This window comes from Amphiprion ocellaris, chromosome 20, assembly GCF_022539595.1.
Source record: "Amphiprion ocellaris isolate individual 3 ecotype Okinawa chromosome 20, ASM2253959v1, whole genome shotgun sequence".
NCBI classification, from domain to species: Eukaryota; Metazoa; Chordata; class Actinopteri; family Pomacentridae; genus Amphiprion; species Amphiprion ocellaris.
The window spans coordinates 31,941,444-32,013,532 of record NC_072785.1 but is presented as its reverse complement, the minus strand read 5'-3'; the positions used below and the strand labels follow the sequence as shown (position 1 = coordinate 32,013,532).

Here is a 72,089-nt window from a genome sequence, read left to right as displayed (position 1 = left end):
AGAATTTCATCCAAATCTGTTGGTCTGTTTTTGAGTAATGATGCTGACAGACAGATTCACAGATACACATACACTGATGGTCACATAACTCTGCCATTCCTTGGTCAAGTAACTGTCCTACAGAGCAGGTTTCCACCTTTGGTCCCTGTTCCCGTCTTCAGGTTCTGACCTCATCTGGTCTTCAGACATTCAGACGCTGCAGGAGGAAGATCTGCCAGGACTCTCTGCTCTGGTCCAGGTTAGACATTCTCTACTCTGATGTGACTGAGCAGAATAGTTGTCTTCACATCGGTCTGTAGTCTAAACCTGACCTTCTTCCAACTACAATATAAACCCAAAGATCAGAGAGAATCCTCAGAAGTGATGCTTGCATGAACTGCTGCTGTTGGTGTCACTTCTCCTGACATCCTGACATAAACCTTTAAAGTCATCTGAGTGTCCAGTGTGTTTCTCTATGTCTGCCTCGACATCGCAGAACTTCCACAACACTCACACCTCAACACCAGACTGAAACTCTCAGCAGACGGACAACGTGAGTCAAACGTGAGAGAACCTGACAGATCCTGTCGATGTTCTCCTCCGTGGGCATCACAAAGTAAACAGCTGGAACGTCTGGAATCGGATCTCTGTCGGAGTGGAGCAGCCTGAAAACACAAAAACTAAATGTTAGCATGTTTAACTGAGAAACACAACACAGGATGGAAGAATATTCTCACAAACACCAACTAAAACACAACTGTTTATCATAATACTGTGTATGTATCACTCTCTGTGTTGTGTTAGTGTTTCTGCTCTATCTAGATCTATATTGTCATGAAAAGAACTCGATGCAGAATGATCACAAAGACACAAAATTGACAACAAAATTAAACATCCTAAAGGAGACAAAAAAGACAGAAAATGGCAACAAGGAGATGCAAAATCACTAAAATCAGACACAAAAATTCTCAAAAATTCTCTTTTGACACAATCCACCAAAATGGAACAATAAACCAAACAAACATAAAGAGAACACAGACACCAAACAACTACAAAAAATTCAAAACCCTGGGGAAGGGGGGGGGGGGGGGGGGGGTAATAGGACAAACACAAAGACCAGCAAAATTACTAAAAACAAACCATAAGAGCAACAAAACAGTGAAAGACACAATAAGAGCAGAAAGATTCAAACTCATCAGACAGAATCAGTCGAATCCAAACTAAATGATGTTTCTGTGTTTAGTTCAAACTGATGGTTAAAAGGTGGAGTTTAATTTTACAGACAGCAGCTCAACAACCAACATCTGATCATCTAGAAACAGCAGCTAACTGCTGTTTTATTCCTCAGTAGTTCTGGATCTATTTTATAAATCACATTTGTCTTATTATTTAAATAGAATCTAACCAGGTTACAGTGATTTAATCTCCTAAAACCAGCTGGTTCTGTTGGTTTATGATCTGTGGAACATTTAATTTATTTCTCTTGCTACCAGTTGGTTGATGATTCCCTTTGGTTGAATTCATCTCTAACATGAATAAACGACATAAATCGCTGCTGTGAGTCTTACAGATGGAGAGTGATTCCCATATCTCTGAGTTCTTTGACAGACAGCAGCGGGGAGATGATGTCCTGACCAAACCGGTCGTAGATCAAAACCTGCAGAGAAACAAAAGTCAAACTGGGAGAGGATTTACTGACAAACACAAGACAGTTAGTACAGGTTACTATAGTCACCTGGTGGAAAAGACAGATTTATTTATTTCAGTAAAATTGATTTTCTATAATACTTTTCTGAAAAACTCGAGTGAGAAGCGGTTTTCTGGATAAACGACAGGTTTGGTTAAACCAGTAAATTCAAACTGACACACAGTTAATACGAAAATTGTAAAATAATTCAAAACAAAGGCTCAAATATTGAAATAAAATCTGCTATTATTCTCTTTTCTTTTCTTCTAATTGAAAGATTTTACTTCTTTGCTAATGTCTGTTATTAAACTCAACAGCATAGATCTGGAGCCGTTCAATGGAGAGAATTTACAGTTAGAAAATATAATCACAAATAAAATACAGAAAACAAATAATAAATCAGGACAGTTGTGATGAAGGAATAATGACAAAACTTTCAGACCAGGATATTTTTGAGAGCTCAGTCTGTAATCAAGTAGAAGTTAGGTTTAATACAAAGATTTGCTCATAATTTACTCTAAAACCTGAATTTAATTGAGTTTATTTGACTCCCATTCAGTCCTGAAATATAAAGTATGACATGTAAAGCAGTGACAGGTGTGTTTTAGGTGTGTACAGGTGTGTTCAGGTGTGTTTTAGGTGTGTACAGGTGTGTTTTAGGTGTTTAAAGGTGTGTTTTAGGTGTGTACAGGTGTGTTCAGGTGTGTTTTAGGTGTGTACAGGTGTGTTTTAGGTGTTTAAAGGTGTGCTTTAGGTGTGTACAGGTGTGCACAGGTGTGTTCAGGTGTGTTTTAGGTGTGTACAGGTGTGTTTTAGGTGTCTTCAGGTGTGTTTTAGGTGTGTACAGGTGAGTTCAGGTGTGTTTTAGGTGAGTTCAGGTGAGTTCAGGTGTATTTTAGGTGTGTAAAGGTGCGTTCATGTGTGTTTTAGGTGTGTTCAGGTGTGTTTTAGGTGTTTTAGGTGTGTACAGGTGAGTACATGTGTGTTTTAGGTGTGTAAACGTGTGTTTTATGTGTGTAAAGGTGTGTTTTAGGTGTGTACAGGTGAGTTCAGGTGTGTTTTAGGTGTGTACAGGTGAGTTCAGGTGTGTTTTAGGTGAGTTCAGGTGTATTTTAGGTGTGTAAAGGTGTGTTCAGGTGTGTATAGATGTGTTCCAGGTGAGTTACCTTCCATACTGGCTCAGCTGCTGTGTTCTTCAGAGGAGGAGCGTTGAAGTTCAGCATTCGCTTTAAAGCAACTGAAATAAAACAAAAACACTAAAATTTTTCACACATTCACAGATCAGAGTCTCCACACTGATTTACAGATCATAGATTTAAACAATTAGAATAAAAATAATAATTAATCAGCAGCTGTTAATCAATTAATTATTCTGTGTAGTTTTAATCAGGAAATGTGCAAAATTATTCCCATTTCAAGATTCTGAAATAAGAGAATTAGATGTTTGTCTGAGAGAAAATAAGGCACCACGAGACAGAAGTTTGATCATTTATACTTTAATTTATAGAAAAAATTACTTTATAAATTATTTAAAACCAGACTAGACAAGGACTCCAACTAATAACTACTTAATTTATTAAATCGTCTATTTTCTCAATTTTCTACTTACAGATTTTTTTTTCTGTTGACTGTAATTTTCTAAAATAATATTAATTATAAAATAAATTGAGTTGAGATAAAACAACCAGGAACTAAATTCTTTTAAAATAAAACTTTAAAGGAATTTTCTTCCTGAAGGTTTTGCAGTTTTTTCGCAGAATTTTTGGATTTTTTTCAGACAAGGAAACAATAGTTTTTGGTGCCTGTAAATGAGGACAACAGGAGTGTTAATCACCGTTAGCAGCAGGCTAGCTTCACCTACTGATTCTACCGTTACAGAGCTAGCAGCACGGTTAGCTAGCAGGCTAAAGGGCTAGTTAAAGAATCAGTTAATTAATTAGTTAACTAGTTAGTTAGCTGGTTGGCTGTGCTGTTGGTTATTTAGTTAGTTAATTAGTCTGTCAGTGAAGCACAAATGAGCTGAAGTGAAACAGAAACGTCCGTTAAGCGGCTACTTCAAGCCGGTTAGTTAGCCGGATAGCGGCCCGACACCGCGGGATAAACGCTCTCCGGTGAGACCCAGGGTCGGTGCAGCTCTCCGCCGCCGGTTACCACCGCTGTCAGGCGGTAAAAGCGACCGTTACCGGAGGAAACGGAGCGGTTCCTCTCACCTGTCTGCTTCTCCCGGACAGACGCCGCCATGTTGGATGTTGTTGGTGGTAACGGAGCGGCTGATGACGTGGCAACAGGCGACGTCAGCTTTGCGTCAGAGAGGAGCGGACTATGAAGAGGTCTCACTCCAGCTGTTTTTCCCGGAGATCAACATCAAAACTGAGGCCCGTCAAAGAGGAGTGAATCATGAAGAGGTCTCACTTCTCGGCTGTTTCCAGGGTCCATTAAGCACAGATGATTTTTCTTCACATTGACAATACAGTACCTTCAAATAAAACTTTATTTGTAAATGTGATGTGTGACAATTTGAAGTTGAAGTAAACAGCTGAAGTTAATTGTTGGGTCTGAAACATCTCATAAATAAATCAGCTGATCTCAGTATGTGTTTCTGTTCTTTGATTTTCTCAACAGATATTTATCCAATTTGCTTCAGACTTGGCAGATTTATCGCTGTGGACCAGAGGAAGTGCAGTGATGCTTTTGAAGCAATTTGGATCAACAATTCTTAACCCTCTGGCTTTGTTCAAAAACAACATCCATTCAGTTTGTTCGTGGCCATTTTTGGCCACCAACATACTGAGTCTGTAATTTTTTAGATTTTTTATGTTTTTTGCTACTTTTACTGCATAAAGTTTTTAACTAACATCAGTTCGTATCATACATATAAAATATTCATTCCTTTTAAATTTTTTAACCCTTCAAATGCCAGTATGTTTGTACAATGCGCTTGTTGAAAAACAACCTCAAAAGTGACCATTATCTATATTCCCAGTGCTACTTATTTTTCTTGTTTAATTAATAGCACAGTCTGAGATATGTAACTGATTAACAGCAACACTGTTTATGATGCATTATTATTTTTGAGCAGAGAGGGCAAAAACAAAAAAACTCCCTCTCAGCTTGTTCGTGGCCAAAAATGGCCACCCCCGTTTGCATTTACAAAATGCTTTAAAATTAATATATATTAAAATATTTTTCCACTTTCACCAACTTGATTTTTTAAAGTTGCACCAGTTCTGTCCATGAAAACCAAAATTTCATTCAAATTCAGAATTTTAACCCTTTAAATGCCTGTTCAATCACATAATGTTCATGATTTATAAAGGGAGAAAAGCACAAAATCACTTTTTTAAAATAAAAATAATACATGCTGCCTGATTCATTTTCTAATCATAACTGAAGCTAAATGTTTGTCAATAATTAGCAGTATCAATGATTTTTATGCATCATTAATTTTTTTGTGGAGTGACACAAAAAAGAAGAAAAACTCCCACTCAGCATGTTCGTGGCCAAAAATGGCCACCTGCTGTTTTTACAAAATGCTGTAAAAAATACCACATATTATTATTATTTTCTACTTTCAACAGTTAAGTTTTTAAAATTAGAATCAGTCCTGACCATGAAATCCAAAATTTCATTAAGCTTCAAAACTTTTAACCCTTTAAATTTGATTTGAGAAACAAAGCAGCAGTTGTTTACTTTGAACAACAACATGTATTTTGATAGTGAACAAGAGAACAAAAGCAGGGCGTGTGTGTGTGTGTGTGTGTGTGTGTGTGTGTGTGTGTGTGTGTGTGTGTGTGTGTGTGTGTGTGTGTGTGTGTGTGTGTGTGTGTGTGTGTGCTGAAGGGCAGCAGGATGTACAAACCACAGTAGAGTGATCTTTGCAGACACACTTTCCACAGATTAGATGGAGTGGATGCTGCTCTTCTCCTGAAGGTGCACAGTTCACACCTTCTCCTCATTGTTGGTGGTCTGTGGGTCACACTCTGATTCAGACTGCTCTATCCCAGCAACAGTTGTAGCAGTGGCTTTTGAGCATGGGGGACAAGGCCATCACCGTGGTAGTTTTGGTGAAGCGAAGATAGATGACAGAATCTAACTCTGCCACAGCTAGAGGAGCTGGGGAGGTAGCTCTGGTTTGTTTCTCCTGATTGTGCCAATCAAGCCAGTTTTCTTCAGAGGAGTTCCTCTGCCAAGACAAAGGAAGTGGAGAAGTTGTAAGAAGTGACAGTGTGTCCTTGGAGCCCCTGTGTCAGTTGGAACGTGACCTTCATTCCCTGGTTAACTTCCTGGGAACTACTGTGGGGTTTTCCCTTGTAAATCTGCATCCTCCAGGCATATGAGGTTGCCACATCACAGGTGACCCATATTTTAACACTGTTCTTGTAAGTGACCTCCCAACACTTGTTGGCCATATATTGGTGAAATCCACAATGACCTTTGAATGCAACAAGCTGCTCATTCACACACACAGGACAGGATGTGTCCTCATCTTCAGGAGATGATGTCCCTTCATCTTCAGGAGAGGATGTGTCCTCATCTTCAGGAGAGGATGTGTCCTCATCTTCAGGAGAGGATGTGTCCTCATCTTCAGGAGAGGATGTGTCCTCATCTTCAGGAGAGGATGTGTCCTCATCTTCAGGAGAGGATGTGTCCTCATCTTCAGGAGATGATGTGTCCTCATCTTCAGGACAGGATGTGTCCTCATCTTCAGGAGAGGATGTGTCCTCATCTTCAGGAGATGATGTGTCCTCATCTTCAGGACAGGATGTGTCCTCATCTTCAGGAGAGGATGTGTCCTCATCTTCAGGAGAGGATGTGTCCTCATCTTCAGGAGAGGATGTGTCCTCATCTTCAGGAGAGGATGTGTCCTCATCTTCAGGAGAGGATGTGTCCCTTCATCTTCAGGAGAGGATGTGTCCTCATCTTCAGGAGAGGATGTGTCCCTTCATCTTCAGGAGAGGATGTGTCCTCATCTTCAGGAGAGGATGTGTCCTCATCTTCAGGACAGGATGTGTCCTCATCTTCAGGAGAGGATGTGTCCTCATCTTCAGGACAGGATGTGTCCTCATCTTCAGGAGAGGATGTGTCCTCATCTTCAGGACAGGATGTGTCCTCATCTTCAGGAGAGGATGTGTCCTCATCTTCAGGAGAGGATGTGTCCTCATCTTCAGGAGAGGATGTGTCCTCATCTTCAGGAGAGGATGTGTCCTCATCTTCAGGAGAGGATGTGTCCTCATCTTCAGGAGAGGATGTGTCCTCATCTTCAGGAGATGATGTCCCTTCATCTTCAGGAGATGATGTCCCTTCATCTTCAGGACAGGATGTGTCCTCATCTTCAGGAGAGGATGTGTCCTCATCTTCAGGAGAGGATGTGTCCTCATCTTCAGGAGAGGATGTGTCCTCATCTTCAGGAGAGGATGTGTCCTCATCTTCAGGATGTGTCCTCATCGTGGACAGTGTCTCTTCAAGTGCAGAGGATTTCTCCCCATCTTCGCTCTCTGATCACTTCAAAGAGTCACATTCTTGAAGCAGTGAATATGACCTTGTTGCCATCTTGCCAGAGAAGAAATGATGTGGGAGCTGTTAGGCTCGTCCAGCATTAGTATTGACTGCTCCTGCATAAAGTCCAGGACACATTTATAAACAGTGGCAGAGCTTGTTTTGGTTTCCTGCAGCTGCATCTTTGATCTCTGCAAAGTGACCTGTGATTTTTTTTTTTTAGGAAAGTAGATATTTGAGTGTGTAAGGGATGTTGTGTAGTTGTGTGTGGGATTGTTTTATGAAAACAACAAAGCTACAGTTGCTTTCAACATGTGCATCTAAGTCCAGTTTGTCTGGGACACTCAACGCTCACCAGCCTGCATCAGCACAAATTCACTGCAAGCTGGATCTAAGATGCAACAATTTATTTCTCTCTCTGTCAAATACATTTTTGTGCTGCAATTTCATGCACAGACACAATTTTCATTATCTGACATCCTTAAGATCACACCTGTGTCAGAATTGTGTCATTCATTTACTCCATTGGAGGGCAGTAAGCCATCATACGCCCCTATTGGAAACTAAGAATATTACATGAAATTGTTCCTTTGGTCCAAAATAGACAAATGACACAATCTGGTAGAAAACATTAAAAACTACAATTTTGAAGTGTTGAGTTAGGAATTAAATCAATTTTACCTAACTTGTATGATTTAGTACTGTGAATAACAAGGAATGAAAAAATGTAGTTTACATGGGTTTCAATTGGCCAAAAGTGGCCACGATAGAGCCAAGAGGAACTATTGTTAGTATACAGTATATTTTTGACATATTTAAAGAAACGAAGTTGAAAATTAAAAGATCTGAAGAGAATCTAGACCCTAGGAAAATTTCATTCCATCAGCATTAACACAGCTGAAATGGTCAAAAGAAAGAAAGCGAAGTGGACACAAATGGCCACCATAGAGCCCAGAGGGTTAAGAAAGAGATAAATATTGAACATCAGGAAGTGGCGACCAAAGCAGAATCTTAGTAGAAGCTTGAAGGTTCTTTAACTTCTTAAAGAGTTGGCAATGGAAGAATTTACTCAAAACCTGGGTCAAATTAGAACTAAAAGTAAAGATAATTCAGTCGTATTCATACAGGACTAGTGCTACCTGAAGAAATTGTATTTTATGTTTGCACTTCATGTGGCGTATTCACATGGGATGAGCAAAACCTGTGTTTTACTCAATTTTCCTGACATTCTATACAGATATGATGTTAATAAGCTAACAGATTAGAAGTGCTTAGTTTAAAGACAGAAAAATGTTCCACACTGGATGTCATCCATCTAAATGTCTCTTTTGATGGATCTGAGCTCTCTATGAATTCTGTTCAGCAACATAAACCTCCTGAATTTGAACCAAAAATTCTGTAAACTTCCATTTCTAACCATCAGTGTAGCTTCATTAATTCACAAGGAGGAAAGAAGTGGAAGAAACCAAAAATTCTACCCAAAAAAAAATGACAAAATGACCCAAATAAGCGAGATAAATATTATCCCAGGACATCTATGTTTGGTGAAATATTCTTTGGAATTTTTGGTGGAATTTCTAACTTTACAAATTAGAGATGAATTAAAAGATTTTCCAATTTAATCATCTTGTTATGTTTAGAAGCCTTTATATAAAGAATAGATCTTTTGACAACAGCTAGAAACACCCGATTCAGATTTCATACCTTGTGAATTATTCTTTAAATCTGTTACAGACTTGATTTTTTGCACTTGGTAACTTCATAAAAACTATAATTTACAAAGAAAGGGGTCAGTTTTTATAAGGAAAACAAGATAAAGTGTATAAATTAAACCTAAATAATGAATCTGAACTCATGTCTGAATGTTCTCATGTCACAACAGACTGAAAACTTAATCAATAATGGATTTTTTTAACTCCTAAGAATCATCATTGCCCCAAATATCTGGCTTCATCGAACCAACATTGATGAAATAACGTCTTCACACACTTTAAACTCTTCAGCAACGACACACAGACACTTTTAAAAGTTGTATAAAATCTGATAATGAATTTGTTCATTTTACAAAATATTGTAAAAAAAAAACAAAACAAAAAACAACAAAATGAAAATATGACAAACAGGAGGAAGCAAAAAGCTTAGAAAACAAACTGTACAATAAAAACAGGACAGAACTAACAAACTAAGATATAAAAACAGCACAGAGGAAGTTTAATGGTTTACAGACGAGGTTTGAAAAAGAGAAAATTAAGATGTTTTAATGTTTTATGGCTGAAATGAAAGGAAACAGAAAAGCAGAGAATCTTCTGTGATAAGAAACACTGTGGTGTGATCGCTTCTTGTATTTATTGACAAAAACTAATCAAGTCAGACAGATTAATGATGAGTTTTGCTGTTTGCATAATATATATATATATATATATATATATATATATATATATATATATATATATATATATATATATATATGTATATATGAAGAGAAATTGCTTTTAAAGAAAACCGAAAGTTGATCAAACAGTCGAGCTGATTTTAGATAATAAGACACGAGGAGACGTATGTGGACCTTTGGGAAACTATCTTCAAACTAAACGACCAATAATAATATTAATAATAATGACAAAAACAGAGTTAATTCCACTGGGTTTGGACCAGACTGAAGGAGGAGTTGGCATCGCCTCCTCTAGCTCTCTGAGGGCAGCAGCAGATGGACTTGGTGGCTCACCGCCTGCTCCACGGAGCTCTTGAAGTTCTGGTAGGACGAGCTGACGGGCAACAGCAGGCGTCTGGACTCCAGGTGGCTCTGAGGGAAGAGACCTTCATCCATCCGGTCCTCCTCCTGGAGCCCTGGAGAGTGGAGGAAGGAGATGGAGGGAGCAGGACGGAGGCCGACCGCCGGCACCTCCTGGACCCCGGTGGAGAACCGGAGGAGGTCCTGCAGGGAGACAGAGCTCCGGCCGACTGAAACCGACAGAGTTTAACGTCAGGATCAACAGCAGAGTTTAACGTCAGGACCAATTACAGAGTTTAAAGTCAGGATCAACGACAGAGTTTAACGTCAGGATGAACTTTAGCGACTGAAACCAACAGAGTTTAACGTCAGGATCAACTACAGAGTTTAACGTCAGGATCAACTACAGAGTTTAATGTCAGGATCAACTACAGAGTTTAACGTCAGGACCAATTACAGAGTTTAACGTCAGGATCAACTACAGAGTTTAATGCCAGGATGAGCTTTAGCGACTGAAACCAACAGAGTTTAACGTCAGGATCAACTACAGAGTTTAATGTCAGGATCAACTACAGAGTTTAACGTCAGGGTCAACTACAGAGTTTAACGACAAGATCACCTACAGAGTTTAACGTCAGGATCAACTACAGAGTTTAACGTCAGGATCAACTACAGAGTTTAACGTCAAGATCAACTACAGAGTTTAACGTCAGGATCATCTACAGAGTTTAACATCAGGATGAACTTTAGCGACTGAAACTGACAGAGTTTAATGTCAGGATCAACTTTACCGACTGAGGAGCTCAAACAGTTTATTTTTTAGTGTAAACACATAACTCCAGATGTTTAAATAAAGTTTGACTGATTGAGAAGTTCTTAAAGTTTAGGAAGATTTGGTGATAAATAGAAAACATAATTTAAACAGATTAACAGGTAAATGAACTGCAGTGATTAGAGAAATAACAGCATCGTCAGTGTAGAGATGTTGACGAGATAAAAATACAATTACAAGTTAGAGTGCCGCGTTTACATTCAGAAAAGTATAAACAAATAAACTAAGAGTAGTAAAAGTATTCATGATGCAAAACAAACCTGCTTATGTTCAGAATTTTTGTTATCATGATTTCAGTGAAATACTTGAAATTACCACAGAAAATTTTTCTCACTAGTGAAACACTTTGATTCTTTTTCTGTCAAGCTTTTGTAATTTTAGACAATTTCTGAGTCATTTTGGACATTTTTTTAACATTTTGACACCTGTTTTGAGTAATTTGGGGGATTTCTTTTAATTTTGAACAATTTTTTGTCATTCTGGAGCAGATTCAAGTAATTTTGGACAATTTGTGAGTCATTCTGAACACCTTTTTGAAGTAATTTACAGCATTTTTTTTCTTTGTGAACAAGTTTCTAGTAATTTTGGACAACTTGAGTCTTTTTTTTATTCAGGTTTAGAGTCATTTAAAACCATTTATGAGACATTTTGGACACATTTAAAGTTATTTTGGACATTTTAAGTGATATTGTTACCATGTCAATTTTTATAACATTATTTAGGACAATTTTTTTTACATAAACTTCTCATGTGTGATCATGTTTAATGTTCTTAATGGCAAAATTTCAGACTTTTTCCAGACCAGGCTTACCATCTGAGGACACAAAGCTGTATGTTTATGATGCAAATCAACAGTTTTAAACTCCAACTGAGTCAAAAATGTTCTAAATTACTGACAAAAAAAAAAAAATCTGAAATAGTTCAGAATAAGTTGAAACTTGTCCAAAGTGACAAGACTTGTCTAAACTTACTCAAAACCTGACAAAAAATTATTTTAAAACTGTGCAGAATAACTTGAAACTTCTAAAATTGCAATTTTGTCCAAAGTTACACAAAAATCTTTGACTTATTAAAGCTAAATGAGTTAATTTTCCCATTGTCTATGCAGCTTTATTCAGTGCCGATGCAAATGACAAAGAACGCGGCGGTAAAGGTTTTCTAGAGCAGACTTTTTTCCCCCCATAGATTTCCAGTGTATTCCAAACTTTTCCAGACTCAGATTTCCAGACCAGTCTCACCATCTGAAGACAGAAAGCTGTATGTTTATGATGCAAATCAAGGGTTTTAAACTCCAACTGAGTCAAAAATGTTCAAAATGACTTCAGATGTAACAAAAAAAAAAATCACACAGAAATTGAGTTGAAACTTGTCCGAAGTAATAAAATTGGTCCAAATTTACCCAAACTTGACAAAACCATGACTCAAAAACCATTTAGAATAACCTGAAACTTCCAAAAATCCAGTTTGATCCAAAATTATTCAAAAATCTTTGAGTTATAAAAGTTAAATTGGTTAATTGGTAAAAATCTATTGCTGTAGAACTCAGAAATGTTCCTATAAGCTGAAGTTTGGTTGTGCTGCCGTGTATTTATAGTTCAAATTTATGGCTGCATTATTTTTTTTAACTAGTCTGCATTCTGTACAGGAACGATCCTCAGAAAACCAACTTCAGCTTCAATGAGACGATCAGTTTGAATAAATCACCAGTTTAAACAAATCCGTTTTACCTTCACACTCGAGCAGGAAGTGTCTCCAGAAGGCCACGACAGCCGTTTCTCGGTTCAGTTTTTCTTCCTGCTCAGAGAAAGCGATGGTGAAGAGTCGACCGAACGTCTGAGCCGTGAGATGATCCGAAGCTTCACAGAAAACCTCGAAGAAAACCGCCGGGAAGAGCTGGACCTGCAGCAGATCACAGATCAGTTAGATCTTTAGACTTTATCCAGGGTTTACCTGAATACAACACCTCTATGCTGACGATGTTGTTATTTATTTCTCTAATCACTGCAGTGCATTTACCTGTTAATCTGTTTAAATTGTGTTTTCTATTTATCACCAAATCTTCCCAAACTTTAAGAACTTCTCAATCAATCAAACTTTATTTAAACAGCTGGAGTCACGGTGTGTTTACACTGAAACTAAAGATGTTTTTTAACCAGATTTGAAGATTAAGGATTGAAATAACAGAAAAATTAAGATTACTGTCAAAGAATTTAACACTGTCTCAATGATTTACTGTATGCAGACTGATCATGTTTACTTCTAAATCTCTGGACAAAACTTTATTTAAATACAATCAGTATCAGTGCAGAGAGAAAAGTAAATTTCAATCACCTGATCAAAGACACCCAAAGTCTGCAAACCTTCACGAAACCTGTAAGAAAACAAGCAGTGACGACAGTTAGCGCTCTTTACAGAGACTGTATAATAAATTAAAAGGCTAAATAAAAGAGTATAACGAATTTAGAGCTCAACAGAAAATGTCATGTATAAATAAAAAGTGTTTTCTTGAAAAGATTACCGTTGTAAATATATAAACTGCACGTTTGCTCCTATCATAATGTAAAACTACTGATGTTTAATCTACAACGTGACATTTGCAGCTACTCTTTTGTTTTGATGTTTGTTCTTGTGTAACATTAACGCTGCAAAATTAATCAAATAATAATCACAGTTTGAACTTTCCATAACTAAATTGACCCGACTGACGGTGATATTGATATTTAAAAAGCTCTGTTTATAAAAAAAAAAAACAACAACAAAAAAACAGTCCAGGTAGATAAACTCACCTGGTTTCAGGTAAATCTGACATCAGAACTCCTTATTTGACCCCGTTTTAACTGAAGTTTGGTGTCTGAGCTGCTGCAGAAACTGATGGAGACTAGAAGCTTCTGTCTGAGGCGTTTAGGGAACATCTGGAAACTACATTATCTAGTGATAACTGTGAGGTGTTTAGGGAACATCTGAAAACTGCAGCATCTACTAATGACTGAGGTGTTGAAGGAAGTTTAGGGAACATCTGGAAACGATACCGTCTGGTTATAAGCAGATGTTTCGGTCAATGAGGAGTTTTAGCTCCAGTTTTTTATATTTATCCTCACAGAGAAGGAGATGATGATCACGAACTACTTGGAAGTGAAGGCAGCATTCTGTTTATTTAAATATGAAAATATTTTGTCGGTAAAAATCAAAAATTATGTCAATATTGATTTAAATAATAATGTAGCCTCAGATAACTTTAATAGAAGTATTTTTCCTGACAGTAGAGTGACAGATTCAACACAGTGGATGAATTTTAGCACAATTTCATGTATTGATTACTTTATTTTTACTGCAAATAAGTTTGTGAAAGTGATTTCTGAGGCTGATCTTCATCTTATTATTGTTTATTATTGATTAACGGAATCAAAGTGATTTTTTTTCTCAACAACACATTTAAAAAGCATCTTATATCCTGTAAATCTATTTGTTGTTTTCTGACCCACCTCTGCAGAGGAAGCTGCATCCTGGTGATCACTGTGAAGTTCACCAGATCCTCCACCAGAGCATCTCTCTCCTCCAGGCTGCTGATTGGTCGGTTGCATCCGGCCACCTCCAGGAAGTCGCAGCTCGCCGCCATCACTTCTCTGAGCTCCTCCAGAGACTCGGCCTCAGCGATCTGAAGCAGAAAACCAGAAGTTCAGCCTCTGATTCCTGGATATCCGTGGTTCTGGTGTTCAACCAGAGTCCGTCTGCTCACCTGGACGACTCGGCGGCTCAACGGCGTGTCGGGGGTCATGTGACCGACGGTCACCGGCTGGTGGGCCGGATGGTTGAACAAACACTGGTACAGAGCTGGAGAGAAGAATCCAACCGGGGGACCGCCGTGGACCAGAGACAGAGCCAGAAGACAGCCGACGTCAAAGTAGAGATCCTCACGTACAGCTGGGAGACAAATACATATAATATATAAATATACATAAATATTAAATATAAATACAGATCCTCACGTACAGCTGGGAGACAAATACATAGAATATATAAATATATGTAAATATTAAATATAAATACAGATCCTCACGTACAGCTGAGAGACAAATACATATACATAGAATATATAAATATATGTAAATATTAAATATAAATACAGAACATGATGTACTTACATGGGATGTCTGAGGTGTTTATATGATTATAAAAAAAACAACTAATCAGAAACTGTTTATGTATGATAGTAGCATAAAGATATAAACAAATGAATAGTTACATAACTACAGATAATAAATAGACTGATCTAGAAATTAATAACTATAGAGATAAAGAAAGAAGCAGACAGATAAATAAAAATATTTTAAAAAATACAAAAATATTGAAATAAAAGATAAAATAAAAAGAAAAATGACTATATAGCTACATAAACAAACAACTACACTGATAAATAAATCAATAAATAGATAAACTAATAAATCAATAAATAACTTCATTGATAAAGAAAGAAGCAGACAGATAAATAAATAAATACAAAAGCAAATACAAAGGTAAAAAAATAAATAGATAAATTAATAAATAACCACATAGCTAAAGAAAGAAACAGAAATGGATAGATTAAAATATTTTAAACAAAAGATAAACACACAAAAATAAGGAAATAAAAGTTAAATAAATAGATAAATAAATGCCTACTGCATATAGCTACATCAACAAACAACTACACTGATAAATAAATAAACTGATGAACTAATAAACTAATAAATAACTATATAGATAAAGAAGTAAAGAGAAATATAGATAAGATAAATAAAGAGATATTGAAATAAAAGATGAAATAAATAGATAAATAACTGACTATATAGCTACATAAACAAACAACTACACTGATAAATAAACTAATTAATTAATTAATAGATAACTATATAGATAAACAAAGTAAAGAGAAATACAGAAAAGTAAAATTAATAAATATATAGATATTGATAAATATAGATACATTACTAAATAAATAAATAGATAAATAAAAAGATAAACAACTACATGGATAATGAATAAAAAGGCAGTTAATTATTAGATAGAACGATACATAAATATTAATAAAGGAAGAAATAGATAAATAAATAGATAAATAATCAATCAGTGAGAATGAATAATTTGTCGGTACCCTGGGAGTTCAGCGCCAGAGTCTTGGCTCCATCTGGACCCTCAAACACCACACAGTTCTGGATCTGCTGCACCAACAGCTTCAGGAAGTTCTGCCGGGCCAAGTCCCCGCCCCGCGGGCTGCTGGGAAACGTAATCTCATCTGTGAACCTGGAACCACACAGATGGCCACCAGGTGAGGAGCAGCAGGTGAGTAAAACAACAGAGAAGGTGAAGAATTACCGACCTGACAGACAGAACCAGAGATGGGTCAAAGTCGGTCCTCCTCACCAGCTCCAGACCCGCAGACAGAACCTCCTCTCCTCTCACCTCCACCTGCACGCTGAGGGGGCGGAGCTGAGGCAGCAGCACCTGCAGCAGCTTCTCAGGTGAGCCGGCCTGCACAGGTGAGGAGGGTCTGACAGAGATGGACGCCGTTAAGAGTTCTAAAAGCTCTGAAAGTTCTGAAAGTTTTAAAAGTTATGAAAGCTCTAAAAGTTCTGAAAGTTCTAAAAGTTCTGAAAGCTCTGAAAGTTCTGAAAGTTCTAAAAGTTCTGAAAGTTCTGAAAGTTCTAAAAGTTCTGAAAGCTCTGAAAGTTCTGAAAGTTCTAAAAGTTCTGAAAGCTCTGAAAGCTCTGAAAGTTCTGAAAGTTCTGCAAGTTCTAAAAGTTCAAAAAGTTCTGAAAGTTCTGAAAGTTCTAAAAGCTCTGAAAGTTCTAAAAGTTCTAAAAGTTCCGAAAGTTCTGAAAGTTCTAAAAGTTCTGAAAGCTCTGAAAGTTCTGAAAGTTCTGAAAGTTCTTAAAGTTCTAAAAGCTCTGAAAGTTCTAAAAGTTCCGAAAGTTCTGAAAGTTCTAAAAGTTCTGAAAGTTATAAAAGTTCTAAAAGTTCCAAAAGTTCTACAGACAAGAACTAAAACCAACACGAACAACTCAGACCTTCACCTGTAGACCTGGCAGAGGACAGGTATGTTTGATTTATGTACCTTTAAGAAGTAATGAAGGACAGGTGTGCCTAATTTATTTACCTTTTAAAGGTAACAGAGGACAGGTGTGTTAGATTTGTGCACCTTTGAGCAACAGGTGCATTACTTTTGTGTACCTTTTACTGCTGATGGAGGACAGGTGTGTTAGATTTATGTACCTTTTACAGCTTTTTGAGGACATGTGCGTTAGATTTATGTGCCTTTTACAGCTTTTTGAGGACAGGTGTGTTAGATTTATGCACCTTTTATTGTTAATGGAGGACAGGTGTGTTAGATTTATGTAACTTTAACCGCTTTTTGAGGACAGGTGTGTTAGAGTTATGTACCTTTTACAGCTTTTTGAGGACAGGTGCATTAGATTTATGTGCCTTTTACAGCTTTTTGAGGATAGGTGTGTTAGATTTATGTACCTGTAACAGCTTTTTGAGGACAGGTGCGTTAGATTTATGTACCTTTTATTGTTAACGGAGGACAGGTGTGTTAGATTTATGTATCTTTTATTGTTAACAGAGGACAGGTGTGTTAGATTTATGTACCTTTTATTGTTAACGGAGGACAGGTGTGTTAGATTTATGTATCTTTTATTGTTAACAGAGGACAGGTGTTAGATTTATGCACCTTTTATTGTTAACGGAGGACAGGTGTGTTAGATTTATGTACCTTTTACAGCTTTTTGAGGACAGGAGTGTTCAATTTAAGCACCTTCTACATCTTTTTGAGGACAGGTGTGTTAGATTTATGCACCTTCAACAGCTTTTTGAGGGCGGATGTGTTAGATTTGCGTACCTTTTAGTGCTGATGGAGGATGGGTGCGTTACATTATTGCACCTTTTACGGCTGATGGGGGAGTGGATGGGGGACAGGTGGCGTTTGGACAGCAGATTCCTCCTCTGAACTCCCTGAGGAGAGGCGACCAGAGAGGCTGTAGAAAACAAACACACACTTTATCAGGTTATAGAGGTAAAACATGAGCTTAAACCAGCTTTAGAAACTAAACCCCGGTGACGGATGCGGACCTCTCCCATCGGTGGCCTGGGTGCACTCGCTGCAGGCCCAGTCTCTGGTGTCCACCTGCAGCTCTGAACACCTTCTGTGGGTTCCTGTGGATCCACACAGGCGGCAGCGAATCACCTCAAACCAGCTTTTAAAAACAAATAACACAAACACAAAAAGGACATTACTGCATTTCTGTGACATTTAAATGGTTTAAACATGTAAAATGTGCAGGAACTGGTGGGTTTCTTACCCGCTCTTAGCAGAATGAGCTCGACCTTTTTCACAGAGGCAGCTGAGGGCGTCACAGCGATTATAAACCTCCAGCAGCTCTGAGAAAGCGTTGGCCTCCAACTCCCACGATGCATCTCTGCAGGAAGCACAGGAAGTTTATACCAGAAAAGAAAAGAGGCACAAAATAACCTTCAGTGTTCTGGTAGATCTCATGGTGTCAAGTCATTGTCATTAAACAGCACATTTAAAACTGTAATTAAAAAAAAATCAATTAAGACCGATGTTACTAATTAATGAACGAGTTTAAATATTTAGGTTAAAGCCCGATGGTGGTATTTATGGTGTATATTTACCAGAGTAAGTTAGATATGAGGGATTAAAACCCTACAAAAATGACAAATTACTACTTTACCAAACTAAAATACGTAACAAGGCTGAAACCCAACACAACTATATAGTTTAAATTATTAAATTAAATATATGGTCTGATTAACTTAATTAATGTAAATATTAAGGCTCAGCCTTATTATTTACATTAATTGGGTTTCATTTTATGAGCAAAACGACAAAAGTCAGACAAAAAACAACAAAACCAAGACAAAATACTGCAAAAAATGAGATGGAAAATGACAAAAACAAGACACAAAATGACAACAAAACAAGAAAAACAACACGAAATGAAACACAAAATGACAAAAATTAGACAAAAAGGTGACAAAAAATGGACACACTACAAAAACAAGACAAAAAAATTACACAAATGTCGAGACCAAAAATGACAAAAGTGAGAAACAAAAGAACAAAAAAGTAGACAATAAGAAACACAAGTGAGACGAAAAACACAAAATGACACAAACGATACACAAAACAACTAATAAAGCTAAACATTAAATGACAAAAACAAGACAAAAAACACAAGTGAGACAAAAAGGAAACACAAAATGACAAAAATGAGAAACAAAATGACAAAAACATGAGATGAACGACAAAAGTCAGACAAAAAAACAAGACAAAATATTTCAAAAAGAAGACAAAACGACAGAAATGAGAAAATATTGCAGAAATGAGACACAAAATGACAAAAACAAGACAAAATACTACAAAAATGAGAAACAAAACAACAAAAACGAGACAAAATATTACAAAAATGAGACACAAAACGACAAAAGAACAAAGAACAATCTAGTATTTTACTTGATGATCTAAACAACTTGTCATGGTCTAGAAATTATTTTAAATTTATAGTTTTGATACGTTACAGTTAGTTGCAGTTAATGTTGGCTCTGTGATTTTTCTCATATTGGACACCCCTGCTGTGGAGTCTACAGTATTGTTAATTATGGAGATTAAATTGACTAAAAACCCAATAAATCCCCGGATCCCCTATGAGCAGCTTCTGTTTTGGTTTTATCTGTACAGTTTAGTGTGTTTTTAGTCTCAGAGATCCCAGTTCTGAGTAGGGTTGTCACGATTTCAATTTTTTGAGCCACGATTATTGTGGAAGGAAATATTGCGATTTTACGATTATTCATGATTATCGACATTATGAAAGAAAAAAACCCAGTGTTTGTATTTAAATAAACTCTTTAATAATACTTAAACTTTTAAACATTTACTGTTCTTATAAAATAAAATAAATTGTTCCAACACGTCTTTGTAGTAAATGAAAGTGCAAATTGCATTACAAAACAGTCACTAACTTGAGGAACTTAAAGGCTTCTTTAGCTGCCATCATTAAAACAAAAGTTAGTGAGTAAATTCTAGTAAGTTCTAGTAAAGTGCCTCTTTGAGACTTTTATGTATTATGGAATGTTACAATTTAATGTATGGTTGATAACGTAGTGTTTACTTTGTAAATCAAACAAAACCAAAAGACATAAAAAGAATACATTTAAAGATTCTAAAAACACTTCATTTTAAGCTTTAAATAATCCTCCACAATTTTAGACAATATAACTACAGAAAAAAGGATAAATGGGAGGCTTACTTATTTTTACTAAAACGTTTATATAAACAATTCACCACTAATTTTACAACAATTAATCAAAACACCCGGATCATTTCCCAGGGAAAACTCTAGAGTCTGACAGGAGTTTCAGGCAGACAGACAGCCTCCCTGTCCTGGAGGTTACTGTCTCCTCCACTACCACTGTCAGCGGGCAGCGGGGCTTCCCGGACCACACTCCCTGCTGAGGGGACCGGACCGACAGCATCTTCGGAGGAGGGCACGGGCTTCCGGAGCCAAAACAACCGGCGGGTCGGGAGCTCCGGTTCCCTCCTGCGCTCCCGTTCCCCGCCCGTCGCAGCCGGGCTGCTTTCCTGCGTCCGCAGGCGAGGGGAAGGCGGCGGGCCGCGGCTGGTGGGGAATGGGAGCGCAGGAGGGAACCGGAGCTCCCGACCCGCCGGTTGTTTTGGCTCCGGGAGGAAACTCGGGGCACGGGGGGTCCTCGGGGCGGCCCGGCCACCGGACCGCTGACTTCGGAACCGACAGTTACCGCGCGTGCGGCGGACAGTCCCATCTTGGCAACCTCATTGCGCACAGCGGCCACAATATTAGGGACACTTCGAGTAAAGAATCTGTCATAACTGATCATATAATTCTCTCTCTCTCTCTGTGTGTGTGTGTGCGCGCGCGCGCGGAAACCCAGAAATTATTTTTTCTTTCTGTGCGACCCGGTACGGGCCGCAGACCGGTGGTTGGGGATCACTGCTGTAGTGTTGCCTACACACGTGCATTAGGCCTACGTCATCCCCCCCCCTCCCCTCCCCTCCCCCCCTTATTTTTGAAACTTGTGGTAAAAGTTGTTAGAAGCGCTGCAGTGGTTGGCACTAACGCGGTGTTTGCTGTACTTTTTTATTGGGAAATGATAATTTTACCTTGACTTGGACATACAGCGATGGATGATTGTCACGAAGATGCTGTATCATGTTGTATTCGCGCCTTTAGCTGCAACTTTGCGAGGACAGGCTTTGCACGTGGGGTGCCCATCCACGAAAACCTCACCTTTAGCATCTTTTGGATACCCAAAGTGATCCCATACTGCTGATTTGAGTCGCTTTTTGGGAGGATGCAAGTCCGGAGGAGCACCCCCGTCAGCCATCCTCAATTTAGCGGTGAGTGAATTCAGTGATGCCGATTAGACAGGAGCGCGCGCACAGGCCAAGGAGCCACTCTCTCTCCACTCAGCGCAGCTCACGCTTCTTGCATTGCACCTCTCGCGAGGCTTTTCTACGGATAATCGTGGTTGTGAAAAATGTGACGAATATCTATTTATAATCGTGGTTATTGTAAAACCGGTTAACCTTGACAACCCTAGTTCTGAGTGAGTAAACTCTGCTGCCTCACCTCTCTGGGATGTAGATTCCCATCCTGAGCATCTCCTCCTGGAAGTTCTCCTTGTTGTTGCACAGAGTACACCTGAAGAAGAAGAGTCCTGCACTGTGGGCCTGATGCTGACACACAAACACAACCAGGAGGTCAGGAGGTACAAGTCTACAGCCTTCAGATAATCACCATCAAACTAAAGAGAATCTTCTGCTGGCTTCAGATAATCACCAATCTCCTCAGTTTGTTGGTCAAAGCAGAAGAAGATCATCTAAAATCAGACACCAATGTTGCTCCACCATCAAACTTTTAGTTTTCTGGGACACAAAACCAAATTCTAGGAAAGTTTTTGGCTGAATTTCTGTGCAAATATAATGCCAGATTCGACAGATTCTACTGATGTTAGAGCCTCAACAGTTGGAGAAATGTGGACCAAGGACTGTATTTTAGTAGAAACATGGATCCATCCATAGATAAACACTTACAGGAACTTTATGGAGACACTAGACCAGCCTGGACTGGAGATTTGACACTTTTTCCCCCATTTTCAAGGACCAGTGATTCTTCATTATTGTCATTTTGGAATTTTGTTTTAGCAATTTTGGAGACGTTTCAAGTAATTTTGAATAAATTTGGGGTAATTCCTGGCAGGTTAAATTAATTTTAGACAAATTTGAGTAAATTTGGACAACTTTCAAGTCAAACTATGAATTGGAAGAATTGATCCATCCATTTATTAACACTTACAGGAACTTTCTAGGGACGTAATATCAGCCTAGATTGAACATCTTACACTATCTTCCATTTTCCATGGCCAATAAATATTCATTATTGTCATTTTGGACCATTTTTAGTAATTTTGGACAGGTTTCAAGACATTTTCTAGAACATTTTGTGTCATTTTGTATTTTGTTAAAATACCATTTTGATTAAATTTGGACAACTTTCAAGTCAAAAGTCTGATTTCTGGAGATATTTAACCCATAAATGGCTTCCAAGCTTGTTTGTTTTCTGAGGGTGAAATTGCAAAAATTCCCGGATCTGAAAACATGAAGTTCTCAAAGTTCAGTCGAAATATTTCACAGAGCTTAGTTTTGAGTCCCAAATCACAAATAAACAAACTCTGAACAAAATCTTAGATTGTGCAGAAATATATTTCATGAATTGTCTGAAATTACACCCTGAAGACAGAGCATTTTACAACACGTTTCAGCTTCATTTTCTATAAATCCTTCCCACCTCCTCATCAATCCTCCTGTTGTCTTCATTCAAGGGCACCAAAAAATATTGTTTCCTTGTCTGAAAAAAATTCAAAAATTCAGCAAAAAAATTCCCACAAATTTCTGAAAATTTGCAAAACCTTCAGGAAGAAAATTCCAATAATTCCTTAAACCTTTCCCTTAAAAGCCTCATTTTAAAAAAAATCCCCCAAATTTGGCAAAAAAAATTTTGTAAATATTTTCAAAAAATGAGTAAAAATCTTCCAAAAAAATCCTAAAAATATCTAAAGTGATTCCATATATATCAGTAAAACTTCTAATATTTTCTTTAAGAACATTCACATAAAAATCATTTTATGTGAATGTTCTTAAGAAACATTTTTAACATTTCTTTTGTTCCACTAAAAAATGTTCAAAGATTTCCCAAAAATGTTGAAAGTGTGGACATCAGAACTTTCACTGTGAAAATATATTTCTTTTTTCCACATTTTCAAACTTTAAAACGGGTCAATTTTGACCCGCAGGACGACACGAGGGTTAAAACATGGTTAATCTGATGCTTCCTGTTCTCTACCTGCACACAGTCTCTGTGGAACCAGCTGGCGTGGCAGGACGGACACTTGAGGATGGAGAAGGAGAGGACGGGGTCCATGGAGTCCAGACAGATGGAGCAGGACTGAGGCAGGCTGAGGTCCAGACCTCCACACAGGGTCTGAACCGGACTGTGGTCCCGACAGTAAGACCTGGACACGCAAACAGAGGTCAAGGTTTTTATCAAAATAATATTTTCAATAATTATTATTCATGGAACGCGTCCCAAAACATGTTAGCTTAACCTGTTGATGACGTTTTTGTCATTTTATGTCTTGTTTTTGTCCTTTTGTCTTGTTTTTGTCCTTTTGTCTCGTTTTTGTCGTTTTGTGTCTCGTTTTTGTCATTTTGTGTCTCATTTTTGTCATTTTGTGTCTCATTTTTGTCGTTTTGTGTCTCGTTTTTGTCGTTTTGTGTCTCGTTTTTGTCGTTTTGTCTTGTTTTTGTTGTTTTGTCTCGTTTTTGTCTTTTTGTCGTTTTGTGTCTCATTTTTGTCGTTTTGTGTCTCATTTTTGTCACTTTGTGTCTCATTTTTGTCGTTGTGTCTCGTTTTTGTCACTTTGTGTCTCGTTTTTGTCACTTTGTGTCTCATTTTTGTCACTTTGTGTCTCATTTTTGTCTTTTTGTTACTCGTTTTTGTCGTTTTGTGTCTCGTTTTTGTCCTTTTGTCTCGTTTTTGTCGTTTTGTGTCTCGTTTTTCATTTTGTGTCTCATTTTTGTCGTTTTGTGTCTCATTTTTGTCGTTTTGTGTCTCATTTTTGTCACTTTGTGTCTCATTTTTGTCGTTTTGTGTCTCGTTTTTGTCGTTTTGTGTCTCGTTTTTGTCGTTTTGTCTCGTTTTTGTCACTTTGTGTCTCGTTTTTGTCACTTTGTGTCTCATTTTTGTCACTTTGTGTCTCATTTTTGTCTTTTTGTTACTTGTTTTTGTCGTTTTGTGTCTCGTTTTTGTCCTTTTGTCTCGTTTTTGTCGTTTTGTGTCTCGTTTTTCATTTTGTGTCTCATTTTTGTCGTTTTGTGTCTCATTTTTGTCGTTTTGTGTCTCATTTTTGTCACTTTGTGTCTCATTTTTGTCGTTTTGTGTCTCGTTTTTGTCGTTTTGTGTCTCGTTTTTGTCGTTTTGTCTCGTTTTTGTCACTTTGTGTCTCGTTTTTGTCAATTTGAGTCTCGTTTTTGTCACTTTGTGTCTAATTTTTGTCACTTTGTGTCTCATTTTTGTCGTTTTGTGTCTCATTTTTGTCTTTTTGTTACTCGTTTTTGTCGTTTTGTGTCTCGTTTTTGTCCTTTTGTCTTGTTTTTGTTGTTTTGTCTCGTTTTTGTCGTTTTGTCTCGTTTTTGTTGTTTCGTGTCTCGTTTTTGTCGTTTTGTGTCTCGTTTTGTCGTTTTGTGTCTCGTTTTGTCGTTTTGTGTCTCGTTTTGTCGTTTTGTGTCTCGTTTTGTCGTTTTGTGTCTCGTTTTTGTCGTTTTGTCTCGTTTTTGTCACTTTGTGTCTCGTTTTTGTCAATTTGAGTCTCGTTTTTGTCACTTTGTGTCTAATTTTTGTCACTTTGTGTCTCATTTTTGTCGTTTTGTGTCTCATTTTTGTCTTTTTGTTACTCGTTTTTGTCGTTTTGTGTCTCGTTTTTGTCCTTTTGTCTTGTTTTTGTTGTTTTGTCTCGTTTTTGTCGTTTTGTCTCGTTTTTGTTGTTTTTGTCTTGTTTTTGTTGTTTTGTCTCGTTTTTGTCGTTTTGTCTCGTTTTTGTTGTTTCGTGTCTCGTTTTTGTCGTTTTGTGTCTCGTTTTGTCGTTTTGTGTCTCGTTTTGTCGTTTTGTGTCTCGTTTTGTCGTTTTGTGTCTCGTTTTGTCGTTTTGTGTCTCGTTTTTGTCGTTTTGTCTCGTTTTTGTCACTTTGTGTCTCGTTTTTGTCAATTTGAGTCTCGTTTTTGTCACTTTGTGTCTAATTTTTGTCACTTTGTGTCTCATTTTTGTCGTTTTGTGTCTCATTTTTGTCTTTTTGTTACTCGTTTTTGTCGTTTTGTGTCTCGTTTTTGTCCTTTTGTCTTGTTTTTGTTGTTTTGTCTCGTTTTTGTCGTTTTGTCTCGTTTTTGTTGTTTCGTGTCTCGTTTTTGTCGTTTTGTGTCTCGTTTTGTCGTTTTGTGTCTCGTTTTGTCGTTTTGTGTCTCGTTTTGTCGTTTTGTGTCTCGTTTTGTCGTTTTGTGTCTCGTTTTGTCGTTTTGTGTCTCGTTTTGTCGTTTTGTGTCTCGTTTTGTCGTTTTGTGTCTCGTCCTGACCACATTAGGCCTCTCTGGGTGGAGAAGTTTGATCTTTACTGACTGGTATTCTCAGAAGAAATCAATAACTGATACAGGAACGGATAAACATTTGTAGGAAAAGTGGAAATCTTGGTGTAGAAATTGAGAAACTCCACCGTAAGACTTGATTGAAATGCTTTTTTGTATGTTTTTGTGTTTAGTTAACTCTCTGAACCCCAAAAACCCACCAGCTGATTTAAAAAGCACAAAACCCAAAAAAAAACCCCACATAAACGACCACTTATCAACCAGAATCTGTGAAAGCAGGAAGAATCTTTTCTAATTTTTCTAAGATTTGTTCTTGAAATCTTGACTCATCAGATTTCAGACAACAGAAAACCCTGAAGACAGAGAATAGATGGATGTAGAGTTGGTTAATCTTTTAAAAAGATGAGCAGCTAAACAGTGACAGAGTGCAGGTAAATAATACCGTAATAATAACAGTAGCTGTTAGCCTGTTAGCCCTGCTAGCTGACTGTAAAAACGTGGTTCTGAAGCGGGTCCATGTCGGTCTGAACTCACGGGAAAAGTCCGGTAAACTGAGAGACGGACATCCGTTTCCTCCCGCAGGGAAAGTGGAACATCTTCCTGCAGCTCCTGACGTTACAGCCGACACAAGCTCCCTTCTTCTTACAGACAAAACACATCTGCAGCACACAACAAACACACAAACAACACACAGTAAACACACAGAGGGCTGCACTTCTCTACATCACACCTGTATGTTTTATTTCTGACTGAACCTTTCACAGTTTCTTCTAAGCTCGTATTTCAACAGATTTCGCGTTTTCTTTCCTCACCAGTCGAGCCGAGCGTCGGATCTCCTGCTTGATGTCGTCCACCAGGAAACCAAAGACGCCTTCGTTCTCTTCTCCTCGCTGGTAAACTCCACAAGACGTCAGCTGAGACGCAACAAAGAACGCAGTCTGGATATCACGTCTAATTTATGTCAAACAAACTGATTTTAAACATCTGAGGAACACGAAGGATGGAATGAGATGAGTTAACTTGTTCTAAAGTTTGACAGAAGAATAATCTGCATCTATTTTAACAATAATTACTGAATTTATTCAGCACTTTTTAAGGGTTTATACAGTTATTTGACAGACAACATAATATATATACACAGAAGTCATGTAATCATTTCATACAGCAGATTTTAAACAGCAGCTTTCCAATAAAGAATGAGATTAATAAAACAAATTTACCCTGACAGGTATAAATATTAAACATAAGACTTATTAAAAAACAAATTATGACAATCAAGTAATGTTTTCCTGATGGTGGACTGAATATGATGGGTTTTGGTGAAACAAAAACAACATCTTAATGTTGGCGTTTGAAAAATGTGACTGATATTTTTCACGCTTTTCTGAAGCTGAGGAATCCAAAAAGGTGATTAAAACTTTAGAGTTCTCTGTCTCTATTTCTAAATAAATATAAATAAATGAATGACTGAAGCTTCTATATTTGGTGGCTTCTAAATACTGTAGTTTCAGGTTGTTTATTTGTTGAGGTTTTTTATTGTAACTGCTTTAATTACGATCATATTAAAAACATTTTTAAATTAGTCATTAAATCTTTTCTATCCTAATCAATCCTTATTTTTTATTCATTAAATTCAGATTTTAACAGTGTCCTTGTGTTATTTATTGTATTTTACTATTTTATTTCAGTGTGTTTTAGTCTCCCAGAGTATTTTTACTGTTCCATGTGTTTGTCTTTTAGTTGTAAATCCTCTGAACTACATTAAACCTGTGACAGCCGCTGCATGAATTAAATAAACACGTTTATCTGCATAAACTCACCAAACAGAAGTAGTGGACGGACAGTTTGTGCTCTTTCAGAGTCACTTTTTCCCCAAACAGAGCCGGATCATCGTCACTGAAGCGGCACAGAGCACAACCTGGAAACAAAACACAAAACATTCATTTATTGATTAATTCACGAGTCCCTCTGCTTCACAACGCTGCAGCTCACAAAGTTCCACTTTATACTGTCCTATAACATACAACAGCGAGAGTTTTCAGGTTGAACTGCAGGCAGTGTTTCCTCAGAGAGGAAAACCAATAAAATAAAAGCAGCAGAAACAGAACAGAGGAGCAGGTTGTTGGAGATCCATCCAGCATGGAGAAACATCTGCTGATGATGAACAGAGGAGAGAGGAAAAGTCTGGAGATAGAAAACATCGACAGGATGAGGAGATAAAACCATCACAAAGAGACAAAAAAACTACAAAAATTAATCACAAAATGACACACCAGACAATAAACGAGAAAGAAAACAACAAAAATAGACAAAAAAAGGACCAAAGTGAAACACAAAACAACAAAAATGAGACAAAAAAATATTCAAATAAGACACAAAGCAACAAAAAACTAGACAAAATGACCCAAAACGACAAAATGAGACACAAAATGACACCAACCAGACAAAAAACGAGAAAGAAAACAACAAAAAACACACAAAATGACCCAAATTAGACAAAATTGAAAAAAAACCTTGACCCAATTAAGACACAAAACCACAAAAATGAGACACACAATGGCACAAACTAGACAAAACAACAACACCAGCAGACATCTAATAACACACTGACAACACAGAATGAAAGAGACATCGGTAAATTTCATATTTTTGGAGCTTATAAGCCGCCAATAATTGTCAGAGCAGCATTTACAAAAAGCAGACGGTAGCTTCGGTTAAGAAGCAGCTTGTTTTATCCTGCTTTGGATTCAGTTTTTCTCCAGTTTTAGATGCAGGATTGTCTGACTGAGTGTTAAATGACCTCAACAGCAGGTTTGTGTATTAAAGATAAACTCACACTCCTCCTTGATACTGTCCACCTGAGACCTTCTCGTCTTCTTCTTCATCCTGCTGGTGTCGATCGATTCTGGAGGAGCAGAAAATGGAAAATCACAGAGTAAAAATCATGATCATGAACAGAGCTGTGATGATGAATGCATGAATATTAATCACCAATCACTTTATTCACTGAATAAACTATCGGAGGGTTTTAGAAAATAAAATTCTGTGATTGCAGTTTCTTAAATGTGAACATTTTCTGGTTAATTTTCCAGTTAGGAGGTAAAACATCATGATGTTTGCTTCCATAAAACCCAACAACAAAATGTAAAACTGTCCTGACAGCTTGTTGCAACCAGTAACGTAATAATTCTGGCTATTTTAAATGCAATAAAGCCAATAACATAATAAAGTTTTTGAGACAATAAAGTGATAGGATTTTGCAAATAATGTAATAAGTTATGATGTTAATGGTTAGAAGATGATGTTCCATCAGTATTATGAAGCTCTACAAGGCTGCTGCACCAACAGTGTCCAGGTTTACACATAAAACAGTGATTTAAAGGGCAGCCGATGGATGAAAGCCTGGATTCTTCTCAGTAATGGACCAAGTTCAGGACATTTAACTTTCATTTTTATGAAGTAATGTCAGTTTTATGTTGATGTTTTCCCTTCGTTCATTATGTTCATGATACTCTTAATTTTTCTGGAGTACAGTGACATTTCAGTGCCGGTCCAGTTGTTTAAAGACGGTTTTAACTGAAGACTGAATCATTTTTCCTTGAGAAACATTTGAAAAAAGTTTTAATGAAATGTTTTGCGATTCATTTGACAACACAGCATCCAACAGAGATTGTAAATTAGTAAAACTATAAATTTAAAATCATTTCCAGACAGACAAGTTGTTTGGATCAGAAAGTAAAATACTAGATTGTTCATTGTTCTTTTGTGTCTCATTTTTGTAATATTGTGTCTTTCTTGTCATTTTTTTGTCTCGTCATTTTGTCGTTCGTCTCATATTCTTGTTGCTTTGTTTCTCGTTTTTGTCGTTTTGTTTCCTTTTTTTGTCACTTGGGCTTTTTGTCTTATTTTTGTCATTTTGTGTTTCACTTTATTCGTTGTTTTGTGTTTTTTTGTGTCTTGCTTGGGTTGTTTGTCTACTTTTTTGTCATTTTTTTCTCACCTTTGGTCTCATTTGTGTCAGCTGTGTAATTTTTTGTCTGTTTTTTGTCATTTAACCAATTTTTTTGTTGCTTTGTAACTTTTTTGTCTCATTTTTTGTGTCTTTTTGTGTTTCGTTTCGTGTCGTTTGCCTAATTTTTTTGTTTTGTTTCTCGTTTTTGTCATTTTGTGTACATTTTTTGTAATATTTTGTCTTGTTTTTGTCTTTTTTGTCTGACTTTTGTCGGTTTGATCATATCGGCAGCAGGATTTCTTGAATGTTAAAATGTGTATTTTATTCAGTAAAACCACCAGATCCTCATATTAGAACAACAGGAACCTTTAAACGCATCTCCAGGCTGCTGCTTTGTGTTAGCATCTACAGCTAGCAGGTCGGCTTAGAATAAACACAGATAAACTGCTGCTATACGTTACTATAAAGGCGTTCAGATGCAGTATAATAAGTTAAATGTCTGTTTAAAACAACATAACTGTGTTAAGAGAGAAAACAAGAAGTCTCTCGTTAACGTCTGAGTTTAACCACAAAGTGAGTCAGAAATTCAGCCGTTAAAGAACAAAACTTCGATATTAAAGGTACATTTAAAAGACGGAACGTTTATCTGTGAACTTACTTTACATTCGGGAGAGAAAAGCGTCAGTTTCCTGTCATTTTTCTGGACTTATTCCGTTTGTTTGAGTCGCTTTCAGACTAAATTCGCTCCTACTTTTAAATTTCCCTCTTTTCAAAACAACCAGGCTCCGCCCTTTTTTTCTACTTCTACGGATCATTAAACTGCTGCTTCTTCTTCGACGGTCCTCCAGCGGGCTGCAGCAGCGCCCCCTAGTGGTTCAGACTGACGGTTTATTTGCTATTATTTATGTTTGTTTTCCTTCCAGAGGCTCATTTTCAACTTTACAAAACAAAATATGCAAAACACAAAATACTTTATATTATATGAGTTTTATTTTTTTAATGGAATATGTTAAATAATTCAACAATCATATCATATTTTTAAAGAAAAATGTGACATAATGTATAAAATATGGCATTTTATGAATTATTTGACATATTTCATAGCGTTAAATAGCATACAAAAATGTGTCATGTTGTATAAAAAAATGACATTTTTTTTGTAATTACATATTTTATTCAAATATGACAGAAAATGTGAACAATACTACACCATATATTCATAAAAAATATAAAACGTATCAAAAAATGTGACATTTTGTTTTAAAAAAGGAGAAATTTCATAAATTAATTGACATGCTTTATGTATTATTCAAAGCATTATATGATAATTTTGACATATTCTATGAAATCAAGTGAAACTATGTGAAGAATATTTTCTTTCACATCATATTCTTGAGCAAAATATGTCCAATAATTCATAAAATGCCAAAACTAATAAATTATGCTATATTTTTAGTATGTATCATATTTTCATACAATGTCAAATTTTCATTTATTACATCAGATTTTTCATAAATGTAATTTTGCTCAGTAAATATGTCAAACCCTTTAAAATCGGGGAGAAAAACACAAAAAACTTTATAAAATAATAATTATTTTATTATTTGACAATTCTCAAAAAATATGGCAAATAATATAATATTTTTCACAGAAAATGTGTTTTATTTCTATTTAAATAGCATCACAAAATATGTCAAATTTTGATGCTAGTCTAATAGCAAACAGAAACTGGCATATATTCACATGATTGAAGCTAGAAGCTGATAATTTTTTACATTTTTTGTTTAAAACCTTTATTCATTCACCCCTTCATTGACCTTATATTTAATAAAAGTGGAACAAACTGAGGTTTGGAGTAGGGCTGCCACAAACGACGCGTCGACGAATCGCCTGAGCACGATACGTCATCAAAAGCGGAAGTGAGCGCGCAATGCAACAGAAATCACCGTCCGAGTGGAGCGCGGAACACGCATGGACATCCGCGCTGTATCGTGCATATATAGTATATGCACGATGCGGCGCGGATGTCCACGCTGTATTGTGCGTATATAATATATGCATATACTATATATGCACGATACAGCGCGGATGTCCATGCGTGTTCCGCGCTCCACTCGGACGGTGATTTCTGTTGCATTGCGCGCTCACTTCCGCTTTTGATGACGTATCGTGCTCAGGCGATTAGTCGACGCGTCGTTTGTGGCAGCCCTAGTTTGGAGGCAACAGAACAGAAAAATATCCTCACTGTCAGATGGAATATTTATGTCCAATAACAGTTTACCTCCAGTTCATTTCATGTTTATCTGTTTATTGCTGTTTAATTTACAGTTTACATGTTGTACTTAATGCATTTTATTGTTTCCATTATTTTATTTAGTTAATTTAGACACTATATCTTGGCATCCACTAAGAAGCTTTGTGTTTTGTACTTCTTCTTCTACTCATTATTATTATTATTATTAATAATAATAATAATAATAATAATAATAATAATAATAATAATAATATTATTTATTTAATTTAATTTAAATTTTTTTTTTAGACATTATTCCTTGCTATCCACTTAGACGCTTTGAGTTTTGTACTTATTATCATTATTATTGTTTAATTTTATTTAATTTTATTTATTTTTAGACACTATCCCTTGCTATCCACTTAGACATTTTACTCACTTAAACACTTTGCTGTTTATACTTATTTTATTTTATTATTTTTCAATTTTTTAAAAAATTTAATTTAACTTATTTTTTTAGAAATTGGTCCTTGCCATCCACTTAGACCCCAGGCGTCCTTTGTATTCTTTTATTTTCTTTTATTTTAATTTGTATTTAATCATCAACCTCTCTGTAATTGTGTAAATCTGTAATTTTATCTTATCTTATCTTATCTTATCTTATCTTATCTTATCTTATCTTATCTTATCTTATCTTATCTTATCTTATCTTATCTTATCTTATCTTATCTTATCTTATCTTATCTTATCTTATGTTAATGAGAAAATAAAAATGTAGAAACCAGAATAAGAAACCTGGATCACAATGACAGGAAAAATATTAACCCTCGTGTTGTCCCGAGGGTCAAATTGACTCGTTTTAAAGTTTGAAAATGTGGGGAAAATATATATATTCACTGTGAAACTTCTGATGTCCACATTTTCAACATTTTTGGGAAATCTTTGAACTTTTTTGATGGAAAAAAAAAAGAAATGTTAAAAATGTTTCTTAAGAACATTCACAAAAATATCAACCAAAATCCAGTGAATTTCGCTGGATTTTGGTAGATTTTTTTGTGAATGTTCTTAAAGAAAATATTAGAAGTTTTACCGATATATATGGAATCACTTTAGATATTTTTAGGATTTTTTTTTACTCATTTTTTTGAAAATATTTACAAGAATTTTCTTGCCAAATTTGGTGATTTAAAAAAAAATCTTTTAAGGGCAATTTTTAATGAATTATTGGAATTTTCTTCCTGAAGGTTTTGCAAATTTTCAGAAATTTGGGGATTTTTTTCTGATTTTTTGGATTTTTTTTCAGACAAGGAAACAATATTTTTTGAGGGTTAAAAGGTAAATAACTAAAATATGAATTAGAGCATTTAAAATGTAAAAACGACTAAAACAAGCGCAGCTGGAAGGAAAAGAAGCTGAAACTAGAAACCTGATCTGCTCTCTAATGACTGTATTTTGACTGATTATTGATCTGTTTTTTGTTTTGTTTGTTTTCAGGCTTTGATTTCCACACATTTGGCCGCTGAGGAGGAATAATCTGCTCTCTGTTGGGTTTCCTGGTCGACCTCTGGGTGTTTCCAGCCTGACTTCATCCTCCATCCTGCTGCGGCGTCACTCCGCAGGGCGGTGCCGGCAGGTAGAGCCCAGCGGCGGCCACAGCTCCAGCAGCAGCCGGGGCCGCGCACTCAGGACGCACCGCGCACTCAGGACACACGCACGGATCACGAACAGGGAAGTTGGAGCGTCAGAGTCGGAGGGAAGAAGCATGTTCAGCTGGGCCAAACAGGAGCAGGGCGGCCGCAACAAGGAGGGAGAGATGTACCAGACGGTGACCGAGGGGCTGCAGACCCTCTACACCAAGAAGCTGCTGCCGCTGGAGGACACCTACCTCTTCCACGACTTCCACTCCCCGGCCCTGGAGGCGGCCGACTTCCAAAGCAAACCCATGGTGCTGCTGGTCGGACAGTACTCCACCGGGAAAACCACCTTCATCAGGTAAACCGACACACGAGGGACGGAAAACAACTGTAGGGAGGGAGACATGAGGTTAAAAACACCTTTAATAGGTAGGAAATCACCTCATGCCAGACCTCATTCTAAAACGCATAAATTTAAGCCTTTCTCGCTTTCACATGAATTCACATAAGCGGTACATTTAATGCAATATGTCGAACTATAGTGTGGAATCTTTTGTTGAATTCGGCTCAAATTAAATCCACCGAAGCACTTCAGTGTTTGAGATAAAATACAAGTTCATGTTCAGTCGCAGCGCCGCGAATGTCGAACTCTGGCGAAGCGCGGTAATGGAAGCAGCGCCAAAAACGTCAAGTGTCATTGAAACAGCAAACAGCTCAGTGGCTCAGATTTCTGCCGAAGTGGAGGATGTTTCCTAAAGTATATGTGCAAAAAGTCTAAAATCTCTGTTTGCAGTGAGTGAAGCTTAAAATCCGAAATATCTTAAATAGGGCATTTTTTCAGTGGAGTTTGGTTTGAGTTTATATCACGGGTTTTACATGACTTTACTGTGCTCTACGGTGTTGTGAAACAGTTAATTCAGTTCATGGGTGTTCCTGGATGGATTTGAACCAGCAGCCCTTCAGGCACAGCTGCTGAGGCTCATGGGAGCTGTAGTTGTGAGTGATTCTTTCCTCCTGGCCGTGGAACAGATCTGCTTTTGTGCCGTGACTTTATTCTGTGGCTCCACAAAGTCTCCTGTGTTTGTGTTGTTAAATCAGAGCTGAAGATTTACTCACTCATTTTTCTGTTCTGTATCCGGATTAAACAATTCGGCACAGCAAAGGAATCAATTAAGATAAAAAGTTGTCATAGGAATTAGAAAACTCCATTTAAAACCTGATTCAGGGTCATATTCATGAGGTTAAAAGTGTCTAAAGTCGGAAGAAACTCCTAGAAATAAGCTGTGCGTAAGTCTGAGTGATTTCCAAAGAAGAATAGATGAAGAAAGGGGAAGTTGGAGGAACCGAGGAGCTGCAGAAAACTGCTCACAGTCAGTCAGATCATGACTTCTCAAAATGATTCAAAATATGTCCAGAGTGACTTAGAACGGCAGAATGACTGAAACATTGTCCAAAATGCCTTGCGATATGTCCAGAATGACTTGAAATCTGCTAAAATCAATCTAAATATGTCCAAAATGACTTAAAAACTGCATAAAATGTCTCAAAATATGTCCAAAATGACTCTAAAAGTCCCCAAAATGATTATAAATTTGTCCACAATTACTCAAAAAGTCCTCAAAATGACCTAAATTTGTCCAATGTGTCAAAAATTGTCAAAAATGCCTTGAAATTTGTGTAAAGTGACAAAAAAATGTGTCCAAAAGGACTCAAAGTTTTCCCAAAAAGATTAAAAATTTCTCCAAAATGACTCGGACAGTCCTGAAAATGATTTCAAATTTGTCCAAATACTCAAAATTTTCCCAAAATGATTCAAATTTGTCCAAGTGACTCAAACTTTGTCAAAAATGCCTTACAGTATGTCCAGAATGACTCGAAACCTGTCTTAAATCAATCAAGATTAGTCAACAATTACACAAAAATCATCAAAAAGAACTCAAAAATGACTTAAATTTGTCCAATATGTATCAAAAATTGTCAAAAATGCCTTGAAATCTGTGCAAAGTGACTAAAAATGTGTCCAAGTAATGCAAACATTGTCAAAAATGCCTGCAGGAAATTCAGCCTGATGTGGAAAAAGAACAATAATTGAGATTTCAAAGTGAATTTATACTATGACTGTTGATTAAAGATCAACAGGTTCCTGAACTGCAGCAGGAGAATTAAATAAATTCACAAAAGCAACAAGAAAACGAACATGCAGGGAGAGTAAATCTGCAAATAGAAAAGAAAAACAGAGTTTCACTGTTAATAAATGGAATTATTCTGCGAATTAGTTACATATCAGATCCTGAATTAGTTTGACAGCTGATTAAATGATCTCTGACTGTAATAATTCAATAAATAAAGTAGTTTATTGTCTGGATCTTCCACTGAGAGCTGCTGCAGCGTTTTTAAATAATAAAATAATCTGATGTAAGCTACTTAATTATTCAATATTTATATTTTTTAAATGATTTTTCCCTTACATCTGTCAGTGGGTGGAGATTTAGTTAAACTCTGGTAGATTTTTCTGCACCACTTTGTTCCTTTTCTGCACTTTTCAGTGTGAGTCTTTTGCTTCTTCTGTGTTTTTATTGGAGGAAACAAAAGCACATTTTCTAAATATTTAATTTCCTCTGCATCCATCCTGAGCTGTTATTTACTCATCAAACCCTGAAGAAAACATAAAACCGTCAGAGGACTGTTGGTGCTTTAGGAATATGAACAAAACAGACTTTTGTTTCCTGATTTCAGCCTGTAAAGGAGATTTATTTATCAACATATCTCAGTTCTCACTTAAATAGTGCATTCAAAAGAAAGAAAAACTGCATAAAAATATTAAAAGATGAGAAAAATTAAAAGATTTGAAGATAAATTTTAAAATAAATAACCAAAATTCATAGATTACATTAAAACAGTTTTTAAAAAGCAACAATCTTTATTTATTAAAGTGTAAAAATCAGAGAGACGCTGCCTTCAGGTCAGACTGAGGGAATCTATGCCCTCATTAATGCCCTTCATTAGAGGCGGAGCCAGTTAGGAACCACCCAATCAGAGCTGCTGAAAACTGATGAGTCACTCTAATATGATGAGGTTCTATTCCTGTCTCCTGGCTGCAGTTTATTCAGAGCTGCAGACAGAAAGCGTCAGCGTTGACATCGTTTAATGACAGATCTGCTCACTGCTTCCTGATTACATCACCGTGACATGCCTGTGACATCACTCCGAGTCATCTTATGGGACTGAGAGCTGATCGGAGGTCTGAGGAGGCTCCAGATGATGACATGTGGACCAGATTTCACTGGAACTTCAGAGATTTATCCTGAATGACTCAGATTTTCCCTAAATGACAAAAGTGTCCAGATTGATTTGAAAATCAATCAAAATGTTTCCAAATTACTCAAAATGATTAAAAACTTGTCCAAAATGATTAAAAATGTTCCCAAAATAAATTAAAATGTTTCCAAAATGTCTCAAATTGTGTCCAGATTGACTCAAAAGGTCCCCAATATGATTCAAAACTTGTCTGACTCAAAACTTTCCCAAAATGATTCAACATTTGTCCAAAATGACTCAGATTTTTCCCTAAATGACCAAAAGTTGCCAAAACGATTATAAAAATTGCTCAAATATTTTCCAAATGACTCAAAATTTTCTTTAAATGATTCAAAATGTTCCCCAAATGTTTCAAATTTTGTCCAAACATTGTCAAAAATGCCTTATGATATGTCCAGAATGACTTGAAACCTGGATTAAATCAGTCAATATGTGTCCACAATTGCTCAAAAACTGCATAAAATGTCTCAAATTTTGTCCAAAATGGCTGAAAATTTTCTCAGTGATTCAAAATGTTCCCAAAATAACTTAAAATGTTTCCAAAATGTATCAAATTTTGTCTAAAATGACTAAAAAAATCCCCAAAATGATTTTAAATTTGTCTAAATTAATTAAAAAGTCCCCAGAATTATTTAAAATTTGTCTGAATGACTCAAAACTTTCCCTAAATTATTCAACATTTGTCCAAAATGACTCAAATTTTTCCCTAAATTTTGAAAAGTGTTCAAAATTATTTAAAAATTGCTCAAATATTTTCCTAAAATAACTCAAAATACTCCTTAAATGACTTAAAATGTGTCAGAAACTGCATGAAATGACCAGATTTCAGGAACTCCAGCTGATTTAAAGCTCTTTTGTTCAGAAACAAATATTTAGTGAAGCAGATTCTCACGTGTTGCCCAAAGCGCCTCGGGACGATTCTGACCTCATAAAACCAACCAGCAGCTCTGTGTTGAAGCTTTTAGAGTTTATCTGATGGACGATGGTGAACAAGTGGAGGCAAAGTCATGAAAACATGAGGATGAGTTCAGTTAAAGAGGCTTCGCTTGTCCTTTAAATATCACAAATAAGAATTCCAACTGGAAACAACTGATGACTCAAAAGTCTCCCAAAATGATTCAAAATTTGTCCAAATGACTCAAACACTGTCAAAAATGCCTTACGATATGTCCAGAATGACTCGAAAACTCCCTTAAATCAATCTAGATTTGTCAACAATTACTCAAAATCATCAAGAATAACTTAAAAAGTCCTCAAAATTACTAAATTTGTCCAATATGTGTCAAAAATTGTCAAACTGCCTTGAAATCTACACAGTGACTAAAAATGCATCCAAAATGACTCAAAATTTTATTAGAGAAGATTATTTGTTCAAAAAAGTTAAATACTTTTTTCCTGTTTTTACAGTTTCTGGCTGATAAATTGCATTAATTTGGTAATTATTTATTAATATAACGCACCTTTCAAAGCAAATTGAAAGGTGCTTGTCTTTCAGGGGGTTAAAAAAACGTGTGTATTTATTGATATTTGTTGATTTTTTTTTAAACAAGACATATAGAATTAAGTAATTCTGATAAAATATCACGATTTTAAACTTAAATTTGTTTTTTCTTTCTGACAAAACGGCACATTACAGATTCTGGGTTCAAAAAATGTGAAAACCTGACAGGTTTTTTCTTGTTTTTACAGCTTCTAGCTGATAAATGGCGTCACTTTGGTGATTTTTAAAACATATATTTCAAACTCAACTATTTTGGGCTTTACAGGATTAATTTAGTCTCTAAATTCAAATGAGAGCAGTTCATGTGGATTCAGACCAAACTTCATTCCAAAATCAGTGAATTTCTGACATGAAAACTGCATTAAAGCTTCTTTAAATGGATCCTAAACTTCTGAAAAGTCCAGGAACGTCTATGTTTTAGTGTTTCTACAGCAGAACCAAAGTCCTGCAGAGATTTATTCTAAAGCATGTCTGCTGGTTGTGAACAGAGCTACCAGTCTGCAGGCAGTGTTCCTCATCTAAACTCCTCCCCAGAAGCTCCTGGACCTCCGGGTCCCTGCAGAGTAAACACTGGAGAACCAGAGTTCCTCCTCAGCTTCCTGCACTGAAAACACACCTTCCAGTTACCAAACAACAGGCGGCTTTAAACGGGGCAATTTTAGAACGGAGTCTGGCACGACGTGTTCCTCTTTATAAACAGTTAAAGGTTTGGATGGAACGTCTTTATGAACAGTTAAAGGTTTGGATGGAACATCTTTATGAACAGTTAAAGGTTTGGATGGAACGTCTTTATAAACAGTTAAAGGTTTGGGTGGAACGTCTTTATAAACAGTTAAAGGTTTGGATGGAACGTCTTTATGAACAGTTAAAGGTTTGGGTGGAACGTCTTTATAAACAGTTAAAGGTTTGGATGGAACGTCTTTATAAACAGTTAAAGGTTTGGATGGAACGTCTTTATAAACAGTTAAAGGTTTGGATGGAACGTCTTTATAAACAGTTAAAGGTTTGGATGGAACGTCTTTATGAACAGTTAAAGGTTTGGGTGGAACGTCTTTATGAACAGTTAAAGGTTTGGATGGAACGTCTTTATGAACAGTTAAAGGTTTGGGTGGAACGTCTTTATGAACAGTTAAAGGTTTGGGTGGAACGTCTTTATAAACAGTTAAAGGTTTGGGTGGAACGTCTTTATAAACAGTTAAAGGTTTGGGTGGAACGTCTTTATAAACAGTTAAAGGTTTGGGTGGAACGTCTTTATAAACAGTTAAAGGTTTGGGTGGAACGTCTTTATAAACAGTTAAAGGTTTGGGTGGAACGTCTTTATAAACAGTTAAAGGTTTGGGTGGAACGTCTTTAAAAACAGTTAAAGGTTTGGGTGGAACGTCTTTATAAACAGTTAAAGGTTTGGGTGGAGCGTCTTTATAAACAGTTAAAGGTTTGGGTGGAACGTCTTTATAAACAGTTAAAGGTTTGGGTGGAACGTCTTTAAAAACAGTTAAAGGTTTGGATGGAACGTCTTTATAAACAGTTAAAGGTTTGGGTGGAACATCTTTATAAACAGTTAAAGGTTTGGGTGGAACGTCTTTATAAACAGTTAAAGGTTTGGATGGAACGTCTTTATAAACAGTTAAAGGTTTGGGTGGAACGTCTTTATAAACAGTTAGTTTAAGGTTTGGGTGGAACCTCATTGATCAGCTAGTTTCTGGTTAAACAGAGGGAAGACAGAACCACAGTTCATTCAGCTGTATTCACTTCTGTCTGTGGTTCTGTTTCTTGTTCTATTTCTGGTTCTGTTTCTGTTTCTGTCTGTGGTTCTGGTTCTGGTTCTGGTTCTGTCTGTGGTTCTGTTTCTGGTTCTGTTTCTGGTTCTGTCTGTGGTTCTGGTTCTGTTTCTGGTTCTATTTCTGGTTCTGTTTCTGGTTCTGTCTTTGGTTCTGGTTCTGTTTCTGGTTCTATTTCTGGTTCTGTTTCTGGTTCTGTCTGTGGTACTATTTCTGGTTCTGTTTCTATTTCTTTTTCTGGTTCTGTTTCTGGTTCTGTTTCTGTTTGTGGTCCTGTTTGTGGTTCTGTCTGTGGTTCTGTTTCTGGTTCTGTTTCTGGTTCTGTCTGTGGTACTATTTCTGGTTCTGTTTCTATTTCTGTTTCTGGTTCTGTTTCTGGTTCTGTTTCTGTTTGTGGTCCTGTTTGTGGTTCTGTCTGTGGTTCTGTTTCTGGTTCTGTCTGTGGTTCTGGTTCTGTTTCTATTTCTGTTACTGGTTCTGTCTGTGGTTCTGGTTCTGTTTATGTTTGTGGTCCTGTTTCTGGTTCTGTTTCTGGTTCTGTCTGTGGTTCTGTTTCTGGTTCTGTCTGCGGTTCTGGTTCTGTTTCTGGTTCTATTTCTGGTTCTGTTTCTGGTTCTGTCTGTGGTTCTATATCTGGTTCTTTTTCTGGTTCTGTCTGTGGTTCTGTTTCTGTTTCTTTCTGTGGTTCTGTTTCTGGTTCTGTTTCTGATTCTGTCTGTGGTTCTGTTTCTGGTACGGTTTCTGGTTCTGTCTGTGGTCCTGTTTCTGGTTCTCTTTCTGGTTCTGTTTCTGGTTCTGTTTGTGGTTCTGTCTGTGGTTCTGTTTCTGGTTCTGTTTGTGGTTCTGTCTGTGGTTCTGGTTCTGTTTCCGGTTCTGTTTCTGGTTCTATTTCTGGTTCTGGTTCTGTCTGTGGTTCTATTTCTGGTTCTGTTTCTCGTTCTGTCTGTGGTCCTGTTTCTGGTTCTGTTTCTGGTTCTGGTTCTGTTTCTGGTTCTGTTTCTGGTTCTGTTTCTGGTTCTGTCTGTGGTCCTGTTTCTGGTTCTGTTTATGGTTCTGTCTGTGGTTCTGGTTCTGTTTCTGGTTCTATTTCTGGTTCTGTTTCTGGTTCTGTTTCTGTCTGTGGTCCTGTTTCTGGTACGGTTTCTGGTTCTGTTTCTGGTTCTGTTTCTGGTTCTGTTTCTGGTCCTGTTTGTACCTGGATCTCCTCATTGCTCCGGTTCCGTCTGCAGTCCGACTCTAGTTTCTGTTTGAAGCTTGCAGAGTTTTCCGTTGGTTCTCTGACAGCAGACGAGCTGCGACTCGTCTCACAGCTGGAGGCTACAACCTGTCAGTCAGAGCCAAAGGCCAGCTGTGATTGGTGGAGCTCAGACTCAGAACCAGGAAGTAAAACTGTTTACTACTAAACTAAAAACAACAGTGGTTGCTCAAAATGAAAACAAAGCTGTCCATAAACCTGAAACTGAACCTGAATGCCTCAAAATGTTTTTAAAATCAAAATAACTAAGAGTTCAAAATGACTCATTCATCAAGATGATGAATTTATCCTGAGACAGTAAAAATGGTCCTAAAAGAGTCTTTATGTACAAAAATATGTCAAAAATTGTTCAAACCTCATTCAAAATTAGTTTAAATTTAACCACAATGTCAAAGAAGTCTTTCCAAAATGGAAAATAACTTGTTCAAAATGACTCAAATCACCCAAAAGGTCTTAAAGTTTGTTTAAAACACCTAAAATTTTTCCAGAATGACTGAAAAATGTAATAAAAAGACTCAGTTTGTCCAGAATAATTCAGAACTTGACTCAAATCTAGACCTCAGATTAAAACTGAGGACAGAAACTTCACCTACATGAGGTTAAATTGAACCAAAATGACTAAAAAAGTCTCGCAGTAACTTGAAATTTATCCTAGAAATGTATAACCAACTGTAAGCATCAGTATTATGGGATGTATCCTAGCGTGAACAGTTTAATGTCTATGACATAGATTCATAAAACAGTCATTGGTTCCCCGTTTACCCTCAACCTTTACAAGCTTCCCACAGCCTGCTGCTATAAAGTATCCTAACATCATGATGCTGCCACCACCATGCTTCACATCATGATGCTGCCACCACCATGCTTCACATCATGATGCTGCCACCACCATGTTTCATATCATGATGCTGCCACCACCATGCTTCACATCATGATGCTGCCACCACCATGCTTCACATCATGATGCCGCCACCACCGTGCTTTAGTCATGATGCTGCCACCACCATGCTTCACATCATGATGCCGCCACCACCGTGCTTTAGTCATGATGCTGCCACCACCATGCTTCACATCATGATGCTGCCACCACCATGCTTCACATCATGATGCTGCCACCACCGTGCTTTAATCATGATGCTGCCACCACCATGCTTCACATCATGATGCTGCCACCACCATGCTTCATATCATGATGCTGCCACCACCATGCTTCACATCATGATGCTGCCACCACCGTGCTTTAATCATGATGCTGCCACCACCATGCTTCATATCATGATGCTGCCACCACCATGCTTCACATCATGATGCTGCCACCACCATGCTTCACATCATGATGCTGCCACCACCATGCTTCACATCATGATGCTGCCACCACCATGCTTCACATCATGATGCTGCCACCACCATGCTTCATATCATGATGATGCCACCACCATGCTTCATATCATGATGCTGCCACCACCATACTTCACATCATGATGCTGCCACCACTGTGCTTCACATCATGATGCTGCCACCACCGTGCTTTAATCATGATGCTGCCACCACCATGCTTCACATCATGATGCTGCCACCACCATGCTTCACATCATGATGCTGCCACCACCATGCTTCACATCATGATGCTGCCACCACCGTGCTTCACATCATGATCCTGCCACCACCATGCTTCACATCATGATGCTGCCACCACCGTGCTTCACATCATGATGCTGCCACCACCGTGCTTCACATCATGATGCTGCCACCACCATGCTTCACAGTGGGAACTCTGTGTTTGAGAGCTCCATTTTAGTTTCATCAGACCAAAGAACTTTCTTCTCGTTTCTGATAATTCACCAGAGAAAACTTTAAAAAGTGCATTCTGGGTAAATTTGGACTAATTTCAGACACATTTGAGGTCATTATAGTGTCTAAGTTTCTAAGTAATTTTTGAGTTAAGCAAATTTTAAGTAATTTTTAAGACAGTTTAATGACATTTTGAACAATATCTAGTCATTTTAGACACATTTCAAGCCTTTTTGTTAAAAAAATGTGTGAATTTAGACAACTTTTATGTCATTTGGGACACGTTTTTCAGTCATTTTCAAAAAATTTTACATTAATTCTAAAACTTGGGGAAACTTTTAAAAAATGCATTCTGGGTAAACTTTAAGACTCATATCAGCATGTTGGTAGGTGGTCAGAACTATTATAGATGATGGAAGAAGAAACCAGGATCATCTGTAGACAGGATTCACTCTGAGGTTAAACTGTTTTCGGTTTTCTGACGGCAGCAACACGTAAACTTTTAGGTTCTCTGGTTGTTATCTGTCGTTTGCACATGTTGAGTCCAAACAGTCGAAGGTTTGGCAGCGAATCAACCTGCAATCAGTTTAAACAAGCTCTGTGTGTGTGTGTGTGTGTGTGTGTGTGTGTGTGTGTGTGTGTGTGTGTGTGTGTGTGTGTGTGTGTGTGTGTGTGTGTGTGTGTGTGTGTGTGTGTGTGTGTGTGTGTTGTTAGTGAGTGTGTGTGTGTGTGTGTGTTGTAGTGTGTGTGTCAGAGGGGTGTGTCACCCACTAAGCCCCGCCCTCAGGAATGCTATGAATCATGGGAACTTGCTGCCAGTAAACTGCAGACTCAACATATTTTCTTCTCCTTCTGTGAAGTGAAACCTGCGGTGGTCCAACGAGCGGTTCGAGGGCCACAAACAGGCCGCAGTGTGGTCAACAGGGACAACAGTAACGTTTTGAAGCTTTTTTTAAAAATTATTCTACTTTTGCACGTTTATTATTTTATGACCAGACTCCATTCAAATATCTGCTAATTTAACATCAGTTTGCATGCAGGTAAACACTGATAATTCACATTAATTCATGTATTTAAAGCAGCTGATATCATTTAACACTAGACTCCATTTAAAAATCTGTTAATTTAACATCAGGTGGACATTATGAATGCTGTTTTTTCTTGGTGTATTTATTCATCACAACTTTAAAGCATGTTTTGAGAATCAACACCAGACTCCATTCAAATATGTGCAAATTTAACATCGGTTAGCACTGAGGCTGATATTAATGAGTCACACTGGTGTGTTTTCTAGTTAAATTTCATTCAAATACCTGCTAATTTAACATCAGTTTGCATGCAGGCGAACACTGATAATTCACATTAATTCATGTATTGTAAGCAGCTAATATCATTTCATACCAGACTCCATTCAAAAATATTAATTTAACATGAGTTTGTATGCAGCTGAGCACTAAAGATAAATATTGATCTGTTTCCTCATAAATCACAGCAGCTGATATGAATCCAACCAACCAGACTCCATTCAAACATCAGCTGATTCTCGTCTCGTATGAATGAAAACAGTAGAGTTGTTGTTGTTTCAGATGTTCTGTCTGGACTTGTGTTACTGGCTGGAAACGAAGCGACAGACTCTTTGTCAGATGATGTTTCTGTTTCTGTCGGCTGAAGCTTCACCTGGATCAGGTGTTTACCTGCAGCAGAGACCTGATTCTCCTTTCAGAGCTGGAAGATTCAGGTTTCTGAATCAGGACACGAAGCTTTGAAACACAGATGATGTGTGAAGGTCACCTGTCTGCAGGTGGACAGGTAAGAATCAGCTGGTGGATCAGCTGATTCTCTGTTTAAAGCTCAGGTTTCTTATATTTCAGCCTCTCAGTGGTTTTCCATCATCGTCTCTCCTTTGAAGTCCTGAAACAGGAAGTGGGAGGATAGAGACTCTCAGCGGCCATCTTCCTTCTCTTCCTTCCTTTCTCACTTTCCTCTGAAATCGTGAGAGGAGATGAAAGAACGGAAATGATTTTTGGTGAGAAAGTAGAACTGTGGTCCTGGTTTCATTTGTTCAGATTAGACCTGATGATCTCTGTTCAGTGGTTCATTGGTTAGTTGGTTCATTGGTTAGTAGGTTCATTAGTTAGTAGGTTCATTGGTTCGTTGATTCGTTGGTTAGTTGGTTCATTGGTTCATTGGTTTGTTGGTTCATTGGTCAGTTGGTTCATTGGTTTGTTGATTCGCTGGTCAGTTGGTTCATTGGTTCGTTGATTCGTTGGTCAGTTGGTTCATTGGTTCACTGGTTAGTTGGTTCATTAGTTCATTGGTCAGTTGATTCATTGGTCAGTTGGTTCATTGGTTTGTTGATTCGTTGGTCAGTTGGTTCATTGGTCAGTTGGTTAACTGGTTAGTTGGTTCATTAGTTCATTGGTTCACTGGTTAGTTGGTTCATTGGTCAGTAGGTTCATTGGATCGTTGGTTCATTGGTTAGTTGGTTCATTGGTTCCTTGATTCGTTGGTTAGTTGGTTCATTGATCGTTGGCTAACTGCTGTAATTATTTCTGGATAAAGTCACCAAACTCTTTATTTTCAGATCTGATGGTGATTCTGTACATTCTATGATTTATCTTTCTCAACCATCTATTCCAGACTTGAAGCTGTTTATTTTATGCATTTTAAGTTCCATCTGCCACCTTTTGTTTCAAACTAATCCTTAAAGCTATTTATTTGTTAACTATTTCTACGGTTTATTCATCTTTTCAACATCACATTTAGCTATTTCAACTTTTTATCTGTTATTTATAGTCACTTTTTCTCCTGTTTCAACCATTTTAGCATCGGTTTCAGTGTCAGGCTGAATAATAAATGACTTGGGTTGCATCTGGGACAAACAAACCAAGAAATCAGTCAAAAATATGATTATTTATTTAAATTATTTGTTTAAAAATGTGTGGAAGTGTGTTGTTTTGTCATTTTCAGTTTAGATTAACCTGAGATGCTAACGGTGATACCAGGATGCTAAGTGGTTAAAATGATCCTTTAAGGACTCTAAACATTAATTTATTCACATTTAACTCTAAATTCTCTTTAAAGTTGCCGTATCTTCTTTAAATCTCGACTCAGACAGACGCTGAGATTAAACTTTCTGTGTTTATAGAGCGAACAGCTATAGATGTTGAGTTTGGTGGTTTTCATGTTGGACGGTTTTCGTAGTTTTTTTATTTCAGAGCAGTGTGCACGAGTGTTCCTGTGCATATAACCCTCATATGTAAAACACTGTTTGATGTAAAGTCTACAGTCGTCTGTGGACACAGAAAACATGAATATGGTGGTAAAAACACAATATTTGATCGTCTCTGCTGCAGTCGCGACCACATAAGTCCAGATTATCTTCCTGGTCTTGAGTCAGTGTTGGTGGTTTTTATTAGAATTTTTTTTGTCTTTACTGGATGAATAAATCAGTTGTTTGGTCTCTAAAATGGTAAAAATGTGGATGATTGTTTCCTCAAACATCTCATTTAGTCCAAAGATCTTCAGTTTACTGTCACAGAGGAAAGAAACCAGAAAATAGTTACATTAAGAAGATGAAAACTTATTTAAATAATCACTCAGACTGATCAATCAATTATCAGAATAGTTGTTGATTATTTTAATAGTTGATAGTTCTGGTTAAATATCCTCAGAGCGATTCTACGAGTCTTTAACCCGACCGCTGTAACCAGGATGCGATCAGGTTATTGATGATGGGTTATTGATTAAACCTCAGACTAACCTCTCTGGTTCTCCAGGTACCTGCTGGAGGAGGACTTCCCTGGGATGCGGATTGGTCCAGAGCCGACCACCGACGGCTTCATCGCCGTGATGTACGGAGAGAACGAAGGCGTCGTCCCCGGCAACGCTCTGGTGGTTGACCCCAAGAAGCCGTTCAGGAAACTCAACGCTTTCGGGAACTCCTTCCTCAACAGGTAAGACGATACAGTTGCTTTTATTATTATTATTATTATTATTATTATTATTATTATTATTATTATTATTATTGTTGTTATTATTATTATTATTATTATTATTATTATTATTATTATTATTATTATTATTATTATTATTATTATTATTATTATTATTATTATTACTATTAGGTCTAACAGCCTCCAACAATCTAAACCTGAATCTGAAGATTGATTTTAATGACGGGGCTGCACAGTGGCGTAGTGGTTAGCACTTTCGCCTTGCAGCTAGAAGATCCCTGGTTCACGTCCCGGCTTTCCCGGGATCTTTCTGCATGGAGTTTGCATGTTCTCCCTGTGCATGCTTGGGTTTTCTCCAGGTTCTCCAGCTTCCTCCCACAGTCCAAAAATATGCTGAGGTTAATTGATCATTCTAAATTGCCCGTAGGTGTGAATGTGAGAGTGATTGTTTGTCTATATATGTAGCCCTGCGACAGACTGGTGACCTGTCTAGGGTGTCCCCTGCCTTCACCTGAGTCAGCTGGGATAGACTCCAGCCCCCCCATGACCCTAGTGAGGATTAAGCGGTGTATAGATAATGGATGGATTTTAATGACTGGAGACTAAACACAGAAAACATCAGAACCAACTTTATGTCATCATTTCGGTCATTTTCTGACTCATTTGTGTTTCTGGTTTTTATCATTTCATTCTTTGTTTTTGTCTTTTTCTGTCTCTGTGGGACAGTTAGTTTTCCTGCATGTCTTGTTTTTCTCATTTTATGTCTAGTTTTTCTCATTTCGTGTTCCGTTTATGTGGTTTTTTGTCTCTATGTGGTCATTTTTTGTTCTGTTTTTGTCATTTTTATGTTTTGTTTCTGTCGTTTTGTGTCTTATCTTTAAAATTTGTGTCTCATTTGTGTTATCTTGAGTTTTATTTTTGTCATTTTGTGTTTGTGTTCATGTTTTGTTTGTGTTTTTCATGAGTTTCTCATTTTCTATCTAGTTTTTATCATTTTTGTTTCATTTGCGATATTTCATGTCTTGTTTTTGACGTTTTGTGTCTCATTTTTTCATTTTGTGTCTCGTTTATACCATTTTGTGTCTCTTTGTGGTCATTTTTTTGTTTAGTTTTTGTTCTTTTGTCTCTTTTTTGTGTTTTTTTTGTAATTTTGTGTCTCATTTTGTGTATCTTTGGGTCATTTTTTTTTATCCCACTTTTGTTGTTTTGTCTTTAATATGTGTTATTTTCTTCCTTGTTTGGACAGTTTTGTCATTTTGTGTCTTGTTTTCTCATTTTATATCTAGTTTTTGCCATTTTTTGTTTCATTTTTGTCATTTTAATTCTAATTTTTCCTCATTTCTTGTCTCATTTATACCGATTTGTGTCTCTGTTGTCATTTGTTTAATTTTTGTTCTATTGCCTCTTATTTGTGTGTTTTTTTGTAACTTTGTGTCTCATTTCTGTTGTTTTGTATTTCGATTTGTCATTTTATGTCTTGTTTTCTCATTTTCATGTAATTTTTCTCATTTTATGTTTCATTTTCATCATTTTGTGTCTCTTAGGGTCAATTTTTTTAACCTGTTTTTGTTGTTTTGTTGTTTAATTTGAAATTTTGTGTCTCTTTCGGACAATTTTGTCACCTGTTCATTGTTTTGTGTCTTATTTTTCCTATTTTGTATCTCATTTGTGTTGTCTTGCATTTCGTTTGTGTCAATTTATTTCTTGTTTATTTTCTTGTGAGTTGCTTTCCTCATTTTCAATCTAGTTTTACACATTATTATGTCTCATTTTTGGCATTTTGTCTCTTGTTTTTTTTCATTTTTTTGTCTCTGTTTTTTTTTTTGTCTTGTCTGTTGTTTTGTGTCTCAATTGTCATTTTTTGTCGTCTCATCTCTCTGCTCTGTGGAAACACTGCCTGCAGTTCAACCTGAGAACTCTCTGAGTTTTAGTTTTTACAGAATCTAGTTCTGGCAAACAGGTTTTAATGAACTGTCAGGATGTTAATCTCAGATTAGGTTTCAGTTTCCCGACAGAAAGACTGTGAGAAAGTAGAAAACCTGACGATTCTTTCTGTTTTTACAGTTTGTGGCTGATAAATGTTGGAGTTCTGGTGGTTTTATTAAGACAACAGGATTCTTTCAGGGTTCAAAGGTTAATCAGGAACTAACACTGTGCTGCTGTTTAAAAACAATCAGACCTTTAGACCGAATACTTCCTAACTTTAATAATATTATTCCATGAAAACATGGAATCAGGTCTGAAAAACATCACAAAACTCAATCCTGCTGGAGTTAAAACAAATATTAAAGTCACTAAAATGAGACTCGATAGAATAAAGAGTTTCTCTGATCATTAATCAGTTTCATCTCTGATCATTAGTCTAAATGGATCCTTCACCAGCATCTTGTGGAACCAGAAACCTGAGAACCTCCTGACGTCTCAGCAGAGAGAACCTCCTGACTTTAGAGGCTGTAAACTCAGATTTTTCTGGTTTATTAATGTGCAGCAGCAGAGCAGGCGGCTGACTAAATAAAAACTCTGAACCGATACGACGTTAAGGAGCTCCACCCGGTCCAGACAGACCTCCAGCCTTAAACCCGATCCTTCTAGAACCACTCCAAGGTTCTGGGTTCTGCTGAGCCGATGAGTGATTCTGGAGCTGCAAATTCTCAGTTTCTCTGATTCATACACCCAAGAAGAAAAACTGAACCCAGAAGGGACTAAATTCAGCGAAACACCCACCGAACAGAGACGACTTCATCCACAATAGAACAGAATAAAACAGAATATATCTCAAAATGACAAACTGGAGACAAAACTATCTAAACAAGGGACAGAATCACACAAATTAGAGATAAAATGACAAAAAATGGGATAAAATGACCCAGAGAGACACAAAATGGCAAAAACAAGACATAAAGTCACACAAATGTGACACAAAATGACAAAAACAAGACATGAAATCACACAAATGAGATACAAAACAACAAAAACGAAACACAAAATAACAGAAATGAGACAAAGAAGTCGAAAAAAATGCTCAAATGAGAGACAAAAGAACAAAAACCACAAAGAGACATAAAGCGGTATAAGCGTGTCGTATTTGTCATTTTCTGTCTTGTTTGTGTTTCGTTTCTGTTGTTTTGTGTTTTGTTTTTGTCGCTTTCTATTATTTTGCATCCAGTTTTTGTGTTTTTTCTTGATTTTCTCATTTATATCTAGTTTTTTTATTATTTACTTTTCAACAAAATAACCGTATCTGTAATTCAAACCATTTTTTCTTTGCTTTTAGCCATTTTTAACCATTAGCTATTTCAACTAGTGATCCATTATTTGTTTTATCTAATATTTCAACCACTAATTCTATAATTTATCTAATATTTCCACCATTTATGCCAGACTTTGAGCTGTTTATTTCAGCTGTTTATGCATTTTAAGTTCCATCTGACACCCTTTATTTAAATTAATCCTTGAAGCTATTTTACCATTTATCCATTTGTTAACTATTTCTACAGTTTATTCACCTACTTTTTCAACTGTTTATCTGTGATTTTAGCAACTATTTCTCAAGTTTCAACCACTTTCCAACCTGTTTCAGCTTCAGGCTGAACATTAAAAAACTCAGATCAGTAAAAACGTGGTCCAGAACCTCTCTGCTCTGAAGCTCCAGCAGGAGTTAGACTTCAGTTGAAGGGCGTCTGAACACCATGATTGATGCATGAGGACGTCTGTAGACCATGATTGATGCTTGAGGACGTCTGTAGACCATGATTGATGCTTGAGGACGTCTGAACACCATGATTGATGCTTGAGGACATCTGAACACCATGATTGATTCTTGAGGACATCTGTAGACCATGATTGATGCTTAAGGACGTCTGTAGACCATGATTGATGCTTGAGGACGTCTGAACACCATGATTGATGCTTGAGGACGTCTGAACACCATGATTGATGCTTGAGGACATCTGAACACCATGATTGATGCTTGAGGACATCTGTAGACCATGATTGATGCTTGAGGACATCTGTAGACCATGATTGATGCTTGAGGACGTCTGAACACCATGATTGATGCATGAGGATGTCTGAACACCATGATTGATGCTTGAGGACATCTGAACACCATGATTGATGCATGAGGATGTCTGAACACCATGATTGATGCTTGAGGACATCTGTAGACCATGATTGATGCTTGAGGACGTCTGTAGACCATGATTGATGCTTGAGGACATCTGTAGACCATGATTGATGCTTGACGATGTCTGTAGACCATGATTGATGCATGAGGACGTCTGAACACCATGATTGATGCTTGAGGACATCTGAACACCATGATTGATGCTTGAGGACATCTGAACACAATGATTGATGCTTGAGGACATCTGAACACCATGATTGATGCTTGAGGACATCTGAACACCATGATTGATGCATGAGGACGTCTGAACACCATGATTGATGCTTGAGGACATCTGTAGACCATGATTGATGCTTGAGGATGTCTGTAGACCATGATTGATGCTTGAGGACATCTGTAGACCATGATTGATGCTTGAGGACGTCTGAACACCATGATTGATGCATGAGGACGTCTGAACACCATGATTGATGCTTGAGGACATCTGTAGACCATGATTGATGCTTGAGGACGTCTGTAGACCATGATTGATGCTTGAGGACATCTGTAGACCATGATTGATGCTTGACGACGTCTGTAGACCATGATTGATGCATGAGGATGTCTGAACACCATAATTGATGCTTGAGGACATCTGAACACCATGATTGACGCTTGACGACGTCTGTAGACCATGATTGATGCATGAGGACGTCTGAACACCATGATTGATGCTTGAGGACGTCTGTAGACCGTTGGTCTGATCACTGACCTCCTCCTCCTCCTGCTGTCAGTTTTCCTCCAAACATTTCCACCGAGGGAAGTGCCCTCTGCGTAAACACTCTCTGTAGCTGTCAGACCCATCACGGTTAAATTTAGCCCAAACCACGGCGGCACAAACGTGTTTCCTCCATCCAGAAATATTCCTAAGAGCGGCAGGGAGGAAGTGGGAGGACAGTCCAGTGGTTCAGGAGGAGAAGCTCAGGAACCACAATAACTTATTGTTTCCAGGGGGAAGTGTGTGTGCGTCACCACGTGTCAGCTTGCTCGGTTTGTTTTTTCCCGCTGCCAACCTGCAGCCGACACAGTGAAGCGATTTATAGCCGCTGTCGGATAAATTTACCCTCAGATGGCAGGAGGCCTCACAAATTCACTTTAGACTGAAAATTCAAGTGTTCAAGTGAACTTCAGTTTGTCTAAAAGGACTGAAAACCTGTTCAGAATGAGTGAAATTTGACCAAAATGACTCAAAAATGACCTGAAATGACTCATAGTTTGTTCAGAATTATTAATAAAATTGTCCACAACTGAAGGATTGTCCAGAATTACTCAAAAATGGTCTAAAATGACTTAAGAACTGTTCAAAAGGACCCTAAAACACCACAAAAATAGGAGAATATTCCACAAAAAGACACATCTCCACTGAAAGGGTAAGAATTACCTCCTCAGAACATCTGGTTCTTCATCTCCAGTAACTTTATCAATGATCAGAGTTCTACCTTCATACTGGGAATATTTACAGAGTTCCAGGTCCTTGAAGGTCCAGATTTATCACTTTTTAATGGACTTTTTCCAACCTTTCTGAGCCTCAGAACTTCATCAGTCCAGCAGATAGAACCATGACATTTAGAAGGAGAAACGCATCTGAGTTCTGCTAAAAACCGACCCCAGATCAGTTTAAATCCATCCAGGTGTCACAGTGTGAACACTAACTCGGGTTTCTGTTCATTTTCTCTCTAACCAACTGTGATCATCAGTATTATGAGGTGTATCCTAGTGTGAACAGTTTAATGTCTATGACATAGAATCATAGAAACAATCATTGGTTGCCTGGACGTGTTTCTGGTTCCTGATAATTCACCAGAGAAAACTTTAAAGAATGCATTCTGGGTAAACTTTAAGGCTCATATGTTGGTAGGTGGTTGGTCAGAACTATTCTAGATGATGGAAGAAGAAACCAGGATCATCTAGAGATAGGGTTACTACTGGTTATAGCTCTAATATAGTTCTAGAAAGTCTAACACAGATCCGGACTTGTATCTCCTCAGGTTCATCTGCTCCCAGATGCCCAATCAGGTCCTTCAGAGCATCAGCATCATCGACACTCCTGGAATCCTGTCTGGAGAGAAGCAGCGGATCAGCAGAGGTGAGAAAGCAGCAGCTGTTGTTGCATAACGGTCCTTGAGATTCTTTCACTTCCTCGTATTGTATGAAGTCGGAGAGCAGCCGACCTCCAGAGTCCCAGAACTTTAACCCTCTGAACTCCAGCAGGAACATTTAAGCTCAGCGGGGTCCATTTAAAGTCCTGCAGCTCTGGAACCAGAACATCGTGAAGGATAGAGAACTCAGGAATTAGAATTAAAGCTGGTTCAAGACAACAATATTGGTTCAAAATGACAGTTTTTCAGTTGTTTTGGAAATTTTTAGTCCAATTTTGAGTCTGTTTCTCCATGCTGGATGGATCTTCAACTACCTGCTCCTCTGTTCGCTGTTTCTGAGCCATGCTGACTTTATTTGTTCATCCAGTAGTTTTCCTCTCTAGTCTAAAATTGTCCATAAAATTACCAAAACTGACTCAAGAATTATCCAGAATATCTTGAAAACTGTCCAAAAGTACTTGAAATTTGTCCAGAATTATGTAAAATTTGTGTAAAATTAAATTTTTTTAGTGACTTTGGACGATTTTTTTTTGTTATTTTTTGAATCTCGTTTGAAGTCTCAGGTAAAAGAAAGGAAAGTTGGTTGCAGAGTAAAACATTTCCTAAAAACCGTCCAGATTTTCATGAAACATCTCAGCCTGCTTTTTATTAAACATCCGATGAATCCTTCACGTTCTGCTGTGGCTTCAGGATAAACTCATGACGGTAAAACATTGAGAAACTCTTCGTCTGTTTCCTCTGATGAATCACGGCTGCTGATGTGAAACTACTCCGAGTGGAAATGCAGAAGTGAAACCAGAAACCGACAGAATGGTTTTCAGGAGGTTTGATCCTCGACAACAAACAGCTGCAGACCAATGCTCGCTTTTCTGCTCCTCCTATAAATAAAAAAACAAAACAGTGTTGGCAGAAGGGAACTAAAGATGAAACTAACGATCGTGGAGAACAAAATATTCAGTATTTCCTGAAAAATGAGACGTAATTATGCATCAAAACAGAAATTCTGTCAGAACTTCTTCTGCAATTCAGTGAAAATGTGATTCATGAAACTCAAGACAAAAACAAAAACATTTTTAGATTCTCAAAACACAAAAACACAATAAATACACCACCTAAATACTATTAAAAAATCACAGAGGAGGCTTTATTCAGGGGTCAAACATTGTGTTTATTGGTAATAAAACAGATTGATAACCAATATCTGTAATCAATATTTACATATACTGCAGCAAAAAGCTAAATCTTGGTGTCAAAATTTAGAAAAGCAACAGAAACCTTTGTTAAATTTTTATTTATGTTTAGTTTAAATAGAACTTTTATCCTTCACTTCTGATTGGCTGTTACTAATGACATGTAACCAATCAGAGAGAGCTGTGGGCGGGACATTGGGATTCATTTATTTGATCAGGAATCAGTTAAAAAACGAACAATAATCTGAAAAATGTTGAATATTTTCTCAGATAAGTGGTTGTCACTTAATTTTATTACATTATTGATCGAGTTCCAAATTTTAATATTAGGTTTTATTACATTTTTAAGTCAAAATTTAGTGACATTTTCAGTAAATTCTTGTATTCCTGGGTGCTGGGTGGCATACTGGCACCATTAAGGCCAAAAATTGAATTTAGATTTAATGTCACTGTCCAAAAATGTCTAATAAATGTAAAAAAAAAAATGCTGAGAAGTTAGAGAAAAGCTGCTCATATAGCTGCAGAAGTTGCTTTACATCATGATGCTGCCACCACCGTGCTTCACACCATGATGCTGCCACCACCGTGCTTCACATCATGATGCTGCCACCACCGTGCTTCACATCATGATGCTGCCACCACCATGCTTTACATCATGATGCTGCCACCACCGTGCTTCACATTATGATGATGCCACCACCATGCTTTACATCATGATGCTGCCACCACCGTGCTTCACATTATGATGATGCCACCACCGTGCTTTAGTCATGATGCTGCCACCACCGTGCTTCACATCATGATGCTGCCACCACCATGCTTCACATCATGATGCTACCACCACCATGCTTCACATCATGATGCTGCCACCACCGTGCTTCACATCATGATACTGCCACCACCGTGCTTCACATCATGATGCTGCCACCACCATGCTTCACATCATGATGCTGCCACCACCGTGCTTTAATCATGATGCTGCCACCACCATGCTTCACATCATGATGCTGCCACCACCATGCTTCACATCATGATGCTGCCACCACCATGCTTCACATCATGATGCTGCCACCACCATGCTTCACATCATGATGCTGCCACCACCATGCTTCACATCATGATGCTGCCACCACCATGCTTCACATCATGATGCTGCCACCACTGTGCTTCATGCCTTGATGCTGCTACCACCGTGTTTCACCTCATGATGTTGCCACCATTGTGCTTGAATTTCTGTCTGTTTTCATTTTTCCTTTAGTATCAGTAATCCAGTGATAATGCAGATATTCATAAAGTCACATTAAAGCCTTTTTAGAAACAATGTTAATCATGTTTGGTGGAAATAAAACTGCTTGAAAATATCTCTAAAAACCACACATCTGAGAAATATTTGAATAATTTGAGTGCTAGTATCTGTAAGGTTCGGATTCTTGTTTTGGTTTGAGTTTGTGTTTCTGTGCAGTTTAACTCTGTTCCTGATGATTCCCACAGTTTGCTGAAGGTTCTAGGTGTGGAGCCAAACACTCACACTCACATAACTCGGTTGTGGGAAACGGTCCTGTTAGCACTCGTAAACGTCCTGGAGGAGTTCCTCAGGGAACTGTCTGAGGTCCCCTTATGTTCTCAATGTGGGGAGGAAACGTTAAAGATGCCTTCTGCTGCTCTGGGAGCTCTGCTGTGTTCTGAAATGTGTGTTTTTGTGCTGCTGACACCGACAGCGGCCCCAGGGGAACCGAGAGGAACCGAGGGGAACCGAGAGGAACATCCACCTGCAACTCTGCACAAGCTGTTACAAATCTGGCAAATGAAAGTCACCAGAGAGCAGAAGGGATCGTGAGGCTGATAACAGCTGCAGTTTAAATACAGATTTCTGGTGGAGAAAATCAACAACAATCAACCCAGATCCAGTCAAGCAGACACCAACATTATCAATGTGTCAGCACAACCCATCAATAACAGTCTAAACTCAACATTTTATCTACAGCCGTACATTAGAATGGTTATCTTTTTATGTCCAGACATTAATCCTCAGCTGGATTGAGGTCTGGACTCTGACACGACCTCCAGAACTTCTACCTTCTTGTCTTTAAACCATTTCTGAAGCTCTTTGACTGTTTGCTTCGGCTCATCTTCGGCTCACATGAATCCTGCTGCAGAAAACAGTTTCTCCTGCTCCAGTGTCCTTGTTGCCCTCAGAATGAATCATTTTGAATGACAGCATCATCTGGATGGATGGATGATGGATTGATGGATGGATGGATGGATGGTTGATGAATAGATGATGGATGGGTGGATGGATGGATGGATGATGGATGGATGGAGGTAGATGGATGGACGATGGATGGATGGATGGATGGATGGGTGAATGGATGGATGGATGGATGGATGGATGGATGGATGATGGATGGATGGAGGTAGATGGATGGATGATGGATGGAAGGGTGGGTGGGTGGATGGATGGATGGATGGATGGATGGATGGATGATGGATGGATGGAAGTAGATGGATGGATGATCGATGAAGGTAGATGGATGGAGGGATGGATGGATGGATGAAGGTAGATGGATGAATGAATGGATGGCTGGATGATGAATAGATGGATGCTGGATGGATGGAGGGATGGATGGATGGATGTGTGGATGGGTAAGGATGGTTGATGGATGGATGATGGATGGATGGATGGAGGAGATGGATGGATGGTGTAGAAGGAGGGCCTCAGCTACAGGAAGCAGCAGCGGTGGGTTTTTCCCTCCATCTGGAAGCCTTTAGCGGCTCAGCTGAGGTTAAATTTCAGCTGAAGATGTTTTCAGGCCAGCAGTGACTCAACACAAACGCTCACATCAGTTGGTTGAAGTTCAGCTCGCTGACGCTTGAGGCTCGGTGAGATCAGCGCTGCTGCTCAGGAATGCTTCGACCCGTTAGCTCACATTCAGCAGTTTGTTCTGTCCTGGAGTCTGTTGTTAAAACCATGTTGGCCTCGGCTTTGTTTAGAGCCTCGACTGCACACGTGTGTTCAGCTTCATTTCTGTTTTACGACTTAGTTTGAATCGATAACACCTTTTTTTCCTTCTTGGTACAAAATGAATAGAACAGAAATCTATATGAAACATTAATAGTTGCAAAAATGAAAAGTTGTTCTGAAAACTGTGAGCTGCAAAATTAGCATCATTATCATTAGATCAGCTACAACACTGACATCTGTAGTGTTTATACGGCAGACTGTTGACTGCAAGGACACAAAAACACCACAAAGAGATTAGAAAAAGATGCAAAAACACCACAAGGAGACACAAAACTGCACCAAAAAGACATTTAGTGACCACAGAGACGCAAATTCGCCATAAAAATATGCAAAACAACCACAGGGAGATGCAAATTTACCACAGACACAAAATTACCACAAGAATCTTCAAATTTGCCACAAAAAAATCACAAAACAACCCCAGAGACCCAAAACTACACCAAAAAGACATTTAATGAGCATAGACACAACATGACCATAAAAATATGCAAAATGACCATAAAGAGACTCAAAACTACCACAATAGATGCACAAAATGACCACAGAGACACAAAATACCCACAATGAGACTCAAATTTACCATAAAGAGACACAAAATTACCACAGAAATATGCAAATTGGCCACAAAAATTCACAAAACAACCACAAAGAGACTCAAAAGAGATGCAAAATGGTAACAAATACACAAAGAACAACCACATAGATGCACAAAGTGAACACAAAGTGACTCAAATTTACCATGAAGAGGCACAAAATTAGCACAAAAACACACAAAGAAAAAGAGACACGAAACTAGTACAAAAAGGCATTAAGTGACCACTAAGACACATGACCGTGAAAAGATGCAAAATGACCACAAAGAGACGCAAAATTAACCACAATAAATCCACCAAATGACCACAGAGACACCAAACAACCACAAAGAGACTGAAATTTACCACAGAAATATGCAACTTGGCCACAAAAATCCGCAAAACAACCACAAAGAGACACAAACGTGATGAAAATTGGTAACAAATGCACAAAAACCAACCACATTGATGCACAAAATGACCACAAAGAGACACAAAGCTAGTACAAAAACACATTAAGCGACCACAGAGATATGAAACAACCTCAAAGGGATACAAAGTAGCCTCAGAAAGACAGAAAACTGCCACAGAAATATGCAAAATGAACACAAATAGACACAAAACAACCACACAGATGCACAACATTACTACAAATACACACAAAACAACCACATAGGAGCACAAAATGACCACAAAGAGACACAAAACTAGTACAAAAACACATTAAACGACCACAGAGATACAAAACAACCTCCAAGGGACACAAAATAACCGCGAAAGACAGAAAATTGCCACAAAAAAATGCAAAATAAACAATAAGGGACACAAAAGAACCACAAAGATGCACAGAAAGGCCATAAAGATTTTTTAAAAATGCAAAACGACAACAAAAAAACACACACCAGAATATTTGCTTTCAGACAAACTGAATGACCTCCTGGCTGCTCCACAGTTGCGTCTACGACACCAGGCAGGCCTCTATTTAAAGGTTAATGTGGGAGTTGTCGGCCTGCAGCAGGAATGTGTGTGTTGTGTGTGTTTTGTGTTGTTGCACCACAGTTTGAAGCAGCTGCTGTTTGTAGCAGCGTCTCGATGTGCTGACAGTAAAGTGGTTCTTTTTAAACTCTGGATGTTCTCGCTGCTGAGTCGCGTGTGTTTGCAGTACAAGCAGTGGTGTGTCTGTTGTGTGTCTGTTGTGTGTCTGTGTGCAGTGTGTGTGTTGTGGAGCCATTCCAGCTGCATGTTTGGCTGCAGATGTGCAGGGTGGAGCTGCAGACTGATGTGCTGCCAGTGAAGGGTGGAGGCAGCGTTTACTTCCTACTACCGAGTCTGTAGCTGACGTGATGCTGCAGCTGATGCTCATGTTCACTCGTCTAAGATTCAATACTGGAGCTTTAGAAGAGACATGAAGCAAAAAGGAACAACACAAAGACAAACGTCCGACCGACTGGAACCAAACCAGGACAGAATTTAACTTGTAGCTTTTATTCCCAGAACTGCTCACAGTTTTTATGTTTGATTCACTGCAGGAAACAAACCTGTAAAAACGGACCAGCACAGTTTCTCTGCATCCAAATAACTAAAGAGACACAACACGACAGCAAAGAGAAATAAAACCACAACAAAAACACACAAAACAACCACAGAGACACAAAACAGCTGCAAAAATATGCAAGATTACAAGAAATGGACACAAAACGACAGTAAAGATGCATAAAACCACAACAGAGGACACAACTCCCCTACCAAGACACAAAACAACCACAAAAGACACAAGACCTCCACAGAGACCCAAAACCGCCATCCAAGAGATGCTAAATCACCACAAAGACGCACAAAATAACTGCAAAACTTACAAAATGACGACAAAAAGACACAAAACAACTGTAAATATATGCAAAACAACCATAAAAGACAGAACAACCAAAAAGGGACATAAAATGGCGATGAAAAGGCACAAAAAAGCTGCAAAGTATGCAAAATTACCACAAATAAACACAAAACAACAACAAAGAGACATAAAACCACCACAAAGATACAGAATGACAACAAAATGATGCAAAACAACCAAAGAGACACAAAACAACTGCAGAAACATCCAAAATGACCACAAAGAGACACAAAACCGGCATCCAAGAGACAAAAAAATTACCAAAAGATGCACGAAACCATCACAAAAACAGAAAACCTCCACAAAGAGACACAAAACGTCCACAAAGACACATAAAACGTTCAGAAAAAGACACTAAATAACCACAAAAATACATAGAACAACTGCCAAGAGATGCAAAAACCACCAACACATTGAATAAAACATCACATTTTTTGCTCACAACAGTTGAACTTTTTGCTTCAAATTAACTTTACAGTTCTGTTGAGGCACAATTAGTATTGATTTTTGTTGTCATTTCGTCAAAAAATAGAAAAAATCTACAAAATTGCCGACCTCAAAGTCTGAGAGACAAACCTAACGTCTTATTCTGTTTGAGCAAAAGTGCAAAGACTTAAAATTATGATAAACGAGAAAATACTAAATCAGAGAATGTTAAAGTTTCAGGTTATTTTCATGGGTTCAGCTGTAGTTTCAGGGTTCATCCTGAGGGGAACATGAACGTCTGATCCTCTAGTTCTGCTCAGCACAGACCTCCAGTGTCACAGGAAGTAGTATTGTTGGTCTGCAGGCATTTCCCCGTTTGACGGAAATGGAACATGTGAAGTCACCAGAGGTTCTGTAATGGAGCCAGCAGAGAACAATTCCGGCTCATATCGCAGGAATTTCCTCCCGTTAAACTGGAACGAGGCTGGAGCAGCAGCAGAACCTGGATCTGTATCTACCGTCCAGGGACCAACCTGAAGAACCTGAAGAACCTGGATCTGTATCTACTGTCCAGAGTCTCCAGGGACCAACCTGAAGAACCTGAAGAACCTGGATCTGTATCTACCGTCCAGAGTCTCCAGGGACCAACCTGAAGAACCTGGATCAGTATCTACTGTCCAGAGTCTCCAGGGACCAACCTGAAGAACCTGGATCTGTATCTACTGTCCAGAGTCTCCAGGGACCAACCTGAAGAACCTGGATCTGTATCTACTGTCCAGAGTCTCCAGGGACCAACCTGAAGAACCTGAATCTGTATCTACTGTCCAGAGTCTCCAGGGACCAACCTGAAGAACCTGAATCTGTATCTACTGTCCAGAGTCTCCAGGGACCAACCTGAAGAACCTGAATCTGTATCTACTGTCCAGAGTCTCCAGGGACCAACCTGAAGAACCTGAATCTGTATCTACTGTCCAGAGTCTCCAGGGACCAACCTGAGGCGACACCTGAGGCTGAAACCTGAAGCTGCTGGAGGATCATCTCTTATTCATGAGGCTCAAACAGCAAAGAGCTGCAGCGATTCCTCCTCCAGTGGTTATTCTGTCTTTTATTCGTCTGAAGAGGCAAATGTTTGAACTTCTTTAGTTTCTGAGGCTGTTTGGAGGTTTTCCAGAGGATTATTTGGACGTCCTGATGATAAGGAACTATGTTTATTTAGATTAGAAATAAATACATGGACTAGCCTTTAGCATTGCTCTGAGACTAGATGTTCTTGATTCTGATGCGATATTCTACACATTCTACACAAAAAAATCCTCACAACGAGACACACAACAACCACAAAGATATACGAAAGAAACAATGAAAAAGACATAACATGATCACAAAAACAAAGAAAGAGACAGAAAAAACAGAAACCCACACAATATGATCATGAAAAGACACGAAACAACCATGAAGACACATTAAATAACCACAGAGACACAAAACAACCCCAAAAAAACACAAAACAACCACAAAGAGACACAGAACTCTTACAAAAAGACGCAAAACAACCACAAAAAGACACAAAACGACTACAAATAGACACTACAAACCACAAATACACACAAAACGATCACAAAGAGACACAAACCGACCACAAAAGGCACAAAATTCTTACAAAGAGACACAAAACAACCACAGAGACACAAAACAACCACAAATACACACAAAACGACCACAAAGACACAAAACAACCACAAATACACACAAAACGACCACAAAGAGACACAAAACGACCACAAAAAGACACAAAATTCTTACAAAGAGACACAAAACAACCACAAATACACACAAAATTACCACAGACATAAAACGGTATTTCTGGTATGGGTGGAGAAAAATGCTCTGGTGTTCTGTAGCTGAATATGATGAGGTGTGGTCAGACCATTCTACTCTATATGACGATCCTGTGTTCTGTGCTGTAGAATGGTCTGACTGCACCTCATTATCACTCTGGTACAGAGAACAAACCCAGCTAATCCCAGCTTGTTTCAACAGTATTAACTCAGTAGTGATTGTTTTGGTGGAACATTTTCACACTAAGGAAGGCCAATCAGGTTTCAGGAATGGTCCTCCGCTTCCTCCTCTGGTTTCCTTCATGGTATTTGTTTTTCCCATCAGCCGTGTGTGTTTTGTCCACAAACTCTGGGTTGTGTGTCATCCTGCAGCGATGATGTGTTGATGTCGAGCTTCATCTCAGCTGTATTCAGCCTCTAAGTTCACACATTCATTCACAAAAACTGCAGCAGACAGTGAATCTCTGCTGATTCTGGAAGCTGTCGGTCAGATCTGAAGTGTTTGCTGAAGGTGTTTCTGTGTGTTCAGGTGTGTGTTCAGGGTAAATGGTGGGTTTAAGGTGACCTCACAGACCTGAACAAACAGAAGCTTACTGAGGTACGTCAGCAGTGAGTGAAGGTTAAACAGAGAAAGTTTTACAACCTTAAACTCCATCATAAGAGTGGAAACAGTGATTATCAGAGGACACCTGAACACACCTCAGAGGATCCTGAAGTTAAAGTAAAACCTCAGCTTTCATTTACCTCCATAAAACATCTCATGTATGTGCAGAAATATAATGTATGAAAGTTTTTAACCTGTTTTACTAAATCAAAAACACAAACGTTACACATGTTGAAGTGAAATTCAAGTTCAGGCGTCTGTGAAAACGACTCAAAATGACCACAAATACATACAAAATGGTACAAAACAACCACAAATAGATGTAAAATGATGCAAAATAATAACAAATACACACAAAATATCCACAAAGAGCAGCATAATGACAAAACTACAACAAATGCATACAAAATAGCAACAAATACATGCAAAATGGTACAAAACAACAACAAATATACACAAAATGGACACAAAGAGCTGCAAAATGACATAAAACAACAACAAATACACACAAAATTGTGCAAAATGACCACAAAGAGTGACAAAATTAAATAAAACAACATCAAAGAGATGGAAAATGAGCACAAAGAGACCAAAAATGATACAAAATAACAAGTAGACGCAAATTGACCTTAGAGACACAAAATAACATAAAATTATGCTAAATGACCAGAAAAAACAACAACGCAAAATAACACAAACAAAAAGAGGTGCAGAATATACAAAATAACAAGTAGACACAAAATGACCATGAAGAGACGCAAAATTGCACAAATCAACCACAAACAGACACGAAATGACAACAAAGGGATAAAAAAAGACGAAGAGTCACAAAGACACCAAAAATGACACTAAATATCAACAAGTGTGCACAAATTGACTTTAAAAAGAGAACACAAAATGATACTAAATGACCAGAAAAAGACACAAAATGACACAAAACAACAAAAAGAGATGCCGAACATACAAAATAACGACAAATACACACAAATTGACCTCCAGGAGATGTAACATGTCCACAAAGAGACACAAAAATTGCAAAAATGACAATAAAATACAAAATTAGAGAAAATGTCAACAGAGAGACACAAAAATCACACAAAACGATGACAAAAAGACACACAATAATGCAAAACGATGACAAACAGACACAGTAACATCACACAGTACAACACAGATGATGATAATGTGAACAGAGCTGAATCGGTGACGACGTTTCTTTGTGCTGCAGAATTTTCCTCTTTAACGTTCAGAGCTTTTGTGTTTCCAGGTCTGAGCTCAGTGTCGCCCAGTTCTGGAGGAACCACACCCAGACTGCCACAGATCACTTTACACACAGACACACAACTTAAAGGCACAGAGCAACTGGTGCCCTCAACACCAACAGTCGGTTCTAAAGTCTGTTCTAAAGCTGCGTGAGGTGGATGAAGGCTACTGATGAACTCTGGACAAACCCACCTCAGCTACTTTCCTAAACCAAGGTGTTGTGTTTGTGTTTGGAGGGCGTTACACAAAAGATGTGACGTTTTGGTGCTGATATGTTGCTAAGAAACACCTGCTGGAGGTGTTACAGCAGCTCTGAGTCACTGTATCTGAACCACAAATCAACAAAGAGACACAAAACCACCACAAATAGACACAAAACAACTACAAAGAGACACAAAACAACTACAAAGAGACACAAAACGACCACAAAGACACAAAGCAACCACAAATAGACACAAAACAACCACAAAGAGACACAAAACCACCACAAAGAGACACAAAACCACCACAAAGAGACACAAAACAACCACAAAGAGATGCAAAACGACCACAGAGACAAAACACAGACACAAAACCATCACAAATAGACACAAAACAACTACAAAGAGACACAAAACAACCACAAAGAGACACAAAACAACCACAAAGAGACACAAAACAGCTACAGAGAAATACAAAACAACCACAGAGACACAAAACAACCACAAAGAGACACAAAACGACTGCAAATGCAAAACCTCAAATGAGACTGTATAATATTCTTTTTGTCAGATTTGTGCGACCTTGAGGTCTTGGATGTCAGATGAAAACTGAAGCAAAAAATAAACAACAAATAAATGTTCCTGTTGTCAAATATTTTAAAGGTTCGAAATAAAATTTGGCTTCAAATAATTTGCAGCTGCAGTAAAAATCCTCTTACTGAGTCGTAGTTCTGCAGAAATCAGCAGTGATGACCCTCAATCTGTCCACCTGTTAACTATCTACCTGTTAACTGTCCACCTGTTAACTGTCCACCTGATAACTATCTACCTGTTAACTATCTACCTGTTAACTATCCACCTGTTAACTATCTACCTGTTAACTATCTACCTGTTAACTGTCCACCTGTTAACTGTCCACCTGTTAACTATCTACCTGTTAACTATCTACCTGTTAGCTGTCCACCTGTTAACTATCTACCTGTTAACTATCTACCTGTTAACTGTCCACCTGTTAACTGTCCACCTGTTAACTGTCCACCTGTTAACTATCTACCTGTTAACTATCTACCTGTTAGCTGTCCACCTGTTAACTATCTACCTGTTAACTATCTACCTGTTAACTATCTACCTGTTAACTATCCACCTGTTAACTGTCCACCTGTTAACTGTCCACCTGTTAACTGTCCACCTGATAACTATCTACCTGTTAACTATCTACCTGTTACCTATCCACCTGTTAACTATCTACCTGTTAACTGTCCACCTGTTAACTGTCCACCTGTTAACTGTCCACCTGTTAACTATCTACCTGTTAACTATCTACCTGTTAACTATCTACCTGTTAGCTGTCCACCTGTTAACTATCTACCTGTTAACTATCTACCTGTTAACTGTCCACCTGTTAACTGTCCACCTGTTAACTGTCCACCTGTTAACTATCTACCTGTTAACTATCTACCTGTTAACTATCTACCTGTTAGCTGTCCACCTGTTAACTATCTACCTGTTAACTATCTACCTGTTAACTGTCCACCTGTTAACTATCTACCTGTTAACTATCTACCTGTTAACTATCTACCTGTTAACTGTCCACCTGTTAACTGTCCACCTGTTAACTATCTACCTGTTAACTATCCACCTGTTAACTATCTACCTGTTAACTGTCCACCTGTTAACTGTCCACCTGTTAACTGTCCACCTGTTAACTATCTACCTGTTAACTATCTACCTGTTAGCTGTCCACCTGTTAACTATCTACCTGTTAACTATCTACCTGTTAACTATCTACCTGTTAACTGTCCACCTGTTAACTGTCCACCTGTTAACTATCTACCTGTTAACTATCTACCTGTTAACTGTCCACCTGTTAACTATCTACCTGTTAACTATCTACCTGTTAACTGTCCACCTGTTAACTATCTACCTGTTAACTATCTACCTGTTAACTGTCCACCTGTTAACTATCTACCTGTTAACTATCTACCTGTTAACTGTCCACCTGTTAACTATCTACCTGTTAACTGTCCACCTGTTAACTATCTACCTGTTAACTATCCACCTGTTAACTATCTACCTGTTAACTGTCCACCTGTTAACTATCTACCTGTTAACTGCCCACCTGTTAACTATCTACCTGTTAACTATCCACCTGTTAACTATCCACCTGTTAACTGTCCACCTGTTAACTATCTACCTGTTAACTGCCCACCTGTTAACTATCTACCTGTTAACTATCCACCTGTTAACTATCCACCTGTTAACTGTCCACCTGTTAACTATCTACCTGTTAACTATCTACCTGTTAGCTGTCCACATGTTAACTATCTACCTGTTAACTATCTACCTGTTAACTATCTACCTGTTAACTGTCCACCTGTTAACTATCTACCTGTTAACTATCTACCTGTTAACTGTCCACCTGTTAACTATCTACCTGTTAACTGTCCACCTGTTAACTATCTACCTGTTAACTATCTACCTGTTAACTGTCCACCTGTTAACTATCTACCTGTTAACTGTCCACCTGTTAACTATCTACCTGTTAACTATCTACCTGTTAACTGTCCACCTGTTAACTATCTACCTGTTAACTGTCCACCTGTTAACTATCTACCTGTTAACTATCCACCTGTTAACTATCTACCGTTAACTGTCCACCTGTTAACTATCTACCTGTTAACTATCTACCTGTTAACTATCCACCTGTTAACTATCCACCTGTTAACTATCTACCTGTTAACTATCTACCTGTTAACTATCTACCTGTTAACTGTCCACCTGTTAACTATCTACCTGTTAACTATCTACCTGTTAACTGTCCACCTGTTAACTATCTACCTGTTAACTGTCCACCTGTTAACTATCTACCTGTTAACTATCTACCTGTTAACTGTCCACCTGTTAACTATCTACCTGTTAACTGTCCACCTGTTAACTATCTACCTGTTAACTATCCACCTGTTAACTATCTACCGTTAACTGTCCACCTGTTAACTATCTACCTGTTAACTATCTACCTGTTAACTATCCACCTGTTAACTGCCCACCTGTTAACTATCTACCTGTTAACTATCCACCTGTTAACTATCCACCTGTTAACTGTCCACCTGTTAACTATCTACCTGTTAACTATCCACCTGTTAACTGTCCACCTGTTAACTATCTACCTGTTAACTATCTACCTGTTAACTGTCCACCTGTTAACTATCTACCTGTTAACTGTCCACCTGTTAACTATCTACCTGTTAACTATCTACCTGTTAACTGTCCACCTGTTAACTATCTACCTGTTAACTGTCCACCTGTTAACTATCTACCTGTTAACTATCTACCTGTTAACTGTCCACCTGTTAACTATCTACCTGTTAACTGTCCACCTGTTAACTATCTACCTGTTAACTATCCACCTGTTAACTATCTACCGTTAACTGTCCACCTGTTAACTATCTACCTGTTAACTATCTACCTGTTAACTATCCACCTGTTAACTGTCCACCTGTTAACTATCTACCTGTTAACTGCCCACCTGTTAACTATCTACCTGTTAACTATCCACCTGTTAACTATCCACCTGTTAACTGTCCACCTGTTAACTATCTACCTGTTAACTGCCCACCTGTTAACTATCTACCTGTTAACTATCCACCTGTTAACTATCCACCTGTTAACTGTCCACCTGTTAACTATCTACCTGTTAACTATCTACCTGTTAGCTGTCCACATGTTAACTATCTACCTGTTAACTATCTACCTGTTAACTATCTACCTGTTAACTGTCCACCTGTTAACTATCTACCTGTTAACTATCTACCTGTTAACTGTCCACCTGTTAACTATCTACCTGTTAACTGTCCACCTGTTAACTATCTACCTGTTAACTATCTACCTGTTAACTGTCCACCTGTTAACTATCTACCTGTTAACTGTCCACCTGTTAACTATCTACCTGTTAACTATCTACCTGTTAACTGTCCACCTGTTAACTATCTACCTGTTAACTGTCCACCTGTTAACTATCTACCTGTTAACTATCCACCTGTTAACTATCTACCGTTAACTGTCCACCTGTTAACTATCTACCTGTTAACTATCTACCTGTTAACTATCCACCTGTTAACTATCCACCTGTTAACTATCTACCTGTTAACTATCTACCTGTTAACTATCTACCTGTTAACTGTCCACCTGTTAACTATCTACCTGTTAACTATCTACCTGTTAACTGTCCACCTGTTAACTATCTACCTGTTAACTGTCCACCTGTTAACTATCTACCTGTTAACTATCTACCTGTTAACTGTCCACCTGTTAACTATCTACCTGTTAACTGTCCACCTGTTAACTATCTACCTGTTAACTATCCACCTGTTAACTATCTACCGTTAACTGTCCACCTGTTAACTATCTACCTGTTAACTATCTACCTGTTAACTATCCACCTGTTAACTGCCCACCTGTTAACTATCTACCTGTTAACTATCCACCTGTTAACTATCCACCTGTTAACTGTCCACCTGTTAACTATCTACCTGTTAACTATCTACCTGTTAACTATCTACCTGTTAACTGTCCACCTGTTAACTATCTACCTGTTAACTATCTACCTGTTAACTGTCTACCTGTTAACTATCTACCTGTTAACTATCTACCTGTTAACTGTCCACCTGTTAACTATCTACCTGTTAACTGTCCACCTGTTAACTATCTACCTGTCCACCTGTCCAGGTTACGACTTCTCCGAGGTTCTGCGTTGGTTCGGGGAACGGGTGGATCGGATCATTCTGCTGTTCGATGCTCACAAACTGGACATCTCAGACGAGTTCTCTGAAGCCATCAAGGCCTTCAAAGGTCAAGACGACAAGATCCGGGTGGTGCTGAACAAGGCCGACCAGGTGAGTTAGAGCCACCGCTCAGGTACAGCCTGCTCATAAACTCCTCCCCCTCCTCACCTGTGCTCCCTAAACTCCTCCCCCTGCTCACCTGTGCTCCCAGGTGGACACCCAGCAGCTGATGAGGGTGTACGGCGCCCTCATGTGGTCGCTGGGGAAGGTGATCAACACTCCGGAGGTGGTGAGAGTTTACCTGGGCTCCTTCTGGGCCAAACCGCTGCAGAACACCGAGAACAGGTGAGACTCCTTCACTAATTAATTGATTCATTGACTCACTAATTAATTAAGTAATTAATGAATTGACTAATTCATTAATTAACTCATTAATTAAGCCATTTATTCTCCCTCCAGGCGTCTGTTTGAGGCCGAATCTCAGGATCTTTTCCGAGACATCCAGAGTCTTCCGAGGAACGCGGCGCTCCGGAAACTCAACGACCTCATCAAGAGAGCACGACTCGCAAAGGTGAGGTCACATGACACGTCTGGAATTCTGGGAAAATCCTGGAATGTTTGTTTGAAATGGAAATCTGATCCGACTGCAGGGATCAGAGGAAATTAGAGTTCAGTCGGCTGTTGGTTCAGGTTTTTATGGTAGAGAACCGAAACAAGCAGGAAAAAGAACTGAAACTAAACTATTATTATTATTATTATAACACTTTTTTAATGGAAAATATATAAATATTACATTTTAAAGGAAATTCTGACATTTAAACTATAAAAATAAATATTTCTCATTCTTTAATATTTTGGAATAATTTTGTAATATTTAAATAAAGTCAAAATATTTTTAGACTGATTTTATATTGGAGTTGTAATGTTTTGACAAAAATAAATCCACACAGTTCTTAGAATACATTTTAATAATTGAGAATAAATATGTAATAATCTTAGAATAAATTCAGAATAACTTAAAAAATAAAGTTATAATAATTGTATATATGGTTTGTATACATATGTTTATATGTTGTATATAGTATTTATATAAATTCATTATATATTGAGAGTAAATCTGTAACATTTTAAGAATAAATTTGTAAAATATTTTAAGAATTAATTTGTAATGTTTTGGGAGTAAAATGATTATAGTTTTAATATTTTGAGAATAAATTCATTACATTTGAGAATATAGCTGTACTATTTTGTGAATAGTCGTGATAGTTTGAGCATAAATTTGTAATATTTTGAGGGTAAATTAATTGTATTTTGGGAATATGTTTGTTGTGGTATTACAATTATTCTAATTTGATAATACATTTGTAATATTTTGAAAAATAAATCATGTTATTTTGAGATGATATTTCTATTTTTTTGAGAACAATTGTGGAACATTTTGAAACTAAATGTGTAATATTTCAAGAATAAATTCTTAATAAAGAATTAATTTATTATATTTTGAGAATATTATGTTCTGAATAAAGTCGTGATAGCTTGAATATAAATTTGTAATATTTTGAGGGTAAAATAAATAATATTTTAAGAATAAATGTATAATATTTTGTGGGTAAATTAATAGTATTTTATGAATATAGTCCTAATATTTTGTGGGTAAATTAATAATATTTTGTGAATATATTCCTAATATTTTGCATGTAAATTAATAATATTTCATGAATATATTCTTAATATTTTGCGGGTAAATTAATAATATTTTATGAATATATTCCTAATATTTTGCAGGTAAATTAATAATATTTTATGAATATATTCCTAATATTTTGCAGGTAAATTAATAATATTTTATGAATATATTCCTAATATTTTGCGGGTAAATTAATAATATTTTATGAATATATTCCTAATATTTTGCGGGTAAATTAATAATATTTCATGAATATATTCTTAATATTTTGCGGGTAAATTAATAATATTTTGTGAATATATTCCTAATATTTTGCGGGTAAATTAATAATATTTTATGAATATATTCTTAATATTTTGCGGGTAAATTAATAATATTTTATGAATATATTCCTAATATTTTGCGGGTCAATTAATAATGTTTTATAAATATATTCCTAATATTTTGCAGGTAAATTAATAATATTTTATGAATATATTCCTAATATTTTGCGGGTAAATTAATAATATTTTATGAATATATTCCTAATATTTTGTGGGTAAATTAATAATATTTTATGAATATATTCCTAATATTTTGCGGGTAAATTAATAATATTTTATGAATATATTCCTAATATTTTGCGGGTAAATTAATAATATTTTATGAATATATTCCTAATATTTTGCGGGTAAATTAATAATATTTTATGAATATATTCCTAATGTTTTGCATGTAAATTAATAATATTTCATGAATATATTCTTAATATTTTGCGGGTAAATTAATAATATTTTATGAATATATTCCTAATATTTTGCGGGTAAATTAATAATATTTTATGAATATATTCCTAATATTTTGCATGTAAATTAATAATATTTCATGAATATATTCTTAATATTTTGCGGGTAAATTAATAATATTTTATGAATATATTCCTAATATTTTGCGGGTCAATTAATAATATTTCATGAATATATTCTTAATATTTTGCGGGTAAATTAATAATATTTTATGAATATATTCCTAATATTTTGCGGGTCAATTAATAATATTTTATGAATATATTCTTAATATTTTGCGGGTAAATTAATAATATTTTATGAATATATTCCTAATATTTTGCGGGTCAATTAATAATGTTTTATGAATATATTCCTAATATTTTGCAGGTAAATTAATAATATTTTATGAATATATTCCTAATATTTTGCGGGTAAATTAATAATATTTTATGAATATATTCCTAATATTTTGTGGGTAAATTAATAATGTTTTATGAATATATTCCTAATATTTTGCAGGTAAATTAATAATATTTTATGAATATATTCCTAATATTTTGTGGGTAAATTAATAATATTTTATGAATATATTCCTAATATTTTGCGGGTAAATTAATAATATTTTATGAATATATTCCTAATATTTTGCGGGTAAATTAATAATATTTTATGAATATATTCCTAATATTTTGCGGGTAAATTAATAATATTT

General features: G+C 37.3%; 3 protein-coding genes across 4 annotated transcripts in view; 1 reads left to right on the top strand and 2 right to left on the bottom strand.

Annotated features, from left to right (window-relative positions):
- The window catches only part of scfd1 (sec1 family domain containing 1), a 36,679-nt gene extending 32,716 nt beyond the window's left edge, over positions 1 to 3,963 (bottom strand). Inside the window, exons 1-4 of the mRNA XM_055006189.1 lie at positions 3,877 to 3,963; positions 2,833 to 2,903; positions 1,548 to 1,636; positions 554 to 644 (exon numbers count right to left, since the gene is read on the bottom strand). Coding sequence (XP_054862164.1) covers positions 554 to 644; positions 1,548 to 1,636; positions 2,833 to 2,903; positions 3,877 to 3,907 — 282 coding nt within the window. The 5' untranslated portion in view covers positions 3,908 to 3,963. The remainder of the gene's footprint in view (positions 1 to 553; positions 645 to 1,547; positions 1,637 to 2,832; positions 2,904 to 3,876) is intronic.
- A 5,648-nt stretch (positions 3,964 to 9,611) lies between these two features.
- On the bottom strand, positions 9,612 to 30,203 carry g2e3 (G2/M-phase specific E3 ubiquitin protein ligase). 2 transcript variants are annotated; one of them, XM_055005554.1, is made up of 17 exons: positions 30,065 to 30,203; positions 28,291 to 28,359; positions 27,275 to 27,372; positions 26,267 to 26,368; positions 25,989 to 26,113; positions 23,163 to 23,331; positions 21,390 to 21,496; positions 18,063 to 18,179; positions 17,833 to 17,957; positions 17,603 to 17,738; positions 16,082 to 16,252; positions 15,857 to 15,975; positions 14,462 to 14,646; positions 14,208 to 14,380; positions 13,057 to 13,096; positions 12,453 to 12,624; positions 9,612 to 10,123 (listed from the first exon to the last, which is right to left on the bottom strand). In XM_055005554.1, the coding sequence occupies exons 2-17, from the start codon at positions 28,337 to 28,339 to the stop codon at positions 9,846 to 9,848; spliced, it is 2,166 nt and encodes a 721-aa protein (XP_054861529.1). In that variant the 5' UTR covers positions 28,340 to 28,359; positions 30,065 to 30,203; the 3' UTR covers positions 9,612 to 9,845. The 2 variants fall into 2 exon arrangements, with proteins under 2 accessions (XP_054861529.1, XP_023149071.2); XM_023293303.3 differs by having other exon boundaries at positions 9,613 to 10,123; positions 15,857 to 16,005.
- Positions 30,204 to 33,254: 3,051 nt separating this feature from the next.
- LOC111581399 (EH domain-containing protein 4-like) lies at positions 33,255 to 69,605 on the top strand. Its single transcript, XM_055005656.1, has 6 exons — positions 33,255 to 33,631; positions 46,696 to 46,872; positions 53,026 to 53,123; positions 68,868 to 69,034; positions 69,135 to 69,268; positions 69,383 to 69,605. The coding sequence occupies exons 1-6, from the start codon at positions 33,402 to 33,404 to the stop codon at positions 69,588 to 69,590; spliced, it is 1,014 nt and encodes a 337-aa protein (XP_054861631.1). The 5' UTR covers positions 33,255 to 33,401; the 3' UTR covers positions 69,591 to 69,605.
- The last annotated feature ends 2,484 nt before the right edge of the window (positions 69,606 to 72,089 follow it).

What these genes read in the sequence shown, in the direction of transcription:
- g2e3 (XM_023293303.3), bottom strand. Translation starts at nt 28,339, where the DNA reads ATGAAGAAGAAGACGAGAAGGTCTCAGGTGGACAGTATCAAGGAGGAG. An exon ending in CCGTCCACTACTTCTGTTTG is followed by an intron (nt 26,369 to 27,274) that starts GTGAGTTTATGC and finishes GTTGCGTCTCAG; the next exon opens with CTGACGTCTTGTGGAGTTTA. An exon ending in TCCTCCATCAGCACTAAAAG is followed by an intron (nt 16,253 to 17,602) that starts GTACGCAAATCT and finishes CATCTCTGTCAG; the next exon opens with ACCCTCCTCACCTGTGCAGG.
- LOC111581399 (XM_055005656.1), top strand. Translation starts at nt 33,402, where the DNA reads ATGTTCAGCTGGGCCAAACAGGAGCAGGGCGGCCGCAACAAGGAGGGA. An exon ending in GGGAAAACCACCTTCATCAG is followed by an intron (nt 33,632 to 46,695) that starts GTAAACCGACAC and finishes CTGGTTCTCCAG; the next exon opens with GTACCTGCTGGAGGAGGACT. An exon ending in TGCTGAACAAGGCCGACCAG is followed by an intron (nt 69,035 to 69,134) that starts GTGAGTTAGAGC and finishes CTGTGCTCCCAG; the next exon opens with GTGGACACCCAGCAGCTGAT.